The 72,089-nt window shown below is 32.6% G+C and overlaps 5 protein-coding genes across 9 annotated transcripts; 2 read left to right on the plus strand and 3 right to left on the minus strand.

Moving 5' to 3' along the window:
- Positions 1-9,857: 9,857 nt before the first annotated feature.
- Positions 9,858-14,883, plus strand: LOC108486035 (polyadenylate-binding protein 8). Its single transcript, XM_017789855.2, has 9 exons — positions 9,858-10,740; positions 11,998-12,116; positions 12,235-12,891; positions 12,976-13,053; positions 13,127-13,216; positions 13,315-13,449; positions 13,594-13,767; positions 13,860-14,063; positions 14,429-14,883. The coding sequence occupies exons 1-9, from the start codon at positions 10,500-10,502 to the stop codon at positions 14,675-14,677; spliced, it is 1,947 nt and encodes a 648-aa protein (XP_017645344.1). The 5' UTR covers positions 9,858-10,499; the 3' UTR covers positions 14,678-14,883.
- Positions 14,884-15,167: 284 nt separating this feature from the next.
- On the minus strand, positions 15,168-21,951 carry LOC108486034 (probable E3 ubiquitin ligase SUD1). Its single transcript, XM_017789854.2, has 9 exons — positions 21,215-21,951; positions 19,544-20,236; positions 18,085-18,852; positions 17,781-17,992; positions 17,334-17,699; positions 16,518-16,675; positions 16,269-16,432; positions 16,034-16,180; positions 15,168-15,886 (listed from the first exon to the last, which is right to left on the minus strand). The coding sequence occupies exons 1-9, from the start codon at positions 21,578-21,580 to the stop codon at positions 15,389-15,391; spliced, it is 3,372 nt and encodes a 1,123-aa protein (XP_017645343.1). The 5' UTR covers positions 21,581-21,951; the 3' UTR covers positions 15,168-15,388.
- Positions 21,952-31,382: 9,431 nt separating this feature from the next.
- Positions 31,383-35,745, plus strand: LOC108484600 (filament-like plant protein 7). Of its 3 annotated transcripts, none has more exons than XM_053024423.1 (7): positions 31,383-31,446; positions 31,951-32,030; positions 32,222-32,292; positions 32,414-32,549; positions 32,682-34,578; positions 34,673-34,733; positions 34,871-35,745. In XM_053024423.1, the coding sequence occupies exons 3-7, from the start codon at positions 32,233-32,235 to the stop codon at positions 35,387-35,389; spliced, it is 2,673 nt and encodes an 890-aa protein (XP_052880383.1). In that variant the 5' UTR covers positions 31,383-31,446; positions 31,951-32,030; positions 32,222-32,232; the 3' UTR covers positions 35,390-35,745. The 3 variants fall into 3 exon arrangements, with proteins under 3 accessions (XP_052880383.1, XP_017643937.1, XP_017643938.1); XM_017788448.2 differs by lacking the exon at positions 31,383-31,446 and adding an exon at positions 31,570-31,862 and having other exon boundaries at positions 31,951-32,126; XM_017788449.2 differs by lacking the exon at positions 31,383-31,446 and adding an exon at positions 31,570-31,862.
- A 10,197-nt stretch (positions 35,746-45,942) lies between these two features.
- LOC108484693 (protein IN CHLOROPLAST ATPASE BIOGENESIS, chloroplastic-like) lies at positions 45,943-49,579 on the minus strand. Of its 3 annotated transcripts, none has more exons than XM_017788575.2 (11): positions 49,310-49,571; positions 48,673-48,756; positions 47,867-47,941; positions 47,715-47,757; positions 47,537-47,594; positions 47,199-47,366; positions 47,028-47,090; positions 46,833-46,927; positions 46,654-46,735; positions 46,448-46,558; positions 45,943-46,308 (listed from the first exon to the last, which is right to left on the minus strand). In XM_017788575.2, the coding sequence occupies exons 1-11, from the start codon at positions 49,407-49,409 to the stop codon at positions 46,168-46,170; spliced, it is 1,020 nt and encodes a 339-aa protein (XP_017644064.1). In that variant the 5' UTR covers positions 49,410-49,571; the 3' UTR covers positions 45,943-46,167. The 3 variants fall into 3 exon arrangements, 2 of the variants coding, with proteins under 2 accessions (XP_017644064.1, XP_017644065.1); XM_017788576.2 differs by having other exon boundaries at positions 48,673-48,770; positions 49,310-49,462; XR_008277043.1 differs by having other exon boundaries at positions 46,087-46,308; positions 46,654-46,730; positions 49,310-49,579.
- Positions 49,580-53,360: 3,781 nt separating this feature from the next.
- Positions 53,361-58,707, minus strand: LOC108485610 (wax ester synthase/diacylglycerol acyltransferase 11-like). Its single transcript, XM_017789469.2, has 6 exons — positions 57,188-58,707; positions 56,514-56,586; positions 56,361-56,428; positions 56,069-56,281; positions 55,848-55,985; positions 53,361-53,750 (listed from the first exon to the last, which is right to left on the minus strand). Exons 1-6 carry the CDS (start codon positions 57,983-57,985, stop codon positions 53,595-53,597), a joined length of 1,446 nt encoding a protein of 481 aa, XP_017644958.1. The 5' UTR covers positions 57,986-58,707; the 3' UTR covers positions 53,361-53,594.
- Positions 58,708-72,089: the final 13,382 nt, after the last annotated feature.

A 72,089-nucleotide genomic window follows, 5' to 3' on the forward strand; every position in this document is an offset into this window, starting at 1 on the left:
TTTGTAAAGAATTTTTCCATGATTGCTTCACCAATGACTCGTTTATTACGTAAGAATGTTGAGTTTATGTGGTCGATGAATGTCGTGAGCTTTGATCGATTAAAGAAAATGTTAATGAAGCTCCAGTCTTAACTCAACCGTAATCAGTATCCGTATGTTGTGTCTGATGATGCATCTTTAAGTGGTTTGGGTTGTGTGTTAATGCGATCGGGAAAGGTAGTGGCTTATGCTTCACGGCAATTAAAACCACATGAAAAGAATTACCCTACACATGATCTTGAGTTAGTGCAATTGTTTTTGCCTTAAAAATTTGGAGACACTATTTATATGGTGAGAAGTGTTATATGTATACGGATCACAAAAGTTTGAAATACTTAATGACTCGAAGGAACCGAACTTAAGATGAGACGGTGGTTAGAGTTGTTGAAAGACTATGATTTGGTTATTGACTATCATCCAGGAAAGCTAATGTAGTTTCTTGATGCCTTGAGTCGAAAGTCATCCTTGTTTGCACTTCGCAATGAATGCTCATTTGGCTCTTAATGAAGAAGGTGTTGTATTAGTAGAATTGAAGGTAAAACCAATGTTTCTTCAACAAATTCGAAGCTGCAGAATGAAGATCCAAAATTGGTCTTTGAAACGACAAATGGTTCGGGATAATTTAGATTGAGTTCAATATTGATGATGAAGGTATATTGCGCTATCATAATAGGATTTGTGTTCCCAACAATTCGATTTAAAGAATGATATTCTTTCTCAAGCACATAATAGTATGTATTCTATTCATCCGGTAGTACAAAATGTATGGTGATCTGAAAAAGACATATTGGTGGCACGGTATGAAAAGAGAAATTTCGAATTTATTGCAAAATGTTTGATTTGCCGCAAGTTAAAGCGAGCATCAAGTGCCAACGGGTTTATTACAACCCATTATGATTCTGAATGGAAGTGGGAGCATATTTCAATGGATTTTGTGTCGGATTGCCGTGACTCAGAAAGAAAGATTCGATATGGGTGATTGTTGATAGATTGACAAAGTCAAGACACTTTATTCAAATCGAATAGATTTTTCACTTAATAAGTTAGCGTAATTGTATGTGTCGAGATTGTGAGACTACATGGAGTTCCAATATCTATCATTTCGCATCGGATCCGAGGTTTACTTCAAGATTTTGGAATAAATTGCAAGAAGCCTTAGGCACCAGATTGAATTTTAGTACAACATTTCATCCTCAAACAGATGGACAATGAGCGAGTGATTCAAATTTTAGAAGATATGTTAAGATGTTGTATACTCGAGTTTGGTGACAGTTGGGAAAGGTATTTACTGTTGGTGAGTTTGCTTACAACAATAGCTATCAGTCTAGTATAAAATGACACCATTTGAGGCTCTTTATGGTAGAAAATGCAAGACTCCATTGTGTTGGTCCGAATTGAGTGAATCAAAAATAGTTGGGGTTGATTTGATTCGAGAAACCAAGAGAAAGTCCGGATTATTCGAGATAGTCTAAAAGTCGCTTGGATCGTCGAGAAGTCATATGCGGATTTAAAACGAAGAGACATAGAATATGCAGTGGGTGATCGAGTATTTTAAAAGTTTCACCATGGAAAAGGGTGTTACGATTTGGTAAAAGGAAAATTAAGTCCGAGATTCATAGGGCCATATGAAATTGTGGAAAGGGTTGGTCCTGTGGCTTATCGTTTGGCTTTACCTCCTAACTTGAGAAGATTCATAATGTGTTTCATGTGTCTATGCTAAGGCGGTATAGGTCGATCCTTCACACGTAATTCCCATACGAAATTGAGCTTCAACCAGATATGACTTATTCGGAAGAACCGGTGAAGATTTTGGCTCGTGAAGTTAAGGAATTGCGGAACAAAAGAGTACCATTGGTTAAAGTATTATGGCATCGACATGGTATGGAGGAGGCAACCTGGAAACAGAGGAGTCAATAAGATCACAGATATCAAATCTATTTTCAGTAACAAATTTCGAGGACGAAATTTTTAAAGGGGAGAGTTATAACGGCCTAATTTTCAAGTGGTGTCGGAAATGGTGATTTGAGATCACTAAATTCGACAAATAAGATTGAACAAGATAGTAATTTAATATTTATGAGTCAAGTAAGAATTTAGAAGAATTTGTGAAATGGTGAAATTAGTGAATTAAAAGAATTTATTAGGTCAAGCGGGTCAAAAATGAGGTATCGAGACCTCAAAGTTGAAAATCGAGCTATAAATATTTTTATAAATATTTATGGAGTGTCATTGAGTTAGTATTAAAGTTTAGTTAGAAAATTTTAACGCTTGGATGGCTAATTAATTGAAAAGGATTAAATTGAAAATAGCACAAAATTTGTTAAATTGTGAGTAAATAGCTTAAGTATTTAAAAGATGGATTTAAAGAGCAATTAGACCCAAAGGTTAATGGCTGGACGGTTTGGGTATGAAATAAGCAAGAAAACAATGTGAACAAGGGCAAAATTGGAAGTAGATAAAAGTTAATAGTTAAATAATGATGTAATTGAAAAATCTAGACATTTTCTTCATAATTTCTCAGCCAAAACGCCATAGAAGGTCTGGAGAAAGCTGGTTTTCATATTTTTACATCATGTGAGTCTAATTCTTGCTTTTTCTTGATAATTTTTATGTTTTTATGACTTTTACAATTAGGTCCACTTGTAGAATTCATTAGTTTTTGATTTTATGGGTGAAATTGGAAGTTACCCTGGATGGATAAGGGAATTTTATGATGAATTATTATGAAATTTAAGTTCTAATTTCATATTAAGGTGGTTTTATTAAGTGATTTTGATAGGAAATGATATTTAGGACCTAATTGTGAAAAAGTTGTGAATTGAAGGTTGCTGTTGAAATTCAGAATATAAAAGGTTTTGAAATAGTTTATAATGATAAAATAAAGTGTTAATTGAGAAAAATTAGTTCAATTGATGGGTGAATTGAGTAGGGACTAAATTGTGAAAACTGTAAATTTTGGGGTAAAAGTGCAATTTCGAAATTTGAACAGCATAAATTGTGAAGTGAAATAGAAATCAAATAAATGCTAATGAGTAGAAATATTTTATATTATAGATCAAGAATCCAAAGAAGAACGAGGAAAAGAAAAAGTTGCGGAATAGTCCCAAAATTTCAATATCTTCTACAAATTAGCCGGTAAGTTCATATGGTTGAAATTAGATGTTTATTTGTGAATGATTGAAGTATATAATGTGTTATTATATACGAATTTGTTGTGGGATTGTGTAGATTTTGTTAATGAAAGAATAAATGTGGAAATGCAAATTAGGAAAAACGCAGGATTGAGTACGTTCGTATCGTGACGTGTGATGAATTGATTGGATAAGACCATGGTTGTTCCATGGCAAAGTGTGAAATGTAGGTATGGTATCATCCATACTGAGTTGTGAAATGTAGGTATGGTATTATCCATCTTGAAATGTGAAATGTAGGTATGGTATTATCAAATCCATCTTGAGTTAAGAAATGTAGGTATGGCATTTCCCATACCGAGTTAAAAAAATGTAGGTATGGTATTTCAATGAGGAAAACCATACTGAGTTGTGAATCGTGGCATTGAGCAACGACGTACTCAATTTCGTAAGCCGTTTCCTAATTTGATTATAAGAAATAAAAGAGAAGTGATCCAAATGAAAGAGATTGAGTAGTTGTTACTGTTGAGCTCAACTATGTGAATTATTATAACAATGGTTGTGAATCGCAGGAAACTTTAGTAAATGTTTTGGTATTGTTTGGAAATATTATGTTTGGTAAGCATTACTTTTAACCTATGAACTTACTAAGCTTCAATAAGCTTACTTGTGTGTGTTTAATATTTTTATGTAGATTGACTTGAAGTGAAGTGGGTAGATCGGATCAACACAACAAAGCACACTATCCAGATCAATTCCGGTAGCTTTTGTTTTATGTTTGAAGATTTATATGGCATGTATAGAGTTTGAATGAATTGAAGTAAAGATGTTATAAACTAGTTAACAATATTTGTACTAAAATAGTTTTCGGTAAGTAGCAGTAGTTTGACTTTGAAAAATCACTAAAAATAGTAGAAATGGAATTAAATAATGAATAAATTATGGAATCGAATCTCGATGAGTCTATTTTCATATGGAAGAAGCAAAACAGGTATATGAGCTATATTTTATGAGATGTTTAAATTTTTGTGAAACAGGGCCAGAGCAATTTCTGGATCCCCTGTTCTGACTTTGAAATTCACCATAAATTTTACAAAGATAATTAGAAGTCATACTTTATATGTACAGATTCCTTATTGAGTCTAGTTTTATTAGAGACAAACGGCATAGTCATTGAAGCTCTGTACAGAGAGATATCTGATTCGTAATACACAAAGGTCAGAATAGTCAAACCCTGAAACAGGGGAGATTTTAAATAATAAACTGTACTAATTGGCTTGACCAAAATTCTAGAAAAAATTGGTAAGTAGATATATGAGTATAAATTCAGAGAAAATTTACGGATTTGGATTTCGAGTTTTATAACTCGAGATATGAATTATTTAGCAACTATGACACAGTTAGACAGCTTGTCTGGAAAGTGTGATATAAATTGTTTGAATTTGTTTAAGTGCTCAAATAAGTTTAGTAATGCCTCGTGCTCGACTCCGGCGACGGTCTCGGGTAAAGGGGGCGTTACATTCCTATCATCCCTTTCAGCTTCAACCAGTTCTGATAATTTTGCTATTAAGAACTCCTTTCTACTCTTCTTGTTCATTTGTATTCGCCCAGCCCATTTTTCCAAGCCCTTTATTAAGAATTCCAACTTTTGCAATAAGTCCCCTGATGCCATTTCCCATATGTGTTTGACTTTATCAACAAAATAATTCTCCAATGTCCATGAAGCTTCAAATTTAAAACTATTTCCTTTTCGCCTTTCATCTTCTCTTTTTGTGACAATTAAAAGAGGGCAATGATCAGAAAAAGAATAAACGAGATGCTGTGTAACTGCCAAATTTTTCAGTGGTGTCGAAAACAGTGATTCGAGATCACTAAATCCGACGAGTAAGTTTAGAAATTTAACAAATAATAATTATAGGCCAAGCGCGAACTTAAAAGAATTATTTTTAATTAGTGAATTTTGCGATTTTAAAAGAATTAATCAGGTAAATTTGGTTGAAAACGAGGTATCGAGACCTCGGATTTATAAACCGAGCCATAAATATTTTTATAAATATTTATGGAGTGTTATTAAGTTAGTATTAACGTTTTGTTAGAAAATTTTAACGTTTGGTTAGTCAATTAATTAAAAAGGACTAAATTGAAAATAGTTTGAAATTTATTAAATTGTGATTAAATAGTTTAAGTGATTAAAAAGGAGGGATTTAAAAGGCAATTGGACCCAAATTGTATGGGCTGGACGGTTGGGCAAGAAAATCAGCAAAAAAGACAAGGAGAAACAAGGGCAAAATGGGAAATTTTGCAAATTAAACATATAAAACAAGACAAATTTGAAAAATCTAGAGATATCATCATTTTTCTTCAGCAAAAACGCCATGGGAGGTCTGAAAGCTGCTGGTTTTTCGTACTTTGACATATGTGAGTTCAATTCTTACCCTTTTCTTTGAGATTTTTATGTTTTTGTGACTTTTACAATTAGGTCCAAGTATTTAATTCATTAGTTTTTTATTTTATGAACAAAATTAAAAGATATCAATGATAAGTTTTGGCTGTTTATGATGAAATAAAATGAATTTGAAGCTTTGATTTTGTTGTTTGATGATTTTATCAAGTAATTTCAATAGAAATTAATTTTAGGACCTAATTGTGAAAAAGTTGTGAATTAAGGTTTAGTGTTAAAATGATGATTTTCAAAGGTTGTGTAATAGTTTATAATGATGGAATAAAATGTTAATTGAGAAAAATTAGCTTAATAGATGGGCTAATTGAGCAAGGACTGAATTATATGACCTTTGAAATTTAGAGGAAAAATGGTAATAAACATCTTGAACTAAAACAATATTGGACAGCAGAAGTAGACTAACTTTGAAAAATCACCATAAATTGTAGAAATCGAATTAGAATATGAATAAAATATAAAATTAAAGCTTATTGAGTCTAATTTTTCATAGAAGAAACGATGTAAGCAATGGATTTGTAAATTATGAGATATAATGAATTTTGTGAATGAATTCGGGTTCCCTTGTTTTGACTTTGGAAAATCACCAAAAATTGGAGAAAATTAATTAGAGTCTCAAATTTATATGCTTAGAATCCTTAATGAGTCTATTTTCAATAGAAATCAATGGGAACATTATCCGAGTTTTGTACTATGATATAATTAATTTTTAGTGAAGAGAGGTCAGAACTGTTGGATAGTGAAACAGGGGAAACTTAAATGAATAAACTGTACTAATTGGCTAAACCAAAAATTCTTAAAATTTTTTGGTGGAATGATATGTGAGTCTAGTTTTAGGGAAAATTTACGGATCTTAATTTTGAGCTCTGTATCTCGAATTATAAATAATTGAGTGACTATGACTCGTGTGAACAGATTGATGTGAGCATTAATAAGTAAATTGTGAAATCGTACTTACAAGAATGTTATATACATTAAGGATGTGGAATGGAGAGGAGGAGGAGGAGGAAAAATATATATGAATATTCAGTTAGCATGGCTAATTTGCATGTTTTAAGCTCATGGACTAAATTGAATAAAAGTAAAATTTTAGGGGGCAATTTTGTAAAAATGTAAAAAATGACTAAATTGAAGGGAATAAATTGTTTTATTATCTAAATTAATAAATTGAATGAAATTATCAATTTAAGATTGGATGAAATTTGGGAAAATGGTAAATTACTAATATGCCCCTAAATCTTGGTATTTCTGCAATTTAGTCAGGTAGGTTCGGATACCCTGAATGAGCATGTAATTATGAAAATTTAAGTATTGTATCGTATTTTATATGATATTTTGAATTGAATATATGAAAAGGATGTTACATGAAACATGAAAATGAATACTAAATAATATAAATTAATTGAAATTATTCTGAAAATTTCGGTAATGCCTCGTATCCTATCCCGGTCTCAGGTACGGGTATGGAGTATTACATGCTGAATTTTTGTCTCGGGAAACATTGACATCTATTTCGCATTGGCTACTCCCCTATCCAATCGTTCTTGTATGTTTGTCTCTGGTAAATTTCCTTTCCCATGTAAACGAATTACCAAAAAACCCTACATTATTTAATTGACATTCTTCTAATGTTTTTCGAAACAGTTTCATTCTTCTTTTATCTCTAGGTAGACCTCCCTTTTTTTCAAACCCATACATAATTTCGTTAAAGTCTTCATATACAAACCAAAGGATATCTTTATCATGATAGAGATTTTTCAAAATAGCTCATGAGTCTTCTCTATCTTGAGCATACAGGGTTCCATAAAAATCTGTAAATCGCCATTTATAATTAATTTCAGTATCTTCCACTATCATTTCAATATGTCTTTTAGAAAAATTTTGAAGCATGATGTTAGTATCATTTCGCCATGCCAAACACAATCCTCCTCTAGTACTCTCCGATCCAACTTCGATACCATTTGCAAAGCTACAACTCTGTCGAACTCTCTCAATCTGGATTCTACAAAGTTTAGTCTCCATAAAGAAGGCTATTTGGGGATTATAGATCTTCAACGAATGCCGAAGTCTTTGAATTGTCCGTGGGCTCCCCAAACCACGTACATTCCAGCTTAAGATTTTTATTATGCTCGGTCAGCTTGCCTCTTGGCAGCCGCCGATAATAAATGCTCTAGTTCCACCATTCTCCTATTCCTTGACATTACCTTATTAATTTAATCTTTTTCTGGTAAGTCGTCAATTTCCCCTCTAGATCTCTTCTTTCCCTCCTCTCCTATTAATGTTGTATCCTCTAGATCATGTTCCATCGTAGTATGGACCTGATCTAACAATACATTTTCCATCCGTTGGCAAAAAAATGATGTTCCCCGTTTTAAATTAAAACCAAGAACTGGATCCACAATCTTTTCGAATCTATTTTATTTTCTGCCTTCTGTTGGCCATTCCCTAATCCTCTATTATTTTCACCAATTCCTCCTACATTCCCCTCCCCTTCCTCACGTAGCCATATACTATTCATAGCTAAAACTCTTCAAGATTGAGCTCGCAAAGATAAATCCCAACCCATTTCAACAACTTCCACTCCAAATATCATCTTTGCTTCACAAAAGGAATCGCAATGTCCCAATCTTCCACAGTAGAAACAAAATAATGACAACCTCTCATATTTAAAACTGACATATGAGCGTCTCCCACAAAACAAAATTTGTTTATTTCTTTTCAAAGGACGCCTTACATCAATTTGAACTCGAATTCTTATGAAATTTCTCTTCTCTTTCCCCAGATTCGATCCGTCATATTCTAGAAAATCCCCTAGAAATTCCCTAGTTACATCGCCAAATTCTCAGTAAATAGACCAATAGGGACATCATGGATCTGTACCAAAAAAGGTGTCGTGACTAAAGGCAGTTGTAATGGATCCTCCCCCCATTGCAGTTTATAAAGAAGCAGCAGATGATTATTAAAGATCCAAGGAGAACTCTTAATAACCCTTTCCAAATCCATAATGTGAAAAAATTGAAACAAATACCTTTTATCCCCCAGATTTCGGATCTGGACACCTCGAACCAGATGCCACAGATTCGCCAAAGTACTCTTCATTGCTGGAAAGTAAATTATGCTGGCTGTCAGAAAACAACCAACTAGCTGAAAAATCTCCCCCACTCTTTCCCTGTGCAGATCTGTTTGTATTTGAATCACTTCGTCTTCTTCTTCATTTATCATCAGTTGAGTTAATTCATTTTCCATTTATGCAGATTTCCACCTTGGCTATCTTTCTTCAAATTGTAGGAGACAAATGTGCAGGATGCGCCGACTTTAAATAGTAGAAGACAAAAAATAGCAGAAAAATCTAGAACTCTTGCCAAAGACGGTAGACAATAGCGTGCTAGGGTAGCAGACTCTTTCATAGCCTTTTGCAAAATAATTTAAGTTAATTCATCCGAGGGTAAAAAATCCCAAAATATTTTTCCAATAATTCAAATGAAAAATTTTGAATATTTAAGTGATTTTGTAACTTTTTTGAAGTCGAGTTTAGACCTATTCATAGGTCGGACTACTTATCCAGGCTCAAATGCTTGGTTTGGGTAAAAAAATTAGACTCGAAAAATAGACTTGGATAAAAAAATTAGACCCATGTAAAATATGGGTCACACTCGGGCTCGAATATTCGAGGCCCGATCTTGACCTGACTCGTCTAGTTTTTAAGTTAATGATACTTTATATTATGTTATCTTTATAAATTATGTAATTTATAACACATTAAAAAATAAATCTATACTAAATATATAATTCTACTTTAATCTAAACATTAGAAAAATATTAAGATGATTATATAAAATTTTAATAAAAATAAATTTATTAAATATTAAATTAAAATAATATAAATATTTTTAAAAATTTAAAATAATATGAGGAAGTCTAAAATGAGTTTGAGTTAATTTTTCAAATATAGGTTGGTTTGGACAAAATTTTAGACACATTTCATGTTAAGCCGAGCTTGAACAAATATAAAATAGATTAATATTATGCTTAAAACCGACCTAAACTCAATCTAACTTAGCCCATGAGTATCTCTAATTGAGTAAGCAAAGTGTAAATTTATTAATAATTTAATGAGTTGAAGTGTATTTTACAGAAATTAATATAATATAATATAATACATTGTATAAAATTTGGGGAGAAATTATTTAATACAATTTTAGATTTCGCAAACAGTAGTGTGCATGGGTATAATAAAATATTAAGAAGAAAAACGACATATGTTCATTCAAATTTTTATTACTGCACATGATTCACCTCCACCAAGAATCTACCGTTAGCAGGCTTTTCTTTAACCTCGTCATTTGCGAGCTGAGGCCCCACAAAGAAGCAGTCCAAAACCTAATCCGACGGCGGAGATTTCCTCCTCCTCCTATGATCCATCTTAGGGTTTATTTTAGAGGAAAATAAAGAAACCTTCCAACTTATATTATAACCCTTTGTTTCAGTTGTGTATTGTGGTAGCTGCTACTTCTCCTTGTCCTTCAAAAATCTATCCTTTTTTATTTACCTCAGGCGCCGCCGTATTCTCTAAGCCGGCGGTAAATACCCATTTCTTCCTCCACCCTTCCCTCTCCTCCATTAAAAAAAAAAGCCAAAAAAAAGAGAAAAATATTCACAAAAGACAAGAAAGTTTGCTACTTTAGTAAGGTTTATCGAACGCACTTGGGATTTTAGTTTGTTTCATTTATTATCTTCTCTAGGATTTTTTGATTAATAACAAGAGGAGAGGGAAGAAACAGTAAACCCAAAAAAAAAAAAAACAGCGAAAAAAAAAAGAAATCTGTAAAAAAGGTTTTTTTTTGTGGGTTTTAGCTGTTCTGTTTAGAGAGATGGCGCAGATTCAAGTCCAGGGGCAAAATGGGAGTGTTAACAATGGAGCTGGTGGAGGGAACAACCAGTTTGTACCGACGTCGCTTTATGTTGGGGATCTGGATTCAAGTGTGACGGAAGCTCAGCTTTATGATTACTTTGCCCACGTGGGTCCAGTCCTTACGGTTCGGGTTTGCAAGGACTTGTCAACCCGGAGGTCTCTTGGTTATGGTTATGTCAATTATGGAAATCCACAAGATGGTAACATTTCAGATTTCTAAGTTTTAGTTTGTTTTTTTTCTTGTTTCTTTTGCTTATGGTTTGTTTGCATTTTTTAAATAATGGATTCTTGCTTTGATTAGCATTTGAATGGTGATGTAAATATAAGATTCTTCTAGAAAGATGATTACAGATTAAAGTTTTAGCCTGGCTTTTTCATTTACTTAGTATGAAATGTATGATATTGGTACAGAGCGTAGAATAGTTATGGTATTAAGGTGCCCTGCATATTAAGGATTTTGTATAGATTTTTATACTTAATTTGCTTTTTACTGTATTATGATATCTATCTTACAGTAAACTGTTTCTAGTGCTACATCTGTATTGTCAAGTTGATTTAGGCAGGACATGAAGATGTAGGTTTTGAGTGTGTTCTCTAAAGGTTGTTCTTCACATGCATTTTGATTGATGATCTTCTTCTTAATATGATAACTCTCGATTTTGTTAAAAAGAATATAGCAAACGCATTTTGTCTGAGCTTATCTTGAATTCCCATGTATCAAGCAGCCAGGAAATTTGTGTGATGTAGCCTTGTTTTATACCAAGTGAGCCTTATTCATCAGCCATCTGAACTATAGTCCGTTGAGGGTATAATATGTATTTGGGTTTTATCATTCCTGAATGCAGATTACATGCCTGTTAATTTTGATCTTCCTTGTTAAGATATGGTGCCCTTTTGTGTTATGGAGATTACAACTTATTTGCTTGTTTTTGACTTTGTTCCATGCTAGGATATGAAGTCTATTTAGATGTTGTAATCGATATGGAAGTATTTCTGCCTCTTTATTCATTAATATTAACCTATTTTCTAGCCAAAAAGAACCCTAACGTCATGCAGTAATACATATCGAGCCTTTTTGGGTACCCTGAAATGGGTGGAGAGAATGATAAGAAAGTAAGAAATGTAATGTTAAAAGTATTTGTGATATTGAGAGAAAAGGAGAAAGTTTGTGAAGATAAAACAGCAGAATCCGGGATACTAGCCTAACTGAAAAAGAGCAATACATAATATTTCCTTGCTTAGAAATGCTTATACATTATCTTCTCAGTCTTCCATGTAAATTGTCAATCTAGTTGGTCTCTATCAGCAAGGTAGAGACCAACTCAAGCTGCAATTTTTCATATTAATACACATTATTTGAAAAGAACATTCTTAATATTTTGACTGCCTTGATCCCTAGATAGGAAAAAAATGTTTGCTCTTCATTCTGAATGTCATCTTCTGCTGTTTACGCACAGCTGCAAGGGCATTGGACCTTCTGAACTTCACTCTTCTGAATGGAAAGCCTATCAGGATTATGTATTCTAATCGAGACCCTAGTCTTCGTAAAAGTGGTGCTGGGAATATTTTTATCAAGGTAATGAAAATTTGACAATCATGCGGTTATATCTGCAGATTTGTTTTGTAAGTCTGTGCTTCAGAAATCATATATGGTTTATTTTATGTTTGTTTGCCATGCTTGTTGGATCTGGCAGAATTTAGACAAGGGAATTGACCACAAAGCCTTGCATGATACGTTTTCTGCATTTGGGAACATTCTCTCTTGCAAGGTAGCCACAGACTCCTCTGGTCAGTCAAAAGGTTATGGCTTTGTTCAATTTGACAATGAGGAATCTGCCCAAAAAGCAATAGAGCAGCTGAATGGCATGCTAATGAATGATAAGCAAGTCTATGTGGGCCCCTTTGTTCGCAAGCAGGAAAGAGACAGTTCTATCAGCAACGTTAAATTTAACAATGTCTATGTGAAGAATCTCTCAGAATCCACAAGTGATGACGATTTGAAAACCATTTTTGGCGAATTTGGTCTGATTACTAGTGCTGTGGTGATGAGAGAACCGGATGGGAAATCCAAGGGCTTTGGGTTTGTAAACTTTGAGAACGCAGATGATGCTGCTAGGGCTGTGGAGTCTCTGAATGGAAAGAAATTTGATGATAAGGAGTGGTATGTTGGGAAAGCGCAAAAGAAATCTGAAAGGGAGCTTGATCTGAAACTTCGATTTGAGCAGTCAATGAAAGAGGCAGCAGATAAGTTTCAAGGAGCAAACTTGTATGTTAAGAATTTGGATGACAGCATAAGTGATGAAAAACTTAAAGAGCTATTCTCTCAATATGGTATCATAACGTCATGCAAGGTTTGTTAGCATGTTCTATGGACTAGTAATGTTAGATCGATTCTGTTAATTAGTTGGCTGAACCCTATTATTCTAATGTAACAGGTTATGCGAGATACTAGTGGGATAAGCAAAGGATCAGGGTTTGTTGCATTTTCAACTCCAGAAGAAGCGTCAAGAGCTGTAAGTTGATAATGCTGTCCCTACTCGTGATCTTATTATCAGCTAATAAGTTTTTCTTTGTTCTTTTTGACAGCTTGCAGAGATGAATGGCAAAATGGTTGTCAGCAAACCTCTTTATGTTGCACTAGCTCAAAGGAAGGAAGATAGGAGAGCCAGGTTACAGGTATGTGTTGATATTTGCTTTGAGCCTTGACCAAACTGTAATTGAGAACGGTTTTAAATTTTTTTGTTGTGCTAAAACATGCGCTGCGTCTTTTACAGGCTCAATTTTCTCAAATGCGACCAGTTACAATGTCACCTTCAGTTGCTCCTCGTATGCCAATGTACCCACCTGGTGGTCCAGGTCTTGGGCAGCAAATATTTTATGGTCAAGCACCTCCAGCAATGTTTCCGCAGGTAATTATTTGTTTTGAATTTTATTGCTTGGAGTTGTTAGTCATAGGAGGTATATTTTAACCTACTGGATTAATCAATGAAATAATATTTGTAAAATCTTCTTTAGAAATTTCTGGTTTTGTTTATGAATTTTTCTTTTGGCAGCCTGGATTCGGGTATCAACAGCAGCTCGTCCCTGGTATGAGGCCTGGTGGAGCTCCCATGCCAAATTTCTTTGTACCAATGGTTCAACAAGGCCAACAGGGTCAGCGTCCCGGTGGTAGAAGGGCTGGGGCTGGTCAGCAAAGTCAGCAACCAGTTCCATTAATGCAGCAGCAGGTTGTTTCATCAGTTCTTGCATTTTGTAGTATCTTCAATATATTTGTTCATATCTTGTAAGTTCTTCATCTGATGGTTCATTTAAATGTCAGATGCTACCGCGAGGGCGGGTCTATCGCTATCCACCAGGGCGTGGTCTACCTGATGTTTCAATGCCTAACATTGCTGGAGGCATGCTTTCTGTTCCATATGATATGGGTGGCATGCCAATGCGTGATGCATCAATTTCTCAGCCAATTCCGATAGGAGCCTTGGCCTCAGCCCTAGCAAATGCTACACCAGATCAGCAGAGAACGGTATGCACTGCTTTGCTTTATTTATTATTGTCTACTCTTTTCTGTGCATACTTGTGCTGTCCCAATTTTAGATTATACTTGTCGCACATACAATGCCTTCTAGTCAACTTTCAAGTGTTAATTACAAAAATTTTGTTGAAGAGTATACCCTAATAAGGTACCTCATAATTAGAAAATATAGAGTTCCGTATTGAGATGTGAACTTCTATGTAATTTCCTTCCTGTATGCATTGGTGATACATAAAAAAATATTGCTATGATGTCCTTGTAATGAGTCCTTTCCTAAAAAGATTCACTACAAGTTTCTGAAAATGCTTGAACCATTTTGGGTAACTGAAATTTTTACTTTGGATGAATATGTGTAGATGCTGGGAGAGAATCTTTATCCTCTAGTTGAACAGCTGGAGCCTGATGCAGCAGCTAAAGTTACAGGGATGCTTCTGGAGATGGATCAGACCGAGGTTTTGCATTTGCTCGAGTCACCAGAAGCTCTAAAAGCGAAGGTTGCTGAAGCAATGGAGGTTCTTAGAACTGTGGCTCAGCAGCAACAAACTGGTGGTGCTGCCGCTGATCAACTGGCTTCATTGTCATTAAGTGACAACCTTGTCTCCTGAGTTTTAACTGCCTGCTAGAGTTTTCTTCTTGAACACCATCGTAGCGTGGCCTTTGTTTAGATTGAATCAGTTGCTTCGTTTGAAGCTGGTTATGACTCTATACTTCTACAGAGTGTTTTGGAACTTCAATACCGTCTGACACAAGACTTTCATGCTTTATAATTAATTGCTATGTGATTGAGTTATGCATTTCATGCATCATAAAATATCTTTGGGATCGAATTGATTGTTTCTCTTTTGAGTGAATAATCTTGCAGATGCATTTAGCTTACGGAGATTTACTATGTTTTTAATTGCTTTAGGAAGTAGATTCTCAAGCTGATTCTATCCCCTAGAGAGCTGTATTTTGTTTTGGTTTTGGTTTTGGTTTATTTTTTTAATGGAAAGGGGCCGTGATTTGAAAGGTTGTATTGCATTTTTGCAGGAGATTATATGCATTCTCTAAACGAACGAAACCTATTGGGCATTGGAGCAGACAAAATCATGAGCATTTTATATATAAAAATCAAATAGTAATTCATTATTTATCTTCTAACTTGCTGAAATTTTAAGACAAACCCTAATTGCAAAGTTATTGTGTATTCTATGCACAAAAAGTAAGCGTAAGCCAAATATTGTATTGGCCAATTTCAAACACTACCTAACACGTATACCAGCTTGTCAATAATGGAACGTAGATTCATACAAGCTTTTCGAGCATCAGCATGGTTTTTAATTAACTGCACGCCTTAGTCTCAGCCCCACATCAACCTCTCGGTCATGCTGGATTATTCCAGTGTCCCGCAGATCAGAAATCTGTGTTTCTGAGGAAGACCCTGCCACATTTTGCTTCTCTTCCGAGTTTTCCCCAAAGTTATGAAGTCGACGACCAATAAGATACCGGTCATCTCTGATAGAATTGTGGAGGTTGGTGAACCAGACATGGAATCTCTTTGCACAAAAGCACAAGCAGCTGAAGCAAAGGCAGCCTAGCCATGCGAAGCGGTAGACAGCCGAATTGACCACTAATGGGTAGCCAAGCACCGGAAACACCCCTCGGGCTAATACGTAAGGTACACACAGGGCTGTCAGCAGCTTCATTATGATGGGAAATACAATCTCCCGCAATACCCAAAGGCCCTGCAATCTAGAAAAACCATCTTCTCTTACCCTTTCAAATTTTACTCGCCAGCTTTCATCTACCAATGGCATCATATGATCCAGCATAACCTGTGCATATAAGAAAAACCGATTTCAGACCTTGAGAGAATAATCTAATAACTACAGAAAAACGCAAAAAAAAAAAGTCTATTGCAAAAACCAAAGACAATTGCATCATAACAATTTTTTCAGCTGCACATGAAATGGTGGTCTTACCAGTCTAGTCCAGATCTTAAGGAAAATGAGACCCAATGCCCAATCCTGATAGAGTAGGAAAACTGGGCTCTCATCTACAGGCACCCGCATTGGCACAATCACCAAAAGCTCAAAAAGCAGACCAATAAGTACAGGAATGACAAAAATCTGTACATCACAGCGCCAATAAAGATCTACGAGTTAGATATCTGAGCTGTGAAACAAGTAGAAAACCAGCTAACACCAGATGACATACCCATATTGATAACAGCATGGAACTCTTAACAACAATGGCACTCCACTTGGAAATTTGGCCAAATAGAACTGCCGCCCTCTTTGTTCTAATGTGCTCAATGGAGTATCTAGCCCCAGCAATAGCTGTCCAAATGACATAGCTTCCAATGACGAAAGCATAGAGGTCTATGATTCAGGTGGGAAAAATAATTAGCACTGGAATAAAAAAAGAGGTATTATAACAAGGGGGGAAAAAGTCAAACCACATTACCGTTGCACTTAATGCCATGAGTTATTGGGAGAAGAGGAATGGCATTGAAAAGAGCACGCCCAAGTGATATAGGAACTATTATTAGGGCAGAGTTAAATATAAGCAAAGTCATCCAGGCGACCACCAGCAAGAGAACAATGCGAAGAACGAAGCCATACCTGCTAAAGCATGCATCAATATTATTAGACACTATAAAATGGAGCCAGGTACAAACAAAGCAATTCAATTTTGACTAAATATAGTAAAAGAAGATGAAAAAGAACAAAACAGAAATTATGTTTTGAGTCTATAATAGTTAACAGACATAAATGCTAAACATCAAAATAAATGCTGTTAACCAAAAACATCAAAAACTTCTATGACAACTCTCCATTCAGTATAAGAAAACAACTGAGTTGATGGCAATGCTAATCTTTGCACATCAACAGGCATAGGACACAGTCATTATTCTGCAATTAAATAAAGCAGAATTCATTTGGATGAATCAGATATAAAGAATAATTTGAATACTCATCCCAAAATATGATCAAAGTTCAGGAAATAGTGTTTGAGAAATACATATCGTTCCAATGTGCCCAAACAAAATAAATAGTTAAAATCTCTTGCACCTAACCTATACAAAATCTAACATCAATAATAACTCGTAAGTGCAAATTCAATGACCAAATAATCTTCAAATGTCAATTACTTGTCATGAATTTAGAACATCAAGTAAAGCTGCGTGCAAAAATATCCTAAGCAAAGTTAAATTACTTCCAGACCATAATGTAAATCAGAACCATTTTACAGACTATTCAAAAGCACCATATTACTTACTCTGAATCAGCTCGTTCATCCCCATCAAACTCCTCCACGACATTAGAATTCCCTGATGCAAGGAGCCCTCTATTTGGATCATCATCAGCAGCAAATGCAACCATGGCCTGTTCCTGTCCACCTAGTTGCACAATTTGTGGTCTATCTGGCTGACCTGGTTCTACATTGGCATTTTCCTGGCCACCATTCTCATCAGGTTTGGGAAGTAAAAACTCTGTTAAGCCTAATGCCCAGCCAACTGCAGTAAACCAGTAGCGGAGAAGAGACTTGATTGTTGTCCGCAATTTAAAATGCTCAATGGCAAATGGAATGCATATTTGAAAGAGAAGCATGTCAGCTGGAATCTCAGTAAATGGATCAGATACCCTGCAACAAACAAATCATTTAGTAAGCTAAAAATAAGTATACATAAGTGAATGAATTAAAAAAAGGATGTGCAGCTCTTACGATATATCAAGTGGGAAGATAGATGGTGCCATCTTCATAGCAAACTTGACTGGCAAAAATACCAGCATCACAATCAAACTTCCATAAACTGCAACTGATAACAAGACCCTCCGAGCATGCTTGTTTACAGGATCATCAATTAAATCACGGAAGGGATTGTAGTTCGGATCAGCTGGGTCTCGAAGGAAGTACAGAACACCATTGCGTAAAACCTACTTATAACAAAAATAATATTATCAGACTCATGCTACAATATAACAGCTTATGATAAAAATTGCTATTATGGGATGGAGAAGAGGATTACCCCTCGAAGAAGGCTGACAAAGATGCTTATTTGTAGCATATATACAATTCCTACAACCCAATGAATCAATGAGCTAGCTAAAGGTGAGACTGAGAAGAACTGAACTCTTTGAGACATTGATTTCCCAAACATCCTTATGGTGCATATATCTAGCCACCATCCACACATCAAAGGAAACACCCCAAGCTCAATTACAAGAAGGAAGGCAACTTTAATCATTGTCATCAAATGCCTCATTGCAGCCAAGAACTGCCTGAAGAGGGATGGAATTGTCTCGACAATTGAAGCAATTCCATAGAGCCTCCCCATTGTCAAAGGCTCACCCCTAGTGTACCTAATCAAAGTGGCAATGCCCAGGTAGAAGAAGACTAAAGAGAATATAAATATATATCCAATAGCAAGAGTTGTAACATCGGACAGCCTTGATGCTCCAATAGTTGCTCCTTTCAAGAGATCTGCTGAAAATGGTGCACTTGTGTTGCTTGAAACTTCACCTACTGCACTAGAGTTTGCTTTTAATATTTCTGCAGCCTGACCAAGCATGCTATTGTCTTGGCCTTCAGATGTCAAATTCGTAACTGCAGTTAATGCATTCTTCAATGTGATATTTGCTAAGGAAAGGGTAGTGTCTGTCATTGGCATGACTGCTGACAGAACAGGACCACTTGCAGAAGAGAAAAGCCAAGATACATAATGGAGAATAATGCGGCCAAGAGAAAAGGGCACAAAAATTACAACGCCAAGGAATATCATATTGCTGGCTAGAACCTGCAGGAAAATCATCAAGTGATGAAATCATGCTAATCAGAGGAAAAAGGCTAAAATATTGCAGTTAGTTTATTTTCTGAATATCTACTTATCGCAGATAGTCACAATTTAAAGCTCTAAAATAAGGGAAGGTTTAAAGAAAAAAAAATGCATTGGCATGTCTCTTACAATGGAGCTAATTCTACGCAATCGAGATCCCGAAGTAGTAACATATAAACAAAACAATGAAGTTATAAGATTATAATTGGATCCAGAGTCATGCATAGAATGATAAAACCACACACTGCAATCTAATGTCTATATTTTGGCAGTGGAAATATTTGAAGGAGTGATAAGAAAGTCGAGAATCACACTCTGTAACAAGGAAAATGATTCATGAAGAATTTCCTCCATTAAAAGTATATCAAGTTTGTCATGCAACCAAATGCCAAACTTTGATTTTTTTTTTTTTTTTTATTATCAGACTCCAAATTAGCATCATTAGCCTATGCCGCTAAACACATAAATGCAAGCATACAAATAACCCTTTGTTTTTGAGGCTGATATATCCGTAAGCTAGTCTCGGCACCTAAAGGTTCCCAAGAATATTCGCAACAAACAAGCAAAGCAAGCACTTAAATAACATTAGTGAAAGAACACAGATTAGAAGCTAAGCATGGATAGTAAAATTGATACAACCAAAGAAACTTACAGTGAAAGCATTCTCAACCAAATGAAAAACAGGACCCTGCATGCCAACAAGCTCATCAAAAGGTACATCCTCCGCACCGTCAGCATCATCCAGGCCATCAAACATCTGTTCCACATGAGCTTCAAGACGAGCTGCCTGCATTTCCCAACGAGCAGCCACATTTTCAGCATTCCTTCTGATCAATTGACCAGCTCCACCAACACCTTGTGCTCCACCAGCATCTTCACCATTAGCATCACCGGCAAAATTCCTATTAGCTTGTCCAGCAGGTCGCCTAGCAGCACGAGCACCATTCCTATCCGCTTCATCTTCTCTATCAGCATCTTGTCCTCCAAGCTCTCGTAAATGCCGGAAGTAATCCCTTAAAGAAGTTGCTCCAAGAAAAATAAACACAATGCTAGCAGATAGTAGGAACCCATGCAAACAATCAGTAAGAATGATTGTGGTTGAAATATGGCTTAAGAATAATCTCTGAGCTTCACCAAAACTCCTGACGAATGCCAACCGCCATATCCAAAAGGTAATGAAAGGTATAATTAGGAGCCAAACTGAAAGCACAAAACTAAGACGCAAGAAGAACTGTAGAACATGACAGGCTTTCATCGCCATCCCAACAACAAACTCCTGAAAAGGAAGCCTTGCTGGAGCATTCTCTGCATACACAGGGGAGAAAGAAAACGCATGCTTGCATACCTGCAAGAAAGTCAACTAAGTTAAAGCACTAAAATGCACTGCAAATCTACCACCCAAAGCACATATATTTAAGAAAACAAATTAACAAGAGGGGGGGGGAGACGCATGGAAAATAAGATCTTTTACATTAAGTCTATTTCAAAGAAAAAAAGAGGGAGAGGAGGCTGAAACATAAGCAGAGAAAGAGGGAGAGGCAATAGAGAACTAGCTCAGATATGCCAGTTCATAAATTTGCATACCAAAATAAGAATTGAAGAGAACCATGCCCACAACATTGAAGCAGAAAATACTTTAGAACTGCTAACTGCTTCAAAAGCTATAAACTCCATTCACGTGGCTTCGCAAAATATGGTACAACATAGAAACACTTGTACCTTATGCACAACATTTTAGCATGAAGAACCTAAAGTCTAAGACTACCTCTGATAGCACTAAGTTTGCATCATCATGCATTAGCAACATTAAAAAGAAACCTGAAGCTTGATTGCTCCACAATAATTACTATTGCCGCCTGTATTTATTCAATTATAACTTAAAGAAGTTAGTTGCAGCTAATGACCTCTCCGATCATTCAAAACCCATGAAAATCTTCAGAAAACCATGTTTTCTTCTCAAATCCCACACAACTTCAAATACCACCGAGTTGGAGAACCATAGCACATACAAAACACACAAAAATAAAAGTTGTTTCTTTTCAAATGTTCAAGACTCCAACAATGGAGAGCTCTCAAAATTTGCAACTAGAATGGAAGTCTTTATTATAAAAATTATCAGAAAAAAAGACTTGAAAGAAAAGACCAAAATTGTCTTCATTTATTAATCATCTCTGTTGCTCATTCAATAATCAAAGTTAAATCAGACACCAAATAATGAAATTTAAATTTTTTAAAGAACTAAAACCTTAACTGAAACTAACCTAATTTTTCTAAAAAAATACCTATCATTTTATACCATAATTACAAATAAATAAACACTAACCTCGCATTGGCGAGCATTGCTGTGATTAAGCCACTGAAGAAGGCAATCTTGGTGGACAAATTTGATGCTGCCGCTACATGCGCAGGGGTACCTAAGCGGATTGTCAGCATCTCCCGGGTTCCGGCAGATCCTGCAAACATCTTCCTCTTCTTCCTCCATATCCGGATCATATCTCGAAGCCACCGCCCCCAACGACACCGTTGACGCCGTAGATGACGTCGCTTTTTCATCCTTCTCTGACAACGATGACGATGTTGATGTTGATGACGAAGGCTTTCCGCTGTCTGCTAAAACGTCGTCTGTAGAAGAAACGGGGTTTTCACCGCCCAGGGGATGAGATGGCGGAACCGCGGGGGCGATCTCCATCGTGTTGAGTTGGTTCAGTGAGTTTGCCGGAGAGGAACCGAGTCAAGATGGTATTTTATATTTAGTTATCCTTTTTTTTTCCTCTTTTTGGTTGAGACGAGTTTGGTTTGAAAAAAAAAACACTCCTTCTGATGACGAGTTTGCCCCTCACGCTTTAATGTTCCTTTTTATATTTTCCGGATATGTAGGCTAGTCGGAGGAATGGAATTCTGTATACGCGGAAGATTCTCATTGGCTTCTCTTTCGTTTCTACATTAGATTTTTCTGTTGTAGCTGCCTCACCTTCATTATGTTACATGATACGATATCAAGTCTTTCAATATGCTTTGATTTCTATTTTAGAATTTAGAATATAAACTCAATTTTATGTTACATAATCCTTGAATTATGTTTGATATTTTAAATTAAAATTTTAAAATATTTTAGTTGAAATATCAAAATACTGTGTTAATTAAATTTTCTATCAATCAAGTTATTAGTTTGAGTATTAATAAAAGTATATTAAAAATTTATACTAAAATTGGATTGTATTTTACTTTATGTATTCAAAAAATAGTAAATTAGTCATTATCGTTAAATTATTACGTGTACCTAATAGTAACATTAATAGTAAAAATTTTAAAATATTTTATTTTTATCATTTTAAACAATTTTTATTTAATTTTGGAATTGGAAATGGAAATGGAAGCCGACATGAATAGTTTCTTTTTCTTTTCTTTATTTAAGATTCTCAATATTAAAATTCATATTTAATTTCAATTAATGGAAAATCAAATTCTAAATAAAAGAAAATTTCTCTCAGCCTCCAAATAATCAACCATGGATAGGCTTATCCGAGGGAGAGGTATCATTTATTAATGCAAGAATTATTTTTGATCCTGGAAGAACTAGTCCAGCAGCGGAACCACTTGAAAGTAGCCGTATGGGCACGTTAAGGGGAGGGTCTCGACAGGTTGCAGAGTTCTCTACTCAAATTTCAAAGACACAAATAAACGACTATATGGAGTACTTACATGTTTGGAACGTGGCAGAACATCCTAGTTTAGCCTTTAAGCCCAGATTAAATTGCCCATAATGTTGTTCTTATGGATGAGACCAACACAAGAACTGTTAATAATGAACAACCTGCTATGAATTTAGGGATGATTCTATCAATTGGAGCTGAAGACCAGACTGACTATGATTCCACTTCTAACTCCAAACATAAGCGACAAACTTAGATGAACCAAACATAGGATCCGGAGCAATACACCGTAGGCAAACGTCCTTAGTTGATTGCCATCATGATCCTTCTTTGCAACAGACAATGTTAAATGCACTTGAGGAAGGATCCTCGATTGGTGACTCGATTTTCATTAATACGGAATCAATGCTGAACCAACAACATACTGACGATTTAGCTAAAGTTGCAACAAATCAAATTAAATTTGCATGATGCTGACTTGGTAGGGTTCAAGCAGGCTGCCCCAACTCAGCCTACCATGGAGCCATGATCAGATTAGCATCGAATGCAAGAGAGCCTCTTACATTGCAACACTGCTGCAAACTGGTCCACAACTACAAAGTCAATCTGTGCTTCTTGATGGAAGCCCACGCTACTCCTAAAAAATGCATGCCTCTCACTAATAGATTAGGCTTCCATAACTGAGTTTGTTCCTTGTAACGGGAAGGGAGGGGCTTAGTAGTAATGTGGAAAGCTCGTCTTATGGTTAAAGCAATAATAAAAGAAGCACATATTTTACTGTTGTATATTGTGGATGGATCCTTTTCGCTTTGGTTTTCATGTTTGTATAAACAGCTGTGTGTGCATAAACGTAATCAGGTGTGGGATAGGGTGTATAATATTTATTGTTCAATACCGAATCAAGATGATTGGATAGCTTGGGATGATTTTAATCAAGTATTACATCCAAAAGATAAGCTGTACTTCATATCAGATGCATTACAAAGGGCAGAAAAATTACAAGATTACATTGATAATGTGGCTATTAGAGATCCCACCGATTGGTCAACATTTCACCTGGACCAACAATCAGGATGGCGAGGATGTATTTTAGTAACGACTCGATAAAGTATTCTGCAATGACAATGCTCTTCAAAACTTTCAACGTCCTCGGTTGTTAAACTTGCCAATTATGTTTTCGGATCATGGACCAATGATCTTACATACGGATTACTGATTACCATTTCGATGTAGACCTTATAGGTTTGAATTAACGTGGACAGCCCATCTGTAGTGTAGGGAGATAGTGCGACAAGCTTGGCAAACTAGTTGTAATGGGTCAGCTGATCAATATTCTCTTGCTCGTAAACTCAAGTTTGTTAAGGATAGCCTGTTAGAATGGAATCACACTACATCTGGTAATCTATGGAAAAGACGTACTCAGAAGAATTAGCTATGGCGCAACAACATATTAACTCTCCATCGGATTATTCCAAGGAATCTTGCCTTAAGACAGGAATTAATTACTTAAGCTCACGGAACAAGAACAACTACACTGGTTTCAAAAATCACGAGCAAATTGGATTATCTATGGTGAAAGGGATACAAAATTCTTCCATGCTTGTACTTCAAGACCAAGAACTTATAATGCCATTTTAAGAATTGAATACATGGATGGTGATTGGATTGAGGTTCTGACCAGGATTCAATCTATGGTGTTACAACACTTCACTACTATTTTTTATGAACCCTACAATTGGATTTGTCTCTCATTATAGCACCCTCACAGTCTAGGTGCTAATACCTCGCTTTAAAATTTATGACCATTAGACCTGTATATATCGAAACCTGGGGTCAAGTTATGATACCTCTTGGTTTAGGTCCGATATCTCTGCAGCTGTCGTTCGATACTTTGTGTTGCCCAGAAATGTTTACTGACTTACTATGTTTTGGACTGTACAAGGTTAAGTTTCGATACTTATGTGGGTATTAGAACTTTCGCCTACGGGTTTCAATACCTATGAAGCCATTAGCCTGCTGGCTTCATATGTTTTGATAGCTATAAGATATGTATCGAAACGTGGTTCAAAAAGCTTGCTTTAAAACATTTTAGAAGTTTTTTTTTTAGACTTTTTTTAACACTTATAAAATTTTAAATCTTTCAACTAAATTTTGAATCACTTGAAATAATTTTTCGAAAATTAATATATAGTTTTGCCAATTTGATCAAAAGATTATTTTGTTATATCAGAATATTTGAAATTAAAGCTAACAAAATTATCAAATTAATAGATCGGACAAGCAAATTAAATAACCACATGACTTACTAAATAATTAGAAAAGAGAAAATAATTAATTAATTAAGGATCCATCATTGTTAAAAAATTAAAATAAAGTTTAATTCATAATGAGTTGAGAAAATAACACAAAGATTAAAAATAAATTTACATCAATAAAAAAAGTAGGGTAAACTACATTTTAAGCCACCCAATTATTAGTAAATTTCTTTTTTTGTCACCTAACTATGAAAAGTTACAAAATGGTCATCAAACTATTTAATTGTCTTTTTTGGTCACCAGTTGGCTAATGGTGGATTCTTCTAAAATTGACATAATAGTAATTTTAACCCTTAACATTTATATATTGTGTTAATTTAGTCTTGATTCTAAACAAAATTAACTCTCAACATTTACACAATGTGTAATTTGGTCACTTTTTTTTTTGTAGTTTTACTTTTCTTTGTGATCACATTAAGGGTTAATTTTAAAAGAATGAGAAAATATATTTTCAATCAAATTTAGCTGATAAATTTATTTTTTTAGCTTTTTAGGTGAAAGGATCATAAAAAAAAACCTACAAAAAAGACCAAATTACACAATGTGTAAATGTTGAGGATTAGATTTTTTAGAATCAAAACTAGATTGACATAATGTATAAATATTGAGGGTTAAATTTATTATTATGTCAATTTTAAAAGCTATCACAGTTAGCACTTACCTAACTAATGACCATAAAATGCAAAATTAAATATGTAGGTGACAAAAAAATATTGATAGATAGGTTACTAAAAAAAATAGAGAGAAAATAGTTAAAAAACTTATGCCGAGCTCTCCAAATCTCTTTTTATTCTTATCTTTGCAAGCTTGAAGTTTCCCTTAGCGTGAAAGAGTTTTTCTTTAGCCACTAAGTGATTTCTTATCATTTTTCGTACTTTTTCTTTCTTAAAATTCGTCACCTGTATTTTTAGAGTTTTTATTGTGTCACTCCACCAGACATAGGATATTTTGCGATGGAGTGGACAGTTTGCTGCCAAAATTTTTGAATTGAAGAATATACTCTACCGTGCTAAATTAATTTCAATGGAGCAGAAGATTTCTCTTTACCACTTTTTGCTCTATACTCCAAGTCTTCAATTTGGAGTAAACTCAAACTAATTTTAAAAATAATAAAAATTGAGCAAAATTCAAATAAAAATATAATTAATCTGAAAGCCTATAAAATATAATAAAAAGTTAAATGCTAAAATTAGCTCCTAAATACTATGAAAACTATACCAAAATATCACTAAATATGAGAGTTATAAGTGTGGATCTCATACTACGCAGAAGAGATTGCAACCATATTACTGTCGAAGGTACGTGTGTTCAACCATGTTTTTTAATGTGTGCAAGTCGCTTATATTCTTTTCCTGTATCGAGTGGCATCATTTTAATTGGGTATTAAAATAATTTGGGAGTCGACAACCATGAGAGTCCATTTCCAATAATTAAATAGGTTGGCTGGAACGACAACAAATAAATTTCCTAATCAATGTTCAAAACTTTGAACTCGATACCAATGGGTATCCAGGTACTATCAACTGCACTTCCCTCTTAACATGCATGGCCTAGAGTCTCAGGTGATTTGATAAAACCTTGAGCTCAACATCCTAGAATGTCAAGATGTTTTTTTTAAATGTATTTTGATAAATAATTTTTGTGAATACTAATTTAACAAATAATATTAAAAAAATGTAATATCTCAATAAAAGAGACCAACATGTCAAAATTAGATTGGATCGATTAATTGAACTAAAAAGTCGAGGGCTTGACCAGTTCAACTAATCCCATAAAATCAGATATAGATCAAATTGCTTGTGAACTAATGAAAATAAAAAATTGAGACAAAAAAACGAGTGATTGAATTGGTTTATGATTTTTTATTTTTTAATTAATTATTATCGAATCGATGATCAAATAAGTGGATCTAATTGAACTAAAAATGTAATGACCCTATTTTTATCATTATCAAAAAATTTGATTTTGAGATCAAATTTATTTAACCCGAGCTAGCTGAAAATTTTTAATGGAGTAATTTAGAGTCAAATATGAAATTTAGAAATAAAATTAATTCGTAATGAATTAAATAGAATATTAAAAAATATTATAGGGACTAAGTTGAAAATGATTCAAACTAGTGAAATTGAATTGGGATTTCAATAAAGTCCTTGAAGTGCAATTAAACCATGGGCCAATTCATGTTAGTGGCACTGCCAAAATCTAGTCATTAAAAGCCATTAACATTATTATCCTTTAATCATGACATTAGTTTGATATAAATAGTCTAATTGTTAGATTTTCTTTAATTATTAATATTAGTACTAGTTGTCATTAAACAATATAACAATAATTGGACATGAAACCATGAAGTACTTGATAATGTGAGCTTGCTTATATTATATACATTTTAAAATATTGTAAAATTAAGTTTAAAGTTTAGTGGTTATGTTTAAATTATTAAGGACCTATATATATGTAAGAGGATAAAAATTTGAAAGTTGATAGTGATTAATGATAGGATGAAGTTTCTGTAGTATATTTATGAAGCTGGATTTAATTGAAATAAGGGATTTAATTGAAAAATATGTAAAATGAGTTTAATTTGAATGTACATATATTTTAACTTGAAGATTTAATAATGTTTTTATACTTGTAATTTGAACGAAGTTGAAAATGATGCTGGAATATCATGGGACATGTTAGGATTTTAACCCGATTAAGTAACGAACAAGAAAATAGCAGAATAAATTGAGAAATTGAACACACAAATTTAACGTGAAAAAACCCCTCCAAAGAGGATAAAAAGCCACGGACAAAGATAATTTTACTATAATGGGAAAATAACGAAGAGTACAAAAGATGGAGATAAAAATTAAACCCCGAAAACCCGAAAACAAAGAACCCACAAAACGTAAACACAAAATTCTCTAAATGTGTTATGAGTTCTAATCTCTAATGGGTGTATTTTCTAAGGTTGTAAAAGAGCCTATTTATAGGCTAAATTCATAGATCAAATAATAATAAAATAATCTAAACTAATCAAGATTTGATTGAAACAAGTAAATGAGTTTAACGAAAGACTATTTTTCAAATTTGACTGAAAATAGGAGTCATATTTAACAAATCTCCACCTTGACTCATATTTCCACAACGCCATCTTTGCCAAAGCCCGCCACGAGCCTATCTTGAACTACGCAGGGAATTAACTAAGTCGAATTTGTGCTTAGAAACTGGAAGACTTCTAGCCTTCGACTTGTACACTGCCAAATCAAAACTAACCCGGGTCTGATTTTCACGAACACAGTGCCCTAACTTTTCAAAACCTGTATTTAAAAGAGAACCTCTCTTCAACGAAATAGTCATACCTTTTTCCCTCTTATGACCAAGTTGCCTCCGCTCCAAACAAATTGACTTCAACTCTGTAACGGACGAGGGACGTCAGATTTCACCGGTCACTGTATAACCTTCCAGAATATAAAGACCGCCGGTTCTTTTACCTTTTAACAAAACGAGAGCTCCACGAGATACTTTAATACCGCTCGACTCGATGTTGATTTTGCATCCTTTCAAGTCTAAAATACTTAAGGAGATGAGATTCTTTCGTAAATCAGGTACATATCTGACATCTGAGAGTGTCCTAATCGTCCCATCGTGCATCTTAATTTTAACCGTATCAATACCAATTACCTTACTAGATGAATCGTTTCCCATGCGCACAACTCCACCTTCAATCGAACTGTATTTGGAGAACCATTCTCTATTAGGACACATGTGAAAGAACATCCTGAATCTAGGATCCACTCGGACGTGAGCTTGGTGTTATCACTTGTTGACACTAACAAGAAATCATCCCCATTTTTGTCGGCCAAATTAGCACCAGCTACATCTTCCTCGTTACTCTCAGCAGCTTTTCTATTTCGCAGTTTATAACAATCTGCTTTGACGTGACCTAACTTTTTACAATAGCGACACCTTTTATCTCGTTTCTTTGATGCTACCAAAACGGAAGCTTGCCTATCTATCTTACTATCCAAATGAAACCCATTGTCGAGTTTGTCTCTACTCAACAAATGACCCTTCACATCTTCGAACGAGAGTTTGTCTCTGCCATAAATCAGGGTCTTCCTAAAAGACTTGTATGAAGGGTTAAAGAGCACAATAATAGCATAGCCTGATCTTCATCGTCAATATGAACCTCAACATTCTTTAAATCATTTAAAAGAGTAATGAATTGACTGATGTGATCTCTAAGAAGCTCACCTTCGTTCATGCGAAACGTAAATAGACATTGTTTCAACACTAAACGGTTAGCCAGAGACTTAGTCGCATAAAGAGTTTCTAACCTTTTCCACAAGGCAGATGAGGTCTTCTCCATCAATACCTCCTGCAATACCGTATTCGTGAGGCACAACTGGATTGCAGATAAAGCCTTTTCATCAAGCTCTTCCCATTCTGTTTTATTTAGATTCTCAGACTTTTTCCTGATAACAACCTTTTTCAAGCCTGATTGAACTAGAATTGCCATCATCCAAACTTGCCACAGATTGAAATTTGTCTCACCATCGAACTTTTCAATTTCAAACCTTGTTGTTGCCATCTCTGAACGGGCTAATCTATAAAAATTGAACTAGTTCTGATACCACTTGTTAGGATTTTTAACCCTATTAAGTAACGAATAAGAAAATAGCAGAATAAATTGAGAAATTGAACACACAAATTTAACGTGGAAAAACCCCTCCAAAGAGGATAAAAAACCACGGGCAAAAATAATTTTACTATAATGGCAAAAGAACGAAGAGTACAAAAGATGGAGATAAAAACTAAATCCCGAAAACCCGAAAACAAAGAACCCACAAAACGTAAACACAAAATTCTCTAAATGTGTTATGAGTTCTAATCTCTAATGGGTGTATTTTCTAAGGTTGTAAAAGAGCCTATTTATAGGCTAAATTCATAGATCAAATAATAATAAAATAATCTAAACTAATCAGTGTTTGATTGAAACAAGTAAACAGAGTTAACTGAAAGACTATTTTTCAAATTTGACTAAAAATAGGAGTCATATTTAACAGGACAACATAAAGATGAAAAACGAACAACGTTCGATTTGTGCTCTCTCATAATTGTTCTCAATCTATTCTTCAAATAACTAGTTAATTATAATTGGATGATATTGGTGATGAACATAATCGAGATAAATATACATTTGACTACTTAATTCGGTTGAGCTATGTCGAGTTATATAATACGTATAATTATGATTGTGAATTATGCTAGATAATGCAACACTATACATGGTACAATGAGTTTTAGTAATAAACAATAAAGAATAATGCCCTAAGAACAATATACGAGGATATTTCAGTTTATACCGATGAGTATTGGATGTATATTGCTTCAGATGTATCGATGAGCACTGGGTGCATTTTTATATTGGTGTGATAGTGGATTAATCTGTGTATCCGATATTGAATCTGTGTCCGGTTAATAGGGACGACACTTCGAGTATACCATGTTGCATTATATGAACAAAGATACGTGATGTAATCATGAAAATGGAAAGTAGTTCACTTAATAATCAATATTGATTTTGGAATTTGATTATCATATGAAAAACCATGCAAGTTTATGAGACGGATGCTTTGAGGGCATATCAATATGTATTACATGAGTCATAAGTCGCATTACGATGATTTTGAGCAACAATATTAACTAAACTGTAAAATAGTAATTTACATTATAATTCTAATTGCAATTGAACTAATAGTATACTAATTGATTAATATATATATATATATATATATATATATATATATATTTTAGTTCTTAACATACGAATTTGTTGTTTTCATGCACACGCGACGATTAGGTTTTGGATCAATCAAGGAGAGTCAACATCATCCAAATCTCACAACTTAGCTCAACTAAGCTTTTGTAATGTTTAATTATATTTGTAAGTTGTAACGGCATGTACCTAAGTAATTAAAGGTCCTATAAAATCTTTAAATTTGATTAATACGAGTTGTTGATTAGGGCATATTTTGGTCACTTGGTAATCTTTGATGATGGCATTTAGACAAATAAGTATGAATCTTAATGCTCTTAGACAATGAAATATGTATGCCAATGAGTGATACATTAATCGAGATTTATTAGAAAAAATTGTTGGATATTTGTAACATATGTTTATACTTAAAATTTGGAAATGGTTGTTTCGGCAACGTAATATAACATTATATATTTAAATTCAATAATCGAATCGAATATAATATATTAAAAAAAACCGCAATCAAAACAAATCAACTACTAATTCAATTTTAGAAAAAGTAAAAAAAAATAAAAACAACTCAAAGCTTTATTATTTATTTTAGCTAATAAAAGATCTTACACAAAACATAATCATTATTTTGGCAAACCCCCATGCTTATCAACATTCCTTTAACGGCTAGCGCGTGTCCTCCAAAACCCCTCCTACCTCTTCAGACTAACGACTCCTTTTTAAGTATGTTACTTGAAGTGGACTGAAGTTAGAGATTTTAAAGGTTTTGGCTTTGAATATTGAAGATGAAGAAAAAATATTAAAAGAATTTGTCTTTCATTTGGAGGTGGATTTAATCGAAATTAATTCTGATTATTTTTGTTCATTAATTTAATATTGATTATAATTATAGAAATATCTTGCATGTGTGTATATATATAAAATATATTTTCAGGACAAACTTTCTACTTTAGCTGGACTTTATCCACTGATTTAATCATGCAAAAACCCCTTTTTTTTTCCCTTTAATTTTCTCCCGTTATCATCACTCATCTCTTTATCACTCTCTTTCACCATTCTTCATTGTTTCTTTTCCTTTTTTTTTTCCTCCATTACTTTTGCTGTTAACATTGACTATAACATTGACTATATAAGTAGCTTTGATGGGTTGTCGGTTGATACAGTAGCATCCTATGTCAAAAAAAAAAAAAAAGAACCCAACACAAAACTTTTATTGCTCTTCTGGTTTTTGGGTTTAATGTGGTTTGTAATTTAAGCTACAATCATTACTCTTTCACTTCAATGTCAGTTTCTTTACTTTCTTAATTCTCATTCAATCATGTTCATGCAGTAAATGGTGGTCTGAGACTTTGAGTATCAGTCTATAGCTGTTGTTGTTCAACACTTGATATATTCTCTGCATAGCCATAGGTGAGTGAGAGCCACTAAACTTTTCAACTCCTCTTTCTTCTTCATAGATATATAGTTTTTTTTTCCCTTTTATGGAAGCTTGGGTTTTTGCTTCAAGTAAGATTTGTTCATGATTTTCTAGCACAAGTTTGCAGGTTGATCTGTTAAAGATTGTAAATATAACTCTGTTTTCTTCTTTGGTTGTGAAATAGGAATCCAAGTCATGGACCAGAAAACATGGCTTTGGAGGAAAAAATGTTCTTTGAAGCGAATTGATGAAGAGGTAACCAAAAAACATCGCACACCTTTTTCTTTGTCCATGTTCATGGTATCTTAAACCTTTGTATATTATATATGGCAAATCGACAATGAACCAAGGATCAATGTTTTTTTGTACATAATAGGTACAAATGCCTGATAGTGGACGAGATAGAATTGTGAAAAATCTAAATGAAAAGCTTGCTTCAGTTCTCCTTGACTGTCATGCTAAGGAGGATGTGGTGACAGAAAATGTGCAAATGATACAAGAATCCAATGCAGGTGATTTATCTAGTAACCCTTTGTGTTAATTTCACGTGTCATAATCATTATGTTTATATGAATTTTGACATCTTATTAACTTTGTTTTGTTTATGTAGATTTTGATATGTTTGTGTTGATGTTTTCTTGTAGGTAGGGAGAAGGCAGAAGAAGCTGATGCAACCCTTTTAAAGGAAGGGATTGATGAAGCTTTGAGGCAGGGAAAAATGGCAGATGAAAAGTTAGCTCGCTCGGATGCTGCCATGAAGCCATCGAGTGAGTTCGAGAGAGCAACAAATGAATTACAAGACAAGCTGACAGAGACAAACAGGAGGGTCGAAGAGTTGGTCATTGAGAACTCTCGTCTGAGTAAGGCCCTGGTGGTGAAAGAAAAATTAATCGAAGATCAGCGGAAGCACAAGTCTCGGGCGGATGCGGAATTCAGTGCACTAATGGCTAGATTAGATGTCATTGAAAAGGAGAACGCGTTTCTGAAATATGAGTTTCATGTTGTCGAGAAGGAGCTTGAGATCAGAAACGAAGAGATGGAATACAATCGTAGATTAGCTGATTTAGCTCATAAGCAACATTTGGACAGTGTAAAGAGGATAACCAAGTTGGAAGCTGAATGCCAGAAATTACTTAATGTGGAAGAAGAGAACATGGTTCTTAAGGCAATAATGATCCATTCATCGAACTTAGCACGTTCTCAAACATCATCCAGGCTGACTGAGGTTGAGGTCCCGTCCATGGAGCTGGTAAGGAGTAGTCAAATATCAAGTGAACTGTCTGTAACATCAGGTTTTGATATTGGAAGTATTGATGGAAACAGCTCTTATTGTTCATGGACTAATGGTTTGGTTTCGGAATCTGAAGTGACCGTACAGAGGAGAGTTAAGAATCAGATGCAGCATAAGGCCATTACGGTTCCAGAAATGAGATTAATGGATGATTTTGAAGAGATGGAAAAATTAGCCTTAGTTTCTGGAGATGGATATAATCAAGTGTCTGATCACTGTGGCTTCAGCAACACAAAAGGGATGAACTCAAGAGATCTGGTAGCTGAAGGATCATCTGATTGGCTTCAGGTTGTTTTGCATGCCATCTTCGAGCACAAACGTGTTTCAGACCGAAGTTTAGATGAAATTATCGAGGACATTGAAATCACTTTGTCTGCTCTTAATAAACCAGCATGTTCAATGCATACCATAGAATCTGATACTCCTGATGTCAATGGCTACATTGCCTGGAAATCTCTGAACACATCTCCGACTGCAGGTTCGGTATGCGGTGCCTCTAGTGTTCAGACCTTGACCGGAACAACAAAGAAGCAACACTTTCATTCTAATCTGAGAAAGTCAATCTGTAAAATCATTGAGTTGATTGAAGGAACTGGTCTAACATCTTACAATACCTCAAGCAGTTCCAGAAATCAAAGTCCCAAACAATTAGCAGGTCATGAAGAGTACTTTGTCCGTGTTTTTCAATGCCAAAGTTCTGAATTAGAAACTGTTTTAGAACAGTTTCTTTGTACATGTGATGATCTGTTGAATCAAAGGGCTGATCTTGAAAATTTTGCTGAAGAACTCTCATTTGCTTTAGACTGGATTGTAAACAATTGTGCTACTCCTACGGAAGCTTCAAGTGCAAGGAACGAGATCAAAAGGCATTTTGGTTGCAATATTTGGTATAGCCTGGAAGAAGAAAACAAGAGATTAAAATCTGATTTGAAGAATATGGAAGCCAGGATCGAGTCAGAAACTCGCAAGGGTGAGGCCTTGATGTTACAACTTCGTGAATCAGAAGAAAGCATTGGAAGCTTACAAGCAGAACTTAAGAAGTTAAAAGAATCAAACGATATGATGGAGGATCAGGTTGAAAATCAGAAATCAATAAATGAAGATCTCGAAACCCAAATCACAGTTTCCAAAGCTAAACTGAACGAAACCTTCCAGAAATGTTCATCTTTGGAAGTCGAGTTGGAGTACAAAAATAACTGTTGTGAGGAGCTAGAAGAGGCATGTTTTGAGCTTCAACTCCAGTTAGAGAGGTAAGGTTTTTGTACCCTAGTTTTAATTCCTGTCATGTGATAACTAAAAGAACTTATTCATATAGTTCTGATTTCTGAAACATGAAACACACAGTGTGGCAAAGAAAGAAACACCGAAATATGTCACGAATCAAGAGTGCAAGCAATCTCAAAATGTAAGTCATTCACAGTGCCTCCTATTTTCAATTTACATGCATAAATTTACTACGTTACCACATGAGAGAAGAAATGCAAATGAAGATGGAAACAGATATCAAATACTGATGTTATGGTCTGGTTTTCCAACATACAGGGTTGGGAAATTACTGCCGCTTCAGTCAAGTTAGCAGAGTGCCAAGAAACAATTATGAACATAGGTAAGCAACTAAAGGTGTTGGCCTCACCACATGATGCAGCTCTCCTTCACAGGGTTTTCTCCAACAAGGGTGGTGGTGGTGGTGCTGCCACCACTGTAATAAACAATAGAGGGGTGAACAAACGCTTCTCCTTGCGCGATCGAATGCTGGCTGATGGTGGTGCTAAAGAAGAAGGGCTCCAGTCTCCCAATATCCAAGGAACTTTATGCATCCATGAAGTAGGGAATTCATCCTTTCCACAACCCAATAACTGCAACAACATGCAAGCTTCAGGTTTGCTGTTAAAGGCATCAGAAGCATATCTTGGTTCCAAGAATGAAAGTGGAAATGCTGGAATTTTGGCTTTGGCAATAGTGCCAAGCAAGAAGCAAGGATTTGGTTTCCTAAGGAGGCTGCTTTTTGGAAAGAAGAAAGGTCACAATAAGAAATCTTGTCACCAAAAGACTGAGCAGTGACCGAGAAACGGCGAAGAAGGCTGGGACCAAATTCCCTGGTAACAAGGAGTGGAGACATGGGTTTTTTTTTTAGTTTTCGGGGTTTGTGGTGTTGTGAGTGGTTTCTTGTTTGATTTTTTCCACCTTAATTACCGAGCATGGCGAGATATAAATATATAGCATCCTAAAATATCCAGGAATTTAAATTGCGATCGCGGCCGCGTTTTCAGTCGCGTTGTGTCTATCGCGGTTGCGGACATAACAGATGTTATTGCGGTCACTGCGGGTATTGCGGTCGTGAATTTTTTTTAAATTCGCACAACCTATTGTAAAATATAATAATTTTAATTATAATTATAAAAAGTCACTTTTAATGATTTTTAGAGTGTTTTCTAACACTTATGAACTTTTATTAATATGATATGAGAACACAACTTTTATAACCATTAGTTATTCTTATATTTATTTATGAATTTTCTAAGAATGTTATATTAACTAATAACAAAGTAAAAAGAAGACGAAAATATTAAACATTTATCATATTTAATAAGCTTGAAAGTTTTATAGATAAAATAATTGAAAATTCATACCGAGAGATATTTTTAATATTTCTTGTGACTTTGAAGATAGTGAAGATATAAACATTCTATCTGCAAAAAAGAAAAAAGAAAAGATAAATGTATAGATTCTCATTAATTATTCCTAGTTCCTATCACTTATTCTCACTCTCATTCTACTTTCATATATAGTTTAACATGCTTGGATTCTTAATTATCTTTTCATAAAATATACTCCATTCATTTATCTAAAGATATATTTTAAAAGTTTTAATATCATCAAAATTAAGAATATTAACAAAAGTTTTCTTTAAAAAAAACATACCTTACAAATAATGGTAGTGATACGATTTAGTTTTCACCAATTAGTGGAATGACAAGGAAGATCAGATCCTTCACCTTCACTTTGAGAGCGTTATTGACTTGATTCTCTTGACCTTTGTCCAAAAATATATCCAAAAAAAGTGACATTTTCACCTTTATTTTCATATAATTGATATGGAGGATATATTTGAGGAGGAGGATACATGAGAGGTGGAGGTAGGTGATACATTGGTGGTGGAGGATGCATTTGGGGCTGGTATGGCACACCATAATTAGGAAATGGTGGATAATAACCATATGGTTGCGGATAACCATGTGAAGGTTGAAAATATGAAGGTTGTTCTGGTGGATTAAAACCTTGAGTGCTAGTAGATGAATCACTGTACCCAAGGTTACTAGAACTCGACCTCCTACCAGATGAAGAGCCTATAGAAGTATGCTTTTTACCTTTTCCTTTTGATGGAGCTCTAGGTTCACTTCTATCTTTCCTAGGTTCAGGAAACAAATTTCCATCAAACTCTGATCTATCACGGAAATATCCACTAGTAGTTCCAACCCCATATTCTCCTCCATACTGACTAAAAGACCTAATTTCACCTTTATCACCACTATATCCATCATCCTCATCAATTGGACTTAAACCACCACCATCAGGTCCATTGCCACTCTGACTTAGCGTTGAACTAGAACTTGAATGAGACAAATTTTGTTGTTGAGATTGATCAACATCCATTTCATCATCAGGGGTATCCACAGGCAACACACCGACATTTTCACCATCTAATAACGGATTCTCTTTCTCATGAAGCCATTCTGACAGTGGATCAACATATTCAAAGATATGGTAAGGTTGATAGGATTAAAACTAGCATTTATATCATTAGTGCTCATTCTTTTTTGATGCCTTATCTGAAGCCTCATATTATAATAGGTAAACACTAGTCTCTCAAGTTTTTTATACTTTAACCTATTTCTTGCCTTGGTGTGAATATAACTAAATGTGCTCCAATTCCGTTCGCAATTTGATGCTGAAGTTGTTTGATTAAGCACTTTAATTGCTAATTTTTGTAATTCGGGAACACATGTGCCTTATATTATCCACCACTCAGCTGCATAATATTATTTAAATTTCAAAATAACTTCAAAATGTACAATATAATTAAATAATATAAATTAAATTAAATAATTTAATTAACTGTTTACCCGGATTCATTTACTTCCAAGCTCTTTGTGCTTGTGGAGTACCAAATGTCTCATGTTTATCTCTAAATAGTAACGACTGCATAAATAAAAGATAGAGTAAAAAAAAATTCTATTTCAAATTATGTAACTAAGTAACAAATAATAGTACTTGAATCTAACCTGATTAACCATTTTGACTTGAGTATCAAGAGAAGGTTCTAATCTTTCAATTACTTATTCTGTACCTTCTAATGTTTCTATTAGTACATTCTCAGAATGCTCCATCCCAAATTGAAATTGAGGATTGAGAAAATAACCTAAGTATAATTTATAAGAATATCCTTATATAATAATAATCTAAAGCTTAAAATAGTAAAATATAAAAATAGTTCTTAATTATATGAAACATTTTATCTTACCAGCTGAATGCAAGTTGGAATGCATAAAATTCCATCTATTGTCAATAATCTTTTCATACTCGGTGAAGTATCGACAATCTTGTTGAATTGCTCGTTTAGCTCTAACAACAGCCTCATAAATAAAGCCCATTGTTGGTTTTTCATCGCTATCCACAAGTTTCAATACTTTTACTAGGGGCTCGTAAACTTTTATGAGGTCGTTGGCTTTTTTCCAAAAATCTTTTTCCAAAATAATTTTTTTGGCTTCATAAGCAGGCCCTGACTTTTGCTATCCCCACTTTGATTATTTAAATTCCTATATATTCATAAGAAAAATTTTAAAATAATATAATTTAAATTATTTGGAACTAATAAAATCATTAAAGGTTGTTATATTTAAGTAATTATATTAACTAATTATAAAATACTAACCTTTGAATTAAACATTTCTCTCAGACCTTGCTTTTGTCTTGTTATCTCTTCAAGTTGAATGAAATGAGTTGCAAATCGAGTAAGAGCGGGTCGAAGTATTTGTTTCCCTTGTGTATACTTCTTCATCAGATCAACAGTCCAAATGTGATTGTATATAAAGCAAGTCACTTTCTTTGCCTCATCTAACACTTTTGCTACACTGGGCTTCTTTCCAATGTCTTCAAGGCATAAATCTAAACAGTGAGCTGCACATGAGGTCCAATATAGATGTTTTCTTTTCAACATTAAATTTTTTCCAGCAGCTTTCATTGCCGCCTCATTATCAGTCACTATTTGGACAATGTAATTTTCTCTAATTTCTTCTACAACTGAATCTAGCAAACTGTAGTAGAATTCAGCATCTCCACTATGAACACTTGAGGCATCTACCGATTTCTAAAAAATGGTTCCTTTACTACAATAAACAAGGAAATTAATGATGTGCATTTGATTCAAACTGTTGGTCCAACCATCACACATTAGAGTTGCACCCAATTCTTTCCAATGAGTCTTTAGTCCATTTACCAATCACGAACTCGTTGATACTCTGACTCTAAATACACATCTGAAATCTCATAAGGTGTTATGAGCTTTACACCTTGTCCAACTTCTGTTGACACTTGAATTAAGCTATACAACCATGTAGAGCTTGCTAATTGAAAAGGAAGTCTTTCATATATTAATAATTTAGATACCGCTTCACCTATCTTCTTTCAAAAAGTCTTTAAAATAGAGTCACTGACCTTTGGTTGCTTTGAACTTTTGCTTCTAGCCAATTCAAGTATAGCTCCCCTTAAGGTAAACTCAGACTCACTTGGGATGGATTTACTTGTTCTTTCTCTATGATATTCTCTAGCTGATCCATGAGAAGATCGCCCTTCTTCATAAATGTTATTCCAACCACCAGTACTTCGTCTGAATTCTTCCTTTCTATGCCACTCGTGTTGTGATTGGATACTTTCTCGAGTTGCTTGCCTTATAGCAGAAACCTCATCAATGAATTCCTCGTGTTCATCCTCATATTCTCTTAATTGAGATAAGAATTCATCTTTTCTCCTCTTTTTGTCTATTTTCTTTGTCTTGCTTTCTTTCAATATATTCATCATACTTTCTCTAATGACACCTGTTAATAAAAAAAATAATTCACACTTTATATTATTATCAATTATATATAATCTTTACAGAAAATTTATAATAACATTTAAAAATAATAATAAAGTATCACATACCAATAACATTAGGGCATGGTGCAACATTGCCAGTTTTATGAGCAATGTGCTATTTAAATCGCGTTATTCCTCTTTTCACAACTGTACCACAAAGTTTACATACGATATTTCTTTTCGTATTTGGCACTAGAGTTCCAAAGTGCCAACCTATATCATTACTTGGTGCACCTTTCAATCCTTTAGTCGGGAACTCTTCACGTGGTGGCATGCTTTATTTTTATTTATATATAAGAAACATAAAATTATATTTAGAAACATAAGCAACTCATTACTTATATTATGAACAATATAATACAAAAAAAAGTAAACATCATTAACATGGAACATTTAAATTTATTGCATAATCCATACATAATAATAATAAATAATAAATTATGAAAGTTATGAAATTTTAAAATAATAATAACAAATAATAAATAATTATCATTATGAATTATAATTACAATATTAATTAAAAATAACATATAAATTAAAATTATAAACTTGATAAAATTGAAGCTTTCATATTAAAAATATAATATCAAAGTAATTTTTATTTTCTGTAAAATCTCTCCAAACTCTAATGAATCAACCCAAATATACTTTGCTTCAACAAGTTAAAAGAGGATGGGAGTTTGAGGTGGGATTCACTCTTTTCCACTTTAAATACTTACTAGTTTATACTAGTTTATAGAAATAGCATGTGAAAACAATTACGTAATATTTTTATAAAAAATTGCTATGAAAATTAAGGGCATGAAATGATAAAGTTAAGATGATTTTAATGTTGGGTTTCAAATGTCATTATTTACATTTATATGCATGTATTTTTTTCTAAATTTATCAAATATAAAATATATAAATACCTCGAAATAATATTTGTTGTTTTATAAAATGAATGGATAATAATTTTCTAATTGAGTTTGGTCTCGGTTATTAGGTTACATCAACTCAATCAACTCCTTAATTTATAGTATAGATGATTTTTATGGTTACATTAGCATAGTATATAATTACATAAGAAAATTATTAAAACTCCATATGTGTATGTAAAATTTAATTTCATAAATTATTAATATGTTAAAATTTATATCAATAAAAATTAAATAAATAGAATATAAATATTTATATTATACTTAATTGTCGATAAGTTAATGTCAAGAGTCAACTAAACACTAACTTGATTGGAAATTAATTAAAAACATAACTTTTTACAAAGTAGCAAATATTACAATATAAAAGTGTTTTTACATTTTATACAAAATACATAAAAGTTAATTTAAATTTAAAATACATATAGAAAAATATAAACAATAATCATATTTAAAACTTTCAAATCCTCAATTTTATCATTCAAATTAAATCTCGTTTTTATATTAATTTTAATAAATATAGTGAGGATATCATTCTCATTAAATAATATATAGTGGTTTTATTTTTAAAATGATTATATACATATATATATATATATATATTCAGTTTAGGGACCGAAATATGAGAAAGGAGTTTTGAATTTTGATTGCTTATTTGCTGTTTATTTGGTTTCAGTTTTGTTTGCTTTCTTTTTACTTTTTTTTTGATTGAAAACACTGATTTTGCAGGGGGAATATATTCCCTTTTGTTTTATTGCGTTTCACTGTTTTTGCTGATTTTTATTAGAGGAGGGAGATAGAATTTTTTTTTTAATTTACTATAACGGGATATAACGGGAATAGCGGCCCGTTATTGCCGCAACCGGCAGTTACCAGTTAAATTATGGCCGCAACCCACTGTTATCGGTGTGACTCCACTTCACACCATTATTTTCAGCCGTTGCGATTTCCGACGGCGCCACTACTGCTATATAACGGCCGCTATAATGGTTTCAGACCGCTATTTAAATCCCTGGGTACATGTATGTTTCTCTGGTCCATTTCATAATCCCCAAAAAAAAATCTCTAAAAAAATCTGAAACAAATCAAAGATGTAATTAGCTAGATTATAATAACTGAAGCATCTTCAACACTTCTCCTTGCTTCAGTTGCTGCAAACACCAAGTGTTGTTCTCAAAACTTCAAATTTGCTTACTAGGAGCGGTTTGGTGAAGATATCTGCAATTTGCTCCTCTGTTTTGCAATGAACCAATATAATGTTACCTTCTTTTTGCACTTCTCTAGAAAAAGAAAAGCTTAATGTTGAAATGCTTAGTCTTCCCATGAAATACTGAATTGTGAGAAATTGTAATGGCAGCTTGATTATCAACAAAAATCTTTGTGCTTTCATTCTGTTCAAGGTTAATATCACTTAATCTCAACCATAAAGCTTGATTAACAGCAACTACTGCAGCAACAAATTCTGCTTCAGCAGTGGATTGAGGTACAGTTTCTTGCTTCTTCGAGCACTATGGGAAGACACCAGATCCAAAAGTAAAACAACAGCCTGATGTACTTTTCATGTCATCAATGGAACCTCCCCAATCACTATCAGAGAAGCCAACAAGCTTGAACTCCTTGCTTCTTGTGAATTTGACACCAAAACTACTAGTGCTTTTGATAAAACGAACTACTCTCTTGACAGCCCTGAGATGCAATTCACTAGCACAATGCATAATCGTGACAAAATACTTATAGCATTTAAAATATCAAGACGTGTTGCTGTAAGATACATTAAGCAACCGATCAAACTTCTAAAATATCCCATCATCAACTTTATCAGCTCCATCTTATTTGCACAGCTTCTCCTTTTGATTCATAGGAGTGCTTACTTCCTTGCACTCTTCAAGTTTGAATTTCTTCAAGATTTCCTTAGCATACTTCTTTTGGTGGATGAATACTTCATGCTCAACCTGTTTAATTTCTATTCCAAGAAAACAAGACATCAATCCGAGATCTGTCATATCAAAAACCTTCATTATTTCCTGCTTGAATTCCTCAAGCAACCATGCATCATTTCCCATTAGCAAGAGATCATCAGCATAAAGAGAGACTATCAAAATATCATTATTCTAACGTTTGACATAAAGAGTGGTCTCAGACAGATTTTTTTCAATACCCAAGCTCAGCAAATGATCATCTATGTTACTGTACCAAGCTCTTGGAGCTTGTTTCAGCCCATAAATAGCCTTCTTGAGAAGAAACACCTTGTCTTCCTCTCCTTTCTTCACAAAACCTTTAAGTTGCTCAAGTAAATTTCTTCCTGCAAAATGCCATTTAAAAAAAAAGCTAATTTTACATCAAGCTGATACACTCTTCAATTCATTTAAGCAGCTACAGCAAGTAAAAGTCTTATGGTGTCCAAACAAGCAACTGTGCGAAGGTGTCTGAATAGCCCATACCAGAAACTTATGCATAGCCATTGACCACAAGTCTTGCTTTGTGCTTGTTGATTGAGCCATCAACTTTAAGCTTGGTTCTGTATACCCACTTGACTCCAATCACCTTCCTATCATGGGGTCGATCAACCAACTCCCATGTTTTGTTTTTCTTAATCATGGACAACTCCTCCTTCATTGCAACCACTCATTTTATGTCCTTTATTGTCGTGGCAAAATCTGCAGATTCACAAACAGCTATATTACATCTTGCATAAATGTCAATGAGCAATCTAGTACCCCTTATTGGAACATCATCCACCAACTCATTCAGGCAATTTTCATCTTTATTTGTGGTTGAAACAAGAAATTTAAGCTTCAGATCTACTGTCTTTGGCCACTTTTCTCATCCTAGTTCCACTCTTCATTTTTCACGAAATGAACATATCTGTTTATAACAATTTTCCCAGACTGCGGTTGGAAAATTTTATAAGCTTTTACAACAGTGCTATAGCCGATAAAGACTCCTGGAAGTGCCTTTTTGTCTAACTTGTCTCTCTTGATCTGTGGAATGTAAGTGAAGCACAAACAACCAAATATTTTGAGAAAATTTAAAGATGGTTATTGACCATACCAAGCCTCATAGGGTGTTTGATCCTTGATCGCTTTTGTAGGCAATCTATTTTGTAAGAAAATCGAGGTATGAGTTTTGGGTAAATTTTTCTTATGTAACATACATCTGGCCATGTCTAAGATGTATTGGTTTCACATTTCACTAACTTCATTCTGTTGCGGAGTATAGGGAGCTGTTAACTGATGCTCAATGCTAGCTTCTCTACAAAATGCATTGAAATTTTCTGATGTATACTCCTTGCAATTATCAGACCTCAATATTTGAATTTGGTTGCCACTTTGATTTTCCACAGTCTTCTTGAATTTCCAGAATACTCCAGCCACTTCTGACTTGAATTTTAAGAAAAAAATCCAACATATTCTTGTAAAACCATCAATAAAAGTAGCAAAATACTGACTACATGCTAATAAAAGTGTTCTTTGAAGTCCAGATATGTCTGTGTGAATCAATTGCAACTGACAAGTGACTCTCTGTGTTGTCTTGGGAAATGGCTTTCTATTTTGCTTTCCAAATTGACAAGCCTTACATGTTGGTATGTGATTATCAAGTTCTGGAAGATTAATTGTCATTTTTTTGGACTTCATCTGCAATATCCCCTAATATTGATAGTGTCCGAGCCATTTATGCCACAGCCACAATGCTTTCTTTGATTAGAAAAGTTGATTGCTCCTCCTGCATTGGATTGAGAGAAAAACTCCTTTCTGCCATTTAACTTCGAACATCTTCTTTCTTGTAGCATCCTTTATCACGCATGCCTTTTCCATGAACTTCACTTTGAAGCCCTTCTCTATTAATTGACCAACACTAAACAGATCTTGATCAATATCAAGTACATATAAAACATCAGTAATGAACTTGGTACCTGAACAACTTGTAATGGCTATAGTGTCCTTTCCTTTGACTGCAATATAGTCACCATTCCCAATTCTGACCTTTTTGGACTCAGTACTCTTCAGTAACTCTTTGTCATGTGTCATATGATTAGTGCAACCACTGCCAATGAGCCAGCTTTCACTTGTTTCGTGACTAGTGAAACAAGTTGCAACAAAAAGTTAATCTTCTTCTTCTTGATCTGCCACTTACGCTTCATCTACTTGTTGCTAATTTTTGTACTTACAAATAACAGCTTCATGTCCCATTTGGTTACACTTACTAATCTTTGCATCTGGTCTTCTCTAGCACTTGAAAAGAGGGAGACTTTTCTTGCCGCAATGTTGACATGGAGGATAATCCTTCTTTACTCCTAATCTTCTATTTCCACTTTTACTTTTTTTTCCCAAATGCAGAGCTTTCTACACTCGCAATGTGAAACTTTTTTGTTTTTTGACCTCCTATTATTTCCATCATCTTGATGCATAACTAGTAAAGCACCTTCGACAACCCTTTCTTGCCTCATTACACGCCTTTGCTCTTGTACTTGTAAAGCACTTAAGAGTTCCACCAAAGTAATCTTTGACATATCCTTCATGTTCTCTAAAGTGGTGATTGTAGCCTCAAACCTTTCAGGTGCTGTTACAAGAATTTTCTCCACAATCCTTGAACTGCTAGAGATGAACCTAGCAACCTGACCTTATTGACTATGTTAAGGAGTCTTTCAGAATACTCCTTGATTGTCTCAGTCTCCTTCATTTTCTACAGCTCAAAATCACGTACAAGATTCAACACTTGCATCCTGTGAATTCTCTCGTCTCCCTCGTACTCAGTCTTCAGATAATCCCATATCTCCTTTGCTGATGTTAGAAACATAATTCGTGTGAAAATAGTTGGTGAAACTGTAGCAAATAAACAAACTTTTTCCTTTGATTTCCTTGTCTTCTTTTCTCTTTGTGTTTTGATCTGTGCCACGGTAGGGTTGGTAGGCAATGTAGGAATCTCGTAATCTTCTTCCACGACTTTCCAAAGATCTATAGCCTCCAAGTAAGTCTCCATTCGCACTGCCCAAATCTGATAATTATCTCCATAAAAAATAGGTGGCGCAATTGAAGAGAAATTAATTTCAGCTTCCATAATGCAACAAACACTAACGCAGGTCCCTCAAGAAGAAAGCTCTGATTACCAATTGTTTGTATTTTATCAGAAAAGAAAACTAAAATAATGAAGAAAACTGAACTGACAACTCAAGTAATTGAAATGGAAAACTTTTTTTTGAACTGAAACTAGTGTTTATAGTAAATAAGTTAACAGCTACTAACTAAAAATTGGCTACTAACATAATCATAAGCTCAAAAAAAAAATCTCTAAAAAATCTGAAACAAATCAAAGATATGATTATACCTAAAATTAGCTAGACTATAATAACTGAAGCAAATCTTCAACAAAATTCTCTAGTTCTATCTGTTTTTACAAAGGAAGCGGCAGTTTGGGAATAGGAAAAGGGCTTGTAGATATAGAGTTAGGTAAAAGGTGATTGCATAAACCAGCTAGGCTAAGCTCGGATTTATTCCCAGCACCAGTTGTGCAGAGCTTAAAAACATTCTCCAACCTTCACCAAGCAGAAAGAAGACGAAAATATATAGAAGAACCATCCCAACTGAACAAATCATAAGTAAGAAAGCAATAACATTCTCCAAGTGAACCTATCAGAGTCTGCATCGATGATTTTTCAACCTCACTCTATACAACAATAGTTTCTCGAAAATAAATAAATAAATAAAATTATTCCTCTCTATATGAATAAAGTCATTCAAAAATTGGCAACTTCTCAACTATTGGTTTCTTTTTACTCATGCTCAAATCTTAATCTCTATACAAAATAAAATTTGCAATTTCACCGAGACCAGCCTCTTTGTAACATTCTGCGATGCGGTCCAGATAGTCCCCCCAAGTTCCATCAATGGAAGCTAAATCCAACAGAAAAGCAGCCTCATCTAATGCTACCTGTAGAGGAGTTTCAGCATTGACTAAGTTAACAGTCAACGAAAGAATTTGGCCATTTTTTAAAAAATACCATAGAAGTGTTTTTTCCTCGTATCAGTGGCTAAATTTTTGCATGACATTATTGTTTCCATGACGTTACCTGAGGCAGAGCCTTCCCTTTCTTCAAGTCTTCTTGTCTACCTTCTTCCGACACCTTCTCTTTGATGTACTCGATTTGCTCATCCTCCCACTGTGCAATACTGGCAACATCCTGAATAATAATACATCCATGGAAGAGAATGTAAAAAGAAGGGAGACAGTTTAAATCTTAAAGGAATATGTCAATTATAAAACAAAGTTCCTTGCCTGATATGTGCAGCCTAAAGTCCACCATGGTGATTTCAAAGCCACCCTTGCAGAATCTTTTGCCTCTGATGTGCGCCCTACTCTACATAAAAGGATTTACAAAACCCTCTTTAGAATTAGAACCAGTGAAGCACAGTGAATTGATATTAAGCATGGAATTATAAAATCTTTATACTAACTTAAGCAAAACCTCTGCATTAAATACAAAAGGCCTTCCAAATCCCGGAAAGAGATCCTTCTTTGTATAGAATTCCCCTGTCACCAAAGCAGAAACCTTCCAACCCCATAGTTGTCAAAAAGAGAATAAAATGTTTAAGACAACCACAAAAAATAATATATGAAATATTAGCGACTCAAACCAGACAAATTCTTACTTGATCCCCTTCCTCAAAATGTCGCATAACTTTTCGCTCCAACAAATCTGGAAACAGTCCAACCTGATGGCAGAACAATGATTTGCCACCATCAACAATCTTACTTTAAACACTGAACTTAAGAACTGAGTTGTTTTCACTTTTAACTATTTCATAAACATTCTCATGTACCTTTTTCAAGAGATAACCATCAAGATTGGAGATTTTTGATTCAGCAAAATCACCCCTAGTATAGAGTTTCTTGCCAGCCTCAGATGAAGCATGAAATAATTCACCATTACTTCCATGTGATTCATCAGCATCTTCTTCAACTAGGATTCTATGGATATATTGATCTACCTGGGTCGCAAAAGCTGGAAATAGTGAGTTACTTTTTCCACATATAAGTTCTGACAAATAAACTGCTTCAAGCTATGCGCTACTTGTTCAATTCCAAGATGCTGGGTCATTCAGCATCATTTATAATACCCTATATGATTTTGATGCATGGTTTCAGCTTAATGTATTACATTGTTGGCTAAAAGCCACACCCCATGCTTGCGAACTTCCACAACTGGCATCTCCATTCTGTGTGAATAGCAACAGTTGCATGAAGATAAATTAAGGCAATCAAAGCTTAGCCAATATAAACAAATGTATTTGAGATAAAAGTTGAAATAAAAAAGCATGAAGATTCGAGTCTCTTACCCAGGTGGAGCTGTTGGCCACCGCAGCAAAGCAGTCATAGAACCTATTCTCAAGGAATAGCAGTTATATATATACCTAAATCCATTTCCACAATAAAACTACTGAGAGAATTGATAAGTATTTCTCATAAAGTGAGCAAAACCTTATCTAACCTGACATATTTTCTGAAAGAGGAATGGCAAGGGGGATTAACCCATGCCTTGATCCCGGAGAAACTATGGTTTCACCTGTTTATGAAGCAAATGAAAGATAAGGGTTCAAGTGGCATACATGTGGAAGTAAAAAGAAGCTTTCTATTTTCAGGAAATGTATGTTCCGGACTCAAACATCAGTTCTTATCCATCTCCTTGTAAGTGAATTTGGAGATGCAATGATAAGCAAAAACAAGATCAAGCTCATTAAGAAATCTTTTGAAAGAAGAAACCGAAGACATAAATACCAAGCATTTCTTTAAAGGTTACTATGAAATAAACATTTTCCAGAAATGTGAGAGTTCTAATACCCCCCAAGTAATGAGGATCAAAATGGAAAAGAATGCAATAAGCAATCAGTTCATTACGATGAACATAATCAGACGACCAATCTGCAGAAAATGCATATCTTCAATAGAGTCTGCCTATCTTAATAAAGGAAGCATTAGTCAAGATATAATTATAACGCTACCTATTGCCTTCAGATGTATCAATGAAAATTTATCAGCCAAGAAAAGATGTCAAGATTAATTACAGATTCATGAATTCAATCAGTATGAGTTAATGTTCCCAGTGATAATGACAAAAAGAAAAAAAAAGGGTCAAAGAGCCATAAACTTTTACTCCTAGTCAATCATTATGATCAACACCACTATTATCCTAAAATATACCATGTAATCAATAAACTAATGGTCTAAACTTTAGCAAGAACATGAAATTGAGTGAATCATGTAAAGCATTCTTGAATCATTTTAACTGCTACATACCTCTAGTTTGAAGCATTTTAAGCAAGTGCTGAAGATTCTCAGGTGGTTGAGTAGCAGCTACATCTTTAATGAATGATATATGGCCTGCATTTGGTTAACTAAAACCGTTTAAGTTGTCAAGTTCAACATGACCAAGAACATTTTGAAAGCAAAACAAAACAGAATCATATGCTCAATCTATATTCACAACTGACTGGCGTTTAGTTTAACCGACTAGCTAGCTAACTACAAATTGGGTTCTGACCCTTTGCCACCATTTGACATCCATTTGAGCCCAAGCCCCAATTTCATTTTAAAATTAGAACAGCAATCCAAATACCCAAGAATCAACTGATTGTGATTGACTGTGGTACGTAAACATTCGACACTTGCTTCACATACAAAGGCAAGCTTAAACTAAACTCAACCAAAGAGGTACTAAAAATAAACAGCTAATCCTAATCAATTTGCATAAATATGCCCACAAGTTAGTTAAAGAAATAAAGTAAAATGAACCCATTTTCTAAAAAAGTAAGCTGACATAACAACATCAAATAGCTTTAGCATTACCATATTAGAGTGGCGAAACTCAAAAGTTGAAATGGAATGCAACTACGAAAGAAAAGCTGAGAAACAATGGTGGAAGCTATGATTTTACCAGAGGAAGAAGAACAAGTAACCCTAGCTCTAACATGACGGAGAGGAACTGAGGTAGCACAAGGAGGTGAGTTCAGCATTCCCAGCAGCCCAGCCTTCATGTTGCTGCTGAATTTGTGGACTGTGAGAGTGTAGACACCAATTACAGGGCTTATTGTTGCTTGTGGAGAGAATAAGATAAGACACCCAACCAAACCAAATCAAACGTGACATACCCACGACCATACATACACAAATAGGTCAGTTTCATCAATTAACTCCCCTTTTCCAAAAATTATTACGAGGCGTAATTCGATAAATTATAAAGGGTTATCTATAAAAATAGTTATTTTTATTTGTCTCAGTTTATATTTTAGTCACTTATATATGAAATGTTACGTTTTAGTCACTTATATTATTATTTTGTTACGAAGTGATCACTTTACCGTTAAGTTCCGTTATCTCTCCAACGGTAATCCTACGTGGCAGTCCAACTAGATTTTAAGTGCTATCTTAGATTTCTAAATAGGATGAAAATAGATTTTTAATTAAAAAATTTAATTAATTAAAATTTTTAAACCTAAACCTTAACTAAAAAAATTGTTCATCTCCTCTTTTTAATTTTTCTTCCATCTCTTCTGTTTTTTCAATGGGTTTTTTTTTCTCATTTGACTGGAAAAACTATTATTAAGATCAAAATAGTTGAAATCAAATTGAATGCTTCATAAAGATAGATTCAATAGAGGGTTCAGGTATGTCTAATCAAATTGAATGCTTCATAAAGATAGATTCAATAGAGGGTTCAGGTATGTCTTCTTTGCATTCCTCTATCTCTTTTATTCAATACTGAAAAAAAAAGATTAAATTTTTTATTGTTTAATGAAAACCCTAAATTAAAATTCTTGATATTTTCTTCTACTTTTTGAAATTGTTTGTAAACATGTATTTTATTTTGCGTCAGTAGACATCCCATAAAATACAGTTAGAAACATGTTTTTATGAACATGTATCATTCAAGCTAATTTTAAAATTTTCAAAAAAGGGTTGTTACTTTCACTGTTCTTGTTCCTAAGAATTATGTTTTCTAGTTCTTTCACAGTTCTTGAATAATTGGTTTCTCAATCAAATTTTTTCTGATCTGAATCAACTTGTATGTTCACAATCTCTTTGTGGGTATTCCAGATTATTCTTTCTTATTACTGATTTCAACTATTTTGATCTTAATAATAATTTTTCTAGTCAAATGAAAAAAAAAATCTATTGAAAAAAAATAAGAGACGGAAGAAAAATTAAAAAGGGGAAATGAACAGTTTTTTTAGTTAATGTTTAAATTTGAAAATTTTAATTAATTAAATTTTTTTAATTAAAAATCTATTTTCATCCCATGTAGAAATCCAAGTTGGCACCTAAAATCTAGTTGGACTGCCACCTAGGATTACCGTTAGAGAGATAACGGAACTTAACGGTAAAGTGATCACTTCGTAACAAAATAATAACATAAGTGACAAAACGTAACCTTTTAAAAATAAGTGACTAAAATGTAACCTGAGGCAAACAAAAGTGACTATTTTTGTAGATTACCCTATTATAAATTGACATAATTTTACTAATTATATAATTTTTTAATTATCATTTGATCACATAATTAGGATGACTAGAAAGTTAAATTAATCATATTCAATTAATAATAAACTTTCATGTAAATCAAATGTTTGGAATTATTTTAAAAGAAAATTCATGTAACAGATATTATTCGTTTGAATTTAATAATATTATTATAAATCTAGAAGTATCAAATTAATCAAATCAAAATTAAGGATTAATCCAAATTTTAGCATAAAAGAGAGATTATTATCATAATTACACACAAAAAAATTACAAGTGTTATTCTCGGATTTAACTCTCTTCCATCACTTTTTTTGTGCATTATTACATATTTATGAGTAGTTAATAAGTATAGCACTTCGTAAATGGTCCTATCCAATTATTTTATGTAATTTAAATTAAAATGATTAAAACAATTTCCTCGCCAAATTTAATTTTATTCAATTTCTTTTTTTTTTTATGTGATTTCTTCCTTCCTCTCACCTTCTTTCACTATTAAAAGAAAAAATTTAGGGTTTTGATAATTTTTTTGATTTTTTTCCTTTCTTCATCATCCCTTCACTATTAGAAAAAAAAATTTAGGGTTTTGAACAATTCAAAATCAGCAATGGAAGGATCACAGGCCGAGCAAAAAAATATAGGGATTACATAATCAAGTTCATTCCTATTTTTAGTGATTAAAATCAATGGTTTTTAATCTTTTCATTCAACTATGAAATAGTTATTGAATTTAGTTCATAACAATTTTTTATTTTTTATTTATTAGAAACAAAAAAAAAAAACAAAATTGAAGTAAAAATGTGAGGAGTAACCCTTTTCAAATTTCCGTCAATATATATGCAATGGAGAGTGAGTAGCTTCTTATTTGTTTTGTTTTTTAAGTTTTGGTTTATACCTAGATTGCAAAGCTGTTGCAAATTGCACATTTATTGTGTATTAAGTGCATAATGAAATTCTTGTTAAAGCCTTTGTATGAATTCAGTTTGTAGTGTAAGATTAGTTACTTTGGATTATTGGCCATTTCTTGTCATGTTATTGATGTAATTTCTATCTATGTAGATATTTGGTGCTGCACTTTTTTTCTTTGAAGTCTTTCAATCAATTTGGGTCTTCTTTTCATAATGCTATTATTGTTTTTTCACTTTTACATTTAAACACTTGAAAGTAGAGAAGTAAATATCAAAATCCTTTACACTTTGTTTAAATGTAAAAGCGTAAACAAAAATTTTTAAAACAAAGGATTTTGATATTTAAATGTCACAGTGTAAACCTTTACACTTGAAAGTAGAGAAGTAAAATTAAATTTATTTACTTAAAAACATATTTTCATCCCAGCAACTGAATATTCAAGTTGGTATTTAAAATTTATTTAGACTGTCATGTAGAACTGACTTTAGAGGAAACAGAGTTTAATGGTAGAGTGACCACTTCGTAACAAAACGATAATATAAGTGATTAAAACGTAACATTTTAAATATAAGTGAATAAAATGTAATTTGGGACAAATAAAAGTAACTATTTTTATAGTTTACCTTTTTAAAATTTAGGGAATTTTAAAATTTTGATTTTTAGTGATGTTGTTACAAAGTTTAAAGCTCACAATGAAAAAACTTATACTATTACAATTTCCTTGTTCCTATTTTGTTTTAATTTCTCATCATATAAATTTTACACCCTTTTAAAATATCTTATTATTGTATTATTAATTAAAACTCTAAATAGATAAAATCATTGAACATTTTAACATAAAAATATAGTTATAAATTTAGAGTAATAAAATTTAATTTTTATTTTTATTTTGGTGAATTATAATAACAAGGTAAAGCTCGAACAACAAATACAACTAGCGCAACCCGAACCCAGACCACAGTTGGGACAGTGAATGCCCTTGGCCATCATGCCATCACATGGGGTTCAAAATTTGATAAATATTGAATAACATTTTAAGCTATCATGAATTACACTTTCATTATAATTTAAACTATTCAAGTATATAAATAAACAATATCATATTATTTTAAATTATTTATTGATACGACATATAAGAAAAATAGTATTATATTGAGTATATATGAACCGTCATGCAAAGTTGTCACGATTATTAAAAAGAATTAATGTTTTAATCAATATTTCTGTTAAAAAGTAATTTCTCTTTTAAAAGAAATAAAAGTTAAATTAACAAAAAATAATAAATATTAAGAACTAAATTAGACATTTTACCTAATTTATATCATAGTACATGTATATCTTCTAAGATCAGCTGAAACTAAATCATATAATTATTACGAAAATATTATTCCTCAATATAAATACAATAAAAAGTAATTAAAATATAATATAATAGCAAAAATATAAATATAATATAAATATTTATAAAATAAAATTACAATATATTAAATTTTTCTATAAATATATAACATCTTAAACACAATGATAATATGAAAAAAAAAAAAAGAGGTTGCACAATATTAGAATAGAACAAGGATAAAAGAGTTTGATTTTTGGCTCGAGAAAAACACTTTTCGTCTCAAAAAGTATTTTTTTAAGGAATACTTTTGTCAAAAAAATACTTTTTGTCTCAAAAGTATTTCTTAAAAGCAATACTAAACACACCCTAAACGTAATTATGTATGGAAAATTCGTAATGAATTTATCTTGTACACTAATTAATTAAAGTTTTAAAAAAATAATTATTGTTTTGCCTATGCTTTATTGGTCCTTAATACAGCCTCCTTCATTTCAAGCAAGGCATCTTCAAAGCATTTAGCAAGAAACTCTGGATCAGGGATGATATCTTTAGCTACTAGAATTTGCATTTCAACCTTACCAGCATAGCTCAACATGTGCATTGTTATTGCCTGTATTCAGAAACAAAAAATATCATTTAAGAAATCCATATATATATCATCTTTAAATTTTGATTGAGTGCCATATTCATACAATTACGTGTGCATGGGTTATGAATTTAAAATTTTTAGGTAATTTCAGTTTGGATAAAAATTGGGTTTAGGAAAATTTTCAGATAATATTTGGATTTAATTGTTTTGAATTCTGATCATTTATTTAGGTTTTTGACTTTTTATAATAAAATGGTTAAGATAGGTTTAGGTTATCAGTTGATTACTTGTGTAAACAAAGGTGCAAGTAAGGGCTTTAACATCCCAAAAAAACTGTAAATTTTTTATATAGTCCTTCAGATTTTATTAAATTATAAATTAATATAATGATAAAATTTAACTTTGGTCCCTAAAATTTATAATTCATTTTTGGAGAGCAACTTTTAGGCTCACCCTAGGGTTAATAGGGTTGATAGGTTTATATGAGTATGTTTATGTTGATTTCTTTAGAGGATTGTAAGAAGACCATATCTCAATAACCATATCTTAATATTAGCTGAAAATGAATATTTCAAGAAAAATAAAAAAATTGTAATAACATAATATATATTTATATAACAAATAAACATCGTCTCCGTTAACAGCCTTTCGCATCAGGAGCCTTAAGAGTGAAATATCTCCCTAAAGAAGAGGTTGGATGGCGTTCAAGAAGGTGGAGACTATTTTTGTCCAAAATATTCCAATGTCGATTGATAAGAGATGGTTATGGAAAGTCTTTCATTATTATGGTAGAGTGTGTGACATTTTTATCCCACAAAAGAAGGATAGTAGAAGGTAACGTTTTGGCTTCTTTCGTTTTAGGAGAGCTGGAGAAGCTAGAAAGGCAATTCAACGACTTGACGGAAGGACGCTTCGAAACTATCGTATTCATGTGAATATGGCGAAATATAGAGGAAGGTCAGCTTATTGGAGGAATGTGACGTCGAATTATGACAATTATAGTTGCGAAATCGATAGTAGTCTAAAAACAGTAAGGAGAGGCCGGTGCAGGAGAATGAGAATCGTCTTCAGGATAATTTTGTGATGGTGAGAGATTATGGTAATCTTTCATCTTTGCGTTTTGAGTCTAAGGAACTAGATGATGAAGTTGGAGTTCCGTTGTCGGAAAAGGATTTGTTAGAGCTTGTTGTCTCCATTGATGATCGGGAGCAGTCAAAGGGAAAGGATGTTGCCAATGCCGTTACATGCAATTATTAGAACTTGGGGAAGGGTAATTACATGCAAATTGGGACTGTGATGTTGGTGGCGAGAATGTGGAGTCCCAAGATAACTTTTCTATTTTGACTGCATTTAGTGATATTTCTATGAATGATGTAGATAGTCATGTTTTGAGAAGAGGTTCTTTGATAATGAATTCTAATTCTAAGCCTAGAGATCAAGAGGAGCTAGCAATTGGTGGTCAGGCCCAAGAGTTAGTGATTGAGCCTATGCAAAAAGGAGTGGGCCGTGAAGAAAATATTCAATCTTAGCAGCTCAAAACTGATTGAAATTGATTACTTTAGAAGCTTTTGATGATGAATTTTTTGTCTACAATTCTAAAGAGGGTGCAAGGTAAAAGGAAAAGAGGCAGGACTAAAGTTGAATAGTGTTGACTTTATAGCATGGTGGTGTGTTTTCTTGTTGAGTGGCCGTTGTGCGTTTATTGATGAAAGTTGCAGGTGTTTTGGATTGGTTTCTTTTGTCTGTGTTGTGGTACTATATCTTGCTCTTTGGTGTGAGATATTTCCAGGGTGAGCTTTTTATGGTTTCATGTTGCTTTTTGGTATTGGTGGGTACAAGAAATAGGTGGATCAGAGAGACCTTGGGTTTTGGTGATTTATATGAATTATGATTTTGGCTGAGCAAATTTGATAGGTAAGTAGCCCTTTGTTACTTGGTGTTTGTGATGAAGTAACTCATAAGGCATGTGGGCGTGGAAGATGTGGAAGTGGAAACCTTGATCCTTGGTTTGCTGTTGTTTCGTGTTTATTTGATAGGTTTTGATTGGTGTTGTTTAGATGTTGATTATATCCAAATATATATTTATATAACAATTAAAGATAGGATGTTGCATTGTACCTGAGGTAGACTTGATGTATTGACCTTAATGCTAGAGAGAGGGTTGCCTGCAAGTGAAATTTCCTCTAGAGGGCCAGCTACGTTTGAGAGCGTGAAGGTAGTATTACAGAGAAGTTTGTAATTAAGCATACAAGCATACTACAACACCAAAAAAAAAAAAAAAAAAAAAAACTTAGTTCATAAAATATACAAGTAATAAATGTACAAACAATAAACTATACCTTTGGTCCTAACAATGACATTACGAGATCTCCAATTTTGTATGAGAAATAAGCCTCTAGAGAGTGTTTCTTCTTGTCAACCGTGGCCTTTGCTCTCTTCAAATACTCTAAAGGATCATTGCCACCTTTGTGATAGTAAACTGGAATTAGAATTACACCAAATTTGTTGCCCCATCGTGCTTTTGTGTTGCTCTTCATTAACTTGGACAGGTCCTTGACAAAGCAAAACTTCAATAAATTTCGACCATAGGAAAGGGGCATTAGAATTTGAAACCCGAAACCTGAAACTAACCTGCAACCCTGGTTGTGGTCTTATATTAACCATGGCTACCCCTGTTATACGTAGACCCTCATGCAAAGCTAACAACAAACAATAAACCCCAATCAATTTTAAATATTGGATATTTATATCCAAGTCAAAGTCTTGGATGAAAAAAAATTTTACCATTTGGGGTTCGATGATCCAAGTACCTAGAGAGCCCAGATGAGACCATTCCAAGGAGGACATCATTAATGGTCTGCACCATATTTTACAGAAGATGAGGAATTGAGTGGATTACTGAAAATTAACCAAAAACAGCCTCCACATTTGAATCTAAAAAACCCTTCTTAAATGCTATTATCTCACAACATCATCCAACCCATAATATTTGTCATACAGTTCTTGAATGGAATTTAAATTTTAGTTATTTTAAAAAATTTACTCCAATTATTCATATTCCATGCAATCATGCTAATTTTGCAATTTTTTCCATAAACTTTAAAAAAGAAAAAGTAAGATGATTTAATTAGAGTTTGACAAAAATAAAAGTAGAAAAACCAAGTTTCAAAATTTAAAGAGTACAGGGACTAAGATTAGAATTAAACCAAGATGTTTCTCCGTTGACAACAGAGACGTTCCAAATTTTCCAGGAAGGCAGAAGAGTGGGGCAAATTTCCAATTTTACAGCTAAACGTGAAGATGCCAAACCATCCTTAAAATGACAATAACTAATGATGGAAGCCATTAATTTATAAATCTGCTTTTAAAACAATCCAATTCCCAGAATTTAGGTTAAAATTACAGTAATGTTTCTTTTTTTGGCGTAATCATAGCAATAAGTTTTTTTTGTTACTTACAGTGTCGGGAACGGCCCTTTTGACCAGCTTCATGTCGTCAAGCAAAAACTTAGCAGTAGCCAATTTCCTCGGCCAGAGTTCAACCCCGTCACCGCCAGTGATCGCCGTTTTCTCGTCGGAAACTAACAAGCTCCTTAGTACAAACTCCACCGAAAACAACAAGGTGAAAACAACTATCTTCAAGAACCACCACAAGACACCAACCAACCAGAACCAATCCCTTCCTTTCTCGCCCTTAATTACTGTCTTCTTATCGGGAACCATCTTGGGAAGCGCCTCGGCGTCATCCGTCCTCCTGCAATTGGCCATCAACATGGACATCAAAGAGATCCCATCACCCAAAGAGTGATGGATCCTGAAAACGGCGCATTTGTGCGCCGGCAAGACGTGTAATTCCCACAAGGGTTTGTCCGTACTCAAAGGACTGCTCACTGACAAATCCGCCACGTACTGATTCACTGCCGCTTCATCGTCTTCTTCGGTGGTGGTGGAACCTTGGGTTTCGTCGATGAAATTGCCCGATTTATCGAGCCGGTTGTTGACGACAATTACATGTTGGTCAATGTCTATTGGGGTTTTCCTCCAGTGCTCGAATCCGTTCTTGTCACGAACCAACAAGCTGCAAAATCTGGGATGTTGGACCATCAAGGAAGACTTAATTGCCGATTTTATAGCATCCATGTCGGCGGGGTTTTTGCCGCGGATGATACAATGGATGACGACGTCTGTTTCCGGCTGAAGAAAAAGGCGGCCGGCGGGAGTCAGTGGTTCGTCGGAGGAAGTTTCCGGACAAACCATGACGGAGGATAAAAAGGGTAATTAGATTCTTCAAAAGAATCAACTGTTAATGGAAGACTAAGCTAAACAAAGCCGTAATTCGGCGAAGGAAAATACAATGAAACTGCAGCAACGTCCTTTGTACTGTATATAACATATGTCTCCAGGCTCGTGTATCCTGTATCCTGTATCCTGTATCCTGTATCCTGTAAGGATTACTTCCTCCTTTAATTAATGCCTATATTTTAAATTAGTTCTTTAGCTTAAAATATATAATATAAGTCCGTCCAATTTTATTATCAGTACTTATATTATGCATAAAATTGTGTGGTCAGTCGATGTATTCTAATTTAGCTATTAGTGATAGTAAATTTGTAGGATTGATCTCTATTTTAATCAAGAGGATTCAATAGATTCTAACTAAGGAAAAGCAGTGGTCGATGAGATATCTTCCCAGGGAGGCCAACAATATTGCTAAGGCATTAACCAAAATGGCCCTCTCGAATGATGAAGTATTACACATGTTTGATGATTCACTATAGAGATTCAAGAAATTCTACAAAGAAAAAAACATTAAAGACAATCTACATATGAATTTGTTCTTGTAAATTGTTGTTTACATTTACCAAAAAGGAAAAAATTTTATACACATGTAAATAATGTTATAAAATAAAGAGAGATTGAGAGAATAAAAAACAAAGAAAATATGAAAGTAAAAAAGAATGAACTTTATTGATTAAAGGGATGATTATAATACTTCATTAGAGTCTCTATTTATAGGCATAAAAAGTACAAAAAAGTAGAGATTTAATTCTAATAACTATTAGAATTTAAAGTACATCAAAACTTTATCTTAATCATGATGGACATCCACTTAATAAGATATTCATAACACTCCCCCTTAGATGTAATTGGTAAATGATGTGCCTCATTAAAACCTTATTAGAAAAAATCCTGTGAGATAAAAAAAAAACTAATGAAGGAAAAAAAGTACACAATCTTCTATTAAAAGATGCCTCGTTAAAAACTTTTTATCAGGAAAACCCAATGGGACAAAATCTTGGTTAAAGGAAAAGAGTACAACTTATTTTTAGACTCCCCCTGATGGCAACATTACATTACATCTTTGAGTTAACGCATTCCAATCTTGTGTAATAGTCTTTCAATTGTTGAAGTTGGCAATGCCTTAGTAAAAAGATCTGCTAAATTCTCACTAGAACGAATTTATTGAACATTTATATCACTTCTTTTCTCAAGATCATGGGTAAAGAATAATTTCAGTGAAATATGTTTTGTTCTGTCACCGTTGACATAACCACCCTTCAATTGAGCTATATATGTTGCATTATCTTCGTATAAGATAGCTAGCATCTTTTCCTATAATGGACAATTACATATCTTTTTAATATGTCGAGTCAATAACCTTAGCCAAACACACTATCAACTTGCCTCATGCATTGCAATTATTTCTACATGATTTGAAGAAGCAGCAACTAATGTTTGCTTTGTTGAACGCCATGATATGGCAATACCCCACATGTAAATAAATATCATGTTTGAAATCAACCTTTATGTGGATCTAATAAGTATCCAGCATCAGCATAGCTAACTAATGGGGATTTTGAATCATTTGAATAAAATAACCCCCTATCAATAGTCCCTCTGAGATATCTAAATACATGTTTAATTCCATTCCAATGTCTACGTGTTGGAAAAGAACTAAATCTTGCTAACAAGTTTACAGCGAAAGTTATATCAGGCCTTGTGTTGCTTGCAAGATACATCAATGCCCCTATGACACTTAAATATGGTACTTTAGGACCAAGAAACTTTTCACCATCCTCGCAAGGATGAAATTGATCTTTATTCACATCTAATTATCGTACAACCATCGTTATACTTAATGATTATGCTTTATCCATGTAAAATTTCTTTAATATCTTTTTCATATAAGTTTATTAATGAACATGAATTTCATCTTTTAAATGCTCGATTTGTAAACCAAGATAAAACTTTTTTTCCAAGATCTTTCATCTCAAATTCTTTCTTTAAGCAATTTACTGTATTTTGAAGCTCTTTAGAAGTTCCAATAATATTTAGATAATCAACATAAACAGCAATTATCACAAAATCTGATTCAAACCTTTTTATAAAGACACATGGCCAAATTGGATCATTTATGTAACCTTTTTTTTAACAAGTATTCATTAAGACAATTGTACCACATATGTCCAGATTGCTTTAATCCATATAAATTTTTCTTTAATCTGACCGAGTAATTTTCTCAAGAAACTGTATATCCTTTTGGAATTTTAAATCCTTTAGGGATTTTAAATCCTTTAGGGATTTTCATATAAATTTCACTATCAAGTGTACCATATAAATAGAATGTAACAACAACCATTATATGCATGTTAAGTTTTTCACATACTGCCAGACTAATAAGATATCTAAACGTGATTACATCCACCACAGGAGAATATGTCTCTTCATTATCAATGTTGAGCCTTTGCAAAAATTCTTGTGCTACAAATCGAGCTTTATATCTTACAACTTCATCAATTTCATTTCATTTTTGCACAAATACCCGTTTATATCCTATTGGCTTTACACCTTTAGGTGTTTGAACTATAGGTCCAAAAACTTCACGTTTAGAAAGTGAATTGAATTCTGCTTGAATTGTATCTTTCCATTTTTTTCCAATCTTTTATATTTTTACATTCCTCAATAGATTTAGACTCAGGATCCTCATTTTCTTTTATTATCTCAATAGTAATATTATAAGCAAAATTGTTGTCAACAACTGTATTTTTTTTGGTTCCTTCTTTTTCTCGAATTGACAGAACTTATTGAGATCTCTTTATTTTCATCATTTTCATTTTCACTTTTAGGTACCTGAATATTTTCTTGAGTTTTATAATTAGTTATGTCAGGGGTCTCTTCAGGAACTCCTGCCTCCACTATAAGACCATCTTGAACGTTTGCTCCTTTTCTTTTACGAGAATTTTTATCTTTGAAATCGACCGATCTTCCACGCTTCAGGCATGGATTACTTTCTTTTGCACTAATTGTTTGCCCTATTAGGACATCAATTCGTATTGGAGCATTTTTAGCTGGTATGTGAGATTTAATGAATCTGATAGTTGATTTGTAAAATGAATCATCTGTTAAACTTCTGGTTCATATTATTTTATACGAGGATCTTAGACATTGATAATTTATTTCAACTTTTATCCTCTCCCCTTAATGTTGGGAAAATTGATAACTCATGTCATAATTAAATATAGAATTAATAGCTCAAAAATATTATAAGGAGACTGATATAAATATACATTACCAATATCTTATTATGACTCATATTTGTGCATTGTGGTGGAGCAGTTGGAACATATATTGTACATCTAAAAATTGTAAGATGGGAAATATTTAACTCTTAACCAAAATTCAATTATAATGAAGAGTATTTATAATTTATTGACTTGATGTGTACAACATGTAAATCAATACAATCTCATGTTGAAATAGAAAGTTTTGTTCTCATAAGTAATGATTTAGCTATTAGTTGGAGGCATTTGATAAACAATTCAGCTAAATCATTTTTTGTGTGAACATGAGCTACAGAAATGTTCAACTTTTATCCCAATTGACATGCAATAATTATTGAAAACTTGGGATGTAAACTCACCAACATTAGCAAAATGAATTATTTTAATTGCATAATCTGAAATTAATCATTTAAACAAGCAATCTCGCAAACGACAGGTTGTGAGTTAATAATACATGTAATTAATTTGTAGATGCATCCACCAAAATCATATAATATCAAAACCATCTACATGGTGAATGAATGGGCTCATATTCATTTCATAAATGCAAGGCATTAAATCTTAACTTTAGCTTTGGAGTTTCTAAAAATGAATTTTCATTGAGAATAAGCAACAAATGAGAATTCTTTAAATTAAAGAATCTTCTAGTTTTTTAATGAATGTCCATAAGAATTCTTAATTATTTTTCGCATCATATATGATCCAGGATGGTCTAACTGGTCACGTCAAGTAGTAAATGCATTTATATTAGTAAACTTCTGGTTTATTTTAACATATGTTTCAATTGTACTAATTGTAACAAATTGATAATTTTATTATCATTCATTTTAATTTGTATCCATATATAAGTACTATTGTGACATTTACTACTGGAAATGTCTAAATCAATTTGCAGTCTATAATGTCACTAAGTCAATAAATATAATTTCCAAATAATTATATACAGTATTCGCTTCAAGGAATATGCCAAAATATTCAAATGCCGCCAAAAATCTATTAATAGCAAACTTTGAAAGTGGATTTTATTTTCTAGGTGTACAACAAGTATATAACCAATGACTTTTCATGCATAAGTTCTTTTGCAAGTTCTCATTAGTACTATTTTTCCACGTAATTTTAATTGAAAACTTATTTTGAATACTGTAGAGTTATACTAACAGTTTTTAAAAACTTGCAACTTCAGGTGCATCCAATTATAACGAGCTTTAGATAGAATTATCATATTCTATTGCTCATAAGTAAATCTTTCATAGTAAAATATTTTGCTTTCAACCTTTTAATAGGGATGATGACAAAAAACATCACAAAGATTATAAAATAAATATAAATACTCTCTTTTCATCCTTTCAAAATAGGTATTTATAGCAATAGTGATTCATATGAAATACAATATTTTCCTCATTCACAATCTTAATATAAGATCCATTATAAACATCTTTTAAAACCAATGAATTAATCATCACAAGATATTAATATATTAGCTCTTCTAGAGCTTTGAATAATTTTGTACTACTAAATATTGGAATAATATTTGTTTGTTTCATTACCAAATAAGTTAAATATTTTCTATATGTAATAATAGAATTCATTACTACATTCTCATATCCTTCCTCAAAAAATATTAATAGAAACAAAATATTTGGGCAAACACCACATATATGACCAATAATATTTCATATCACATATTGATAACGTAAGTTATCTTTACCCTTTGAAGAATTATCTTGAGAACTCTCATTGTTCTCTTATTTATTACTATATTCCCACTTTTAGTGGTCCATGATTATAACTTTTATTTTCTTTATGTTTACATTCACTTCGGGAAATGCAACAAATCTAGTAGGACGGACTTATAAACATACCAATATATTCTTTATTTCATAATCACCATCGCAAATATGCGTGAGATTTCAAATCAAAATCTATTTATTCATGTTGTCATAATTAGCCTCCAATTATAATAAACATGATATAATAAATAAAATATAGTAAAATATACCTGAAGATTTCTAACATCATCGTCGCCACCTTGACTATTATCACGAGCACAAATCCATACTTTACTCATGCTTGTACAATAAATCAAATATCAGGAATAAGAACCATAATCCATTCTGAGATTGAATCTTTCAACATCTTGAAGATGAAGTTGTAAAGGTGAAAGTTTAAGGTGAACAAGAATTTGATCTGTGGGATGGCTTCTAAAGATTTTGAAAAAAATAGAGAATCATCGTGCTGATAACGTATTATAAAATAAATAGAGATGGAGAGAATAAAGAAAAAAAAATATGAAAGCAATAGAAAATGTACTTTATTGATCGAAGGGGTGATTACAATGCTTTGTCAGAATCTCTATTTATAGGCATAAGAAGTATAAAAAAGTAGAGATCTAATTCTAATAACTATTAGAATTTAAAGTACATCAAAACTTTATCTTGATAATTATGGACATCCACTTAATAAGATATTTATAACAAATACGATATTCTATCAACTTGTTATTTCCACACATGATATTCTAATTAATGAATTTAATAAGAATTATTTGAGTTAAGATGTAAATTTTAAATTTTTAAAAATAATTAAATTAAAAATAAAATAAAAACAACTGATAAAAAAAAGTTGGACAAAATTTTCTCATTATCCACTGTTTACAGGTTGACAATTTGTTTAATTTAGGAAACTGTAACTTAACTTTGAGACTTTTACCTATCTCTGGCAAAAAAAAGCTTTTGGACTATTATCTCTTTTAGATTTTTTGTTTGTTTGTTTTAACGTGGTGAATATCAATTTTTTTAGCTTAATGGTTAAGGGTGTTCATTGTCTCAGGTATGGCCTGGACTTCAGTCACGCTAGTCGTATTTATTGTTCGAGTTTTACCTTGTTATTGTAATTTACCAAAAATATATATAATCTTTTTTGGTTACAACAAATTATTAAATTATAGGTATAATTTTGAGTCGAGATGAAATTTATTTATAAAGTCAATTGCATTACACAATTCGAATCTGTGAATATTTAAAATATATAAATCAAATTTTAATTACATTTAAACTAATAACATAAACAACTTAGATCAAAGTTATTAATACAACAGTATATAGAAAAGCAACTAATATTTAATATTTAAGCTAATGACTAGATTAAGAGAATAACTAAGCATTCAATTGAAACATGTTGAAGTTTATAAATTAATTTAAAATATAAATCATAGTTTGAGGATGTCTAGCGTAATAAACCATTATTTATATAAACCTACTAAAGCCCTCGGGTCGAATGGGTTACACCCGTTTTTCTTTCAACATAGTTAGCAAGAAGTGAAAACAAAAGTTAATAATCCAACATTAGCTATTTTAACACAACTTTTTAACTTTTAATCTTTAAAATTTTTAATTCTGTCGTTCCAACACAATTTTTAATTTTACTTCTTATTTAAAATGGTTTTTTTTTTAGCATTTACAGTACTGAGGAGGATTCCCTTTAAACATATTATTGTGTCTTAAGGTGACTTTGGATGGACAGTAAAGTGAGGTACGGAGCAATATAATATTTTTAGTTTATTTTTTATTTCATATGACAAGATCATTATAATATCTAATTTTATTATCACCACTATTTTTATATTAATTATAGATAAAAGCACTACTCATTTAAATCCATCTTTAATGTTTTCTTTTTAAAAATTAAATGATGATGAATGACAATTCAGCGAAAAATGAGTAAAACAAGAGGACCGCAGCCCACCTAATAATGAGTTTGGTTGAAGTAATTGTGAAGGTTCCGGTACTTGAAACTAAAATGAAAAGGAAGGAGTGGGCAAAAATTTCTCAGCCACATCAAGACACGACATAGCTTTGTACGATTCCGCACATGCCGATGGCGTGCCGACTTTTAACACTGCTAAGCTGTACGCATTACCTACATCATCACATCTACTATTGGTTGAAGCCGTACCAAACAAACATCACTAAAAAATTCATAATGTATCAATTTTGGTTATGAATTTCGTAATATTTTATAATTGTATAAATGTTATGGTTAAGTTTATTAAATTTTTAAAATTAAGATTGAATTAATAAAGTATATAAATATCGAAAATTAAATTTGATATTATATTAATTAAAATTATACACAATTGACAAAAAATATTAATACGGTGATTAATTATTTTAATTGTCCACATTCAAAATTACAATAGGTTAATTTACTCTATTTTTTTGATAAGGACTAATTTAGAAATCTAAAAGATCATTTTACCTAAAAATAATATTGAAAAAGTTTTATACTTTATTAAAAATTTGATGGGTAAACTACAAAAATAGATTTTAGTTACTTATGGTTGAAATATTACGTTTTAATTATTTACGTTATTGTTTTGTTACGAAGTGGTCATTCTACTGTTAAACTCTGTTATTTCTCTAACGATAGTCTTATGTGGCAGTCCAAATTAGTTTTAAATTCCAACTTAGATATCTAGTTATTGAGATAAAAATAGGTTTTTAATTTAAATAAATTTAATCTAAACTATCACATAGGACATCCAAATTGACATTTAAAATCTATTTAGTCTGTCACGTAAGATTGTCATTAGGAAGGTAACGAAATTTAATGGTTGAGTAACCACTTCGTAACAAAACGATATCTTAAATTATTAAAACGTAACATTTCAAACATAAATAACTAAAATATAATTTCAAAAAAATAAAAATCACAATTTTTATAGTTTACTTAAATTTAATTTAACTTAGTACTATGTATTATTGAAACTTGAAAGTTGAAACAACTATGAATTAAATGCTTAATTAAATATACATTATCTTTTGGCGATTTGTCAATCGAATCCATCCTTTTGATGTTTTTTTTTTCTTTTTTTAAAGCAAAAGTTTATGATGCGACATTCTTTATGATATTAGACGTGAAATTAGTGGTCCTTTTTCTTCTTCTTTAGTTTCCTTTTGAGTAATGTCGATTAATACAGGAAGATATAGTTTTGAATATGTTAAAGTATATTATTTTTTATTTATAGATTGAAGAAGGATTATGAATAATTTTAACTATTGTGTTAAAAAGAATAAATATGATTAAAATTATAATAAAATAACTTAAGAAAGATTTTTTGTATATATTTAAAAAAAATTGATTCAATCACCTTTAAATTTTAATTTTCTGAGTGAGTACAACGATATCGAAATTTGTTATCACATTTTTTTTGTAAAGTCTTAGTTATCTCCAGATTATCTATTTGAATCGTGACTCTTTTAAACTCTTTGTTAAATATCACTAATAAAACTAGAGGAGAATTTGGGGGGCTGGAAAGGGGCCGGCCCCCCTAAAATGTAAAATTTTTATTTAGTCTCTTAAATTTTTAAAAATTTTTAAATTAGTAAAAGTAAAGTTACACTTTAATTCTCTAAAATTATAAAAATTCGATTTAATCCTTTAAAAATTATAAAGATATAGACTATAAAAAATTAAAATTTCATTCAGACCCTAAAATTTTGTTAAACCATCTAAAATTCTTCAAAGTTCGGTTTCGAAGTCAGTCATCAAAGAACAAAATTATTTGAAAACAGCAACTTTAAATAAATTAATGATTGAAACTTGAAACCGCTATGAATTAAATGCTTAATTTAATACCTTATCTTTGGTATATTATAAAAGAAATATGGGGCCAACTTATTTAAGTGATAGATCAGACTATTAAATTAAATTCACCAAAGTTTGGGGAATTCCATTGTCGACATTAATGTGGAAAGTGAAAAGGTATAAAAAGTTTTTCATGGGTCATATGAAAATTGTGGTTTTACATCATTTTATTCTTTTTATTATTATGAAAATGATATATTATATTTTTCTTTTGATTTTTAATTTTAATTTTTCCTCATGAAAAATTTAAATCCAACTAAAAGGTTAAAAGTGATGAGAAAAATCAGATTTTTCATTCTCCTATTAGAAAGAGATAAAGATGTCGTGAAATCACAATTTCATATAATCATTTCTCTTAAATCATATAGTTGCATTTTGTAATAATAGTTTATAATGTTTGTAGGTAATAATATTTTGTTATTTAGAAAAGTCTATCAAATTATAACTTTTGTACGTAAAGGTATCTTATAAATTAAAGACATAATTTTACGTAAAATTATCTTATAAAACAACACAATTCTATAAAAGGAGATCTCATTAAAAGATATATTCCTATGAAATTACATATCATGTATGTAAAACCATTTTTTTTATTTTGAAAAGAAACAAATAATATATAAATAAATTTAAAAGAAGTAGTATATGAACATGTTTGAAAAGGAATTTAAATAAGTAATTCGATGTGAATTATATATATGTATATATAAATATGAATGTATGAGGATAATATTATATAAAAAAATTTAAACATAGAATTGCATGGAGAAAATTTTAAAATGATAAATTATATAATAAAACAATTCAACAATATACAAAAGGAAAAACACAAAATGAAATTAATAAAATAGTTCAAAATAGTATGTTAAAATAATAGGTTAAAAAATGAATAAGAAATAAATTTTAAGAATATAAAAATATAAACTTAAACTTAATTGAAATAAGAAACAAAATTGAGAGGATAATTTATAAATAAAGCAAATCATTAAAACAGAGCTGAGGATCGAAATAAAGTGCGCACAAATGAGCGGGGACTTGGAATACAAATATCTCGAATCTCAAAACGCAGCGTTCAAATAAGGATTAAATTGTAACAATGTGCAAATCTCAGGGAAAATGTAAAAAAACAAATAAAACATGATTGAGGCTTAATTAAAGATCGGTGCAGGAGGGGAGGGACTACATGCGCAATTAGCCCTCAAAGACCAAAACATGCGGATCTCGATGGGCACCGGGTCGGGTCGCACGGGTAAGGCCTATACGGCACCGTTTTGGAGCCACTGAAACAGGCCCTAAACGGTGCCGTTTCATGCTCTTCATAAAACAAAAATAAAAATAAAAAACCCTAAACTAACATTTGGCTATTTGAAAAAGAATCAAAATAAAACCTAAAGCCTCCCTTCCACTCTCATTCAGCCGAACCAAAAAGCTCTACCACTTCACCTCCATACTCAACGGACGGCAACGTATGAAGGTTTATCCTGGCCTTATTCGACCGCAAATCTGAGGGTTTTGTTATGCTTAACCTCAATCCTCATCTAGCTTCGATTACCACGACGTAAACAAGGATTCGGAGCCTCCTAAGAAAGATAAGTATTAACGCTTTCATTTATTTTGTTTTTTACATACAATGACGAAGATCAAAGAAAAATAGAAGCAAAAACGAAAGACAAAAAATGAGATTTAAAATCACCTCTGGAAAACTCTTTTTCCTATTCAAACTTTTGGTATAGATTTTGTATCGTCTCTCCCAAAAATCCCCCTTTACATTCAATTTCATTCCGTTTTATAGCTGAAAAATAAGAATAAAATAAATAAGAAAATCAAATTTCCTTGCTGTAATTTCTGTTATTTGCTGTCCATTGCTCTTTTGTTTGTTAGTCTGTTGTAGGTGTGTATGGCGTGGAGAAGCCATTCGTGGGCATATCGACGTGGAGCATGAAGCAACGGCGTACGTGAAAGCTGGCACGAAGGTAGCAGCGGCACAAGGGGGAAAGGGAACCCTATAGTTCTAAAAATATTAAACTTTCGGGCCTGGGCTAGTTTTTGTCATTGGGCCGTTGCAATTTGATTTGTATTTTGGGCCTTTTTATTTTGGATTTTGGGGTTGGGATATTATTATGGACATTGGACTTTAATTTTGGTTTTTTTTTTTTTGGTTTATTTTGTTTTTTGGTTTTTGTATGGGCCCGGGCTAAAATTGGGCCTTACAATGTAAAGACTTATTTATTGAATGTTTAAAAGAAAATTATCCTACATGTCTCAAAATCTTTATATTTTACTAACTTCATTTTTTTTATTTTTGTGAAAAATAAAATAAAATAAAATAAAGAACACACAAATTTTATGTGGAAATCCTTTCGGGAAAAAACCACGGGCAGAGAAGAAGAAAATTTACTATGTTGAAAAATTTGAATCAAATACAAGAGGAATAGACTATGTCTATTTATAGGCTTGCAAAGTCATATTCTAGTAGGATTGAAACACCTTATCCTAATCAATATAAAATAGATGGAGTTTAATAAGGTTTAAAACCTTATTCTAAAATAAAATAAAAGAAGTCTAGTTCTATATGGATTTTACTTTTATTTTATTTTCCATCGTATTTTATTTAAATAAGAATTTGGGTCACTTAATTCTAACAATTTTCATGTTTCAATTTTTTAATATGTTTTTTTAGCAATCTTAACACTGTAATATCAATTTATTATGAAGCAGGAATTATTCTGTGGCTACTATGCCCCTTCTTACAATGTGACAATAATTTTAAGGATCCATCAAATATAGTGAAAAGATGAATGAAAGAGCGTATTGATATATATAATATCGTGATTGTTGATTTAAACATTCTTTAGTAAAAGATGTACATTTTGCATTGACAACTATAGTGAAATTTTTTAAAATAAGAACTATGAGAACAAAACCGATTTTAGCTATTAGATCAAAAATAAATAGTTCTAAGCCTTAGATTTTGTATTTATCTTACTTTATTAAAATCAAAACCAGCAACACCCAATCTTTTAATTCATTTTTTCTTTTTACCGTCTAATTGAAGTTTTAGGGTGAAAAAATTTTAGGTAATCTTTGCTTTCAGATTTAATTTTTTTAAGAAAAAAATGCAATGGAAAGAGTTTAGGTTATTAAGATTCATCAAATTGGGTATTAGGTACTAGTTTTTATTGATTGAATAAATTGGTAGACCGTTTCATTCTAAAAAAATTAAAATTTTTTTCTTGGTTGATTTTAAGTACTTACTTTTTTACTCAATCAATGTAAAAGTTCTAGTTTTTAAAAATGAAATGGTCAACCAATTTTTTAATAAAAAACAAATATCTAATACACAAATTGGTTAATCTTAATAACCTTAATATCTTGCTTTTAATTCCCATTTTTTCAAAAAAAAATAGAAATTAAATATGAAAGTAAAGATTACCAAAAAAATAAATTTCACCTTGATACTTTAATAACACACTGAAAAGAAAAAGAATAGAAAAATTGAGTGTTGTTGGTTTTATTTTAATAAGGTAGAACCATTTATTTTGATTCAATGGCTATGATTATTTTAGTTCTCATTGTTCTCATTTTAAAAGTTCTCACTATAGTTGCCATTACATTTTACAACCATAATGTAGTAAAATTACAGTATGAAATTATACAATCTAATAATTTTAACTATCTTATGAAGAAAAAGTAATTGAAATGATTTTTAATCTTATAGGATTAAAGTGAATGACTTCTTTATTTAGTTTATCCAACTTAAAGTTGAATTTATGGAAATAGAATGGTTAAAATTTATATGAATGAAAATTAGAGTTCTGGTCATAACCAATGCCGACTATTTCCTAATAAAAGGGGACGATGTCTAAAAATATGTTGTAAAATATATTTTGGCCATGTTAGTCTATGAATTGATTATATTAGAGATCCAATCTCAAATTTAAGATAATGAAATGGCAGAGGAAATTATTTTGTTTAACTAGTAGTACCACAACTAGAATGAGTTTCGACCATATTATTAGACATTGATAATGAGAACCAAACAATTAATTAGTAACTTTTAATTTTAAAGTTCAATGGATAAAAACAAGTTATCGTTTGTGTTTGTGATGCATTAGTAAAACTCATTCTAAAACAAGTTTAATAGAAACTATTAAAGGAACTTTATCTATAGAACATAAGAAGTGGTGCTGCTTTGATGTGATTCTGGTCACATCATGGTACAAAATAATTCGACGAAGTCGAAATTGGCCCAAACACAAGGAGCCCAAGTGCAAAATGAAACATCTCATGGGCTTAATTGATTATTGGGCTAACTATTTCAAGGACATTTTTCTTATTTTAATAAGTTGCATTTTAATTTAATCCACAGATTTTACTTGCATTATATTTAATATGTTGCATGAGTTATTTATGTTAATGCATGAGTTTGAGTCATATGTCCATATTATATGTGTGTGGTGTGTTGTTCATTTTATGTTGTTGTGTTTTATTGCATGTTGCATGTTAAGATATATATATATGCGTATGATAGTATGTTTGGGTCATTGCTCGTAAATGTTACATATATGCGTGTGTCTAGTGCATGTGTGTTAATAACTAAGTGGTGTCTTGTGTTTATATTATTTATACGTGTGAGTCTTAGTCGAATTTTGGAATGATTTGTTGCAAAGTATGATGGCTATTTATGTTGGTTGTAGGTGACCTATTGGTGTCCCAAGAGTGACCTTTCATTTAGCCGAATGCATGCACACAAAAAGCTTCTAAAATATTCAAGAACCAGCTTTCAATAAAGATGCATTATGACCATTCAAATGTTACTCAATTACATGTCTTCATGCATTTCTTAATGAGGAAAAATTCATGAACAAATCAAGGAAATGTGCTTCATAAATTTAACCATTGAATGAGAATATACATGCACCAAAGTGGGGAATGAACTTCAAGGATCCATGCATCAAATTCATGAACCAAGAATCTCATTATGGCATGATTAATGGAAATGAATGTCCCATGCTGTAATGATCTGAATTTTACCGATACTGGAAAAGTGTAATTTCGAGTCTCCGTTTATGAAAAATGGATTCGTAAATATTTATTAAAAATATTTATGAAGTTAAGTAAGTGATTAATTAAAGTCTAATAAAGTGAATTTAGCT

The sequence above is a fragment of the Gossypium arboreum genome, chromosome 13 (assembly GCF_025698485.1).
Source record: "Gossypium arboreum isolate Shixiya-1 chromosome 13, ASM2569848v2, whole genome shotgun sequence".
Taxonomy (NCBI): domain Eukaryota; kingdom Viridiplantae; phylum Streptophyta; class Magnoliopsida; order Malvales; family Malvaceae; genus Gossypium; species Gossypium arboreum.

Coding starts and splice junctions, on each gene's coding strand:
- LOC108486035 (XM_017789855.2), top strand. CDS start 10,500: ATGGCGCAGATTCAAGTCCAGGGGCAAAATGGGAGTGTTAACAATGGA. Junction 10,741..11,997: donor TTATGGAAATCCACAAGATG/GTAACATTTCAG, acceptor GTTTACGCACAG/CTGCAAGGGCATTGGACCTT. Junction 13,450..13,593: donor CTCCAGCAATGTTTCCGCAG/GTAATTATTTGT, acceptor TTCTTTTGGCAG/CCTGGATTCGGGTATCAACA.
- LOC108486034 (XM_017789854.2), bottom strand. CDS start 21,580: ATGGAGATCGCCCCCGCGGTTCCGCCATCTCATCCCCTGGGCGGTGAA. Junction 20,237..21,214: donor GCAATGCTCGCCAATGCGAG/GTTAGTGTTTAT, acceptor ACTTTCTTGCAG/GTATGCAAGCATGCGTTTTC. Junction 15,887..16,033: donor TTAAGATCTGGACTAGACTG/GTAAGACCACCA, acceptor TTATATGCACAG/GTTATGCTGGATCATATGAT.
- LOC108484600 (XM_017788448.2), top strand. CDS start 32,102: ATGGAAGCTTGGGTTTTTGCTTCAA. Junction 32,127..32,221: donor AGCTTGGGTTTTTGCTTCAA/GTAAGATTTGTT, acceptor GTTGTGAAATAG/GAATCCAAGTCATGGACCAG. Junction 32,550..32,681: donor GATACAAGAATCCAATGCAG/GTGATTTATCTA, acceptor GTTTTCTTGTAG/GTAGGGAGAAGGCAGAAGAA.
- LOC108484693 (XM_017788575.2), bottom strand. CDS start 49,409: ATGAAGGCTGGGCTGCTGGGAATGCTGAACTCACCTCCTTGTGCTACC. Junction 47,758..47,866: donor TCTTTCAGAAAATATGTCAG/GTTAGATAAGGT, acceptor CCTTGAGAATAG/GTTCTATGACTGCTTTGCTG. Junction 46,736..46,832: donor AATGCAGAGGTTTTGCTTAA/GTTAGTATAAAG, acceptor CCTTTTATGTAG/AGTAGGGCGCACATCAGAGG.
- LOC108485610 (XM_017789469.2), bottom strand. CDS start 57,985: ATGGTTTGTCCGGAAACTTCCTCCGACGAACCACTGACTCCCGCCGGC. Junction 56,282..56,360: donor GACCACAACCAGGGTTGCAG/GTTAGTTTCAGG, acceptor TGCTTTGTCAAG/GACCTGTCCAAGTTAATGAA. Junction 55,986..56,068: donor TGTCATTGTTAGGACCAAAG/GTATAGTTTATT, acceptor TTGGTGTTGTAG/TATGCTTGTATGCTTAATTA.